At 53.9% G+C, this 69,301-nt stretch overlaps 3 protein-coding genes across 4 annotated transcripts; 2 read left to right on the plus strand and 1 right to left on the minus strand.

Moving 5' to 3' along the window:
• Positions 1–451: 451 nt before the first annotated feature.
• Positions 452–7,666, minus strand: MAP1LC3B (microtubule associated protein 1 light chain 3 beta; the record flags this gene model as incomplete). Its single annotated transcript, XM_079541661.1, has 4 exons — positions 452–626; positions 2,989–3,095; positions 5,711–5,766; positions 7,627–7,666. The coding sequence occupies 4 exons, from the start codon at positions 7,664–7,666 to the stop codon at positions 452–454; spliced, it is 378 nt and encodes a 125-aa protein (XP_079397787.1).
• Positions 7,667–15,357: 7,691 nt separating this feature from the next.
• Positions 15,358–33,008, plus strand: FBXO31 (F-box protein 31; the record flags this gene model as incomplete). Its single annotated transcript, XM_079541214.1, has 10 exons — positions 15,358–15,745; positions 20,866–20,937; positions 22,932–23,018; positions 25,996–26,072; positions 27,323–27,490; positions 28,021–28,095; positions 29,676–29,785; positions 30,454–30,607; positions 31,276–31,640; positions 32,786–33,008. The coding sequence occupies 10 exons, from the start codon at positions 15,358–15,360 to the stop codon at positions 33,006–33,008; spliced, it is 1,719 nt and encodes a 572-aa protein (XP_079397340.1).
• A 15,199-nt stretch (positions 33,009–48,207) lies between these two features.
• Positions 48,208–53,508, plus strand: KIAA0513 (the record flags this gene model as incomplete). Of its 2 annotated transcripts, XM_079541685.1 has the most annotated exons (12): positions 48,208–48,533; positions 48,810–48,909; positions 49,082–49,155; positions 49,241–49,311; positions 49,777–49,984; positions 50,380–50,420; positions 50,583–50,661; positions 50,871–50,948; positions 51,370–51,399; positions 52,910–52,990; positions 53,252–53,346; positions 53,459–53,508. In XM_079541685.1, 12 exons carry the CDS (start codon positions 48,208–48,210, stop codon positions 53,506–53,508), a joined length of 1,233 nt encoding a protein of 410 aa, XP_079397811.1. The 2 variants fall into 2 exon arrangements, with proteins under 2 accessions (XP_079397811.1, XP_079397812.1); XM_079541686.1 differs by lacking the exon at positions 51,370–51,399.
• Positions 53,509–69,301: the final 15,793 nt, after the last annotated feature.

Below are 69,301 nucleotides of genomic sequence, written 5' to 3' on the forward strand. Positions count from 1 at the left end.
CGTTTGCTCTCAATTAGAAGCCCTCCCATTAAAAAAAACAAAAAGAAAAAGAAAAAGAAAGGCTTTGAGGAATCAGAGGGAGATTCTCCAGAAAACTGTCACAGAAACACTTTAGCTCCTCACTGGTGCCTGTTTGCTCGTTAAAGTCAATCGAGTGTCCCTTTATTTGCAATCATCACATGCACAACTGGGTTCCATTCGTCAAGTCCAGACATGTAAATGTGCCTGTGTGGAATATTACAGCAGGTTTCAAAGCTGGAGGCGCTCGTCTGTACTGTTTAATAGTCACAAACAAGGCAAGGTAAGATAAAACACCTGCTAAAGCAAGACTATGCTAAGGTACTGAGAGCGTAGGTGACATCCGTTTCTTTCCCTGGGGTGCGTGTGGGGAAGAGTGGGGGTGATGGCCAAGGGTAAACCGAAATCCTAGGCTAGAAGCCACCTGCGTGTCCTAGATGGAAGACTGCACTCCGAAAGTCTCCTGAGAGGCATACACCATGTACAGGAAGCCGTCCTCGTCCTTCTCGCTCTCGTACACCTCGGAGATGGGCGTGGAGACGCTCACCATGCTGTGTCCGTTCACCAGGAGGAAGAAGGCCTGGTTGGAGTTCAGCTGCAGGCGTCGCCTGTGAGAAGTCAGGAAGCAGGGGAGGAGGTTCACAGGGATGGCAATGCAAACAAAGGCTTTGGGATGGGGGGTAAAACAAAGCCCTCCACCAATGACAGCGGTGGGACGTCTGCACCCGGAGCGGCCCTGCCTGACAGGAGGCATTTGGTTCTCGCCCTATAGCTGCATGAAATTCATCATCTGCAGATGCTCTCAGACACATCCGCTGGCAGGAACCCCCGTTTCACAGGAACAGCACAGGCTGCACTCCCAAAGAGCGTTAAACTGAAGTGAACAGGAAGAGATGTTCCCTGTGTCATGGTTCTATGGACACCCTGCCAGGATGACGCTGGGGCAGCAGATCATCCCATACAACCTGCAAACAATGAAGACCCACAGAACCTCTGGCTTGCTGCTGAGCTCCACAGCACCTCACTGGAAAGGTAAACCTGGGGAAGAAGGACTGGCACAGCTTCCACCTGAGGGCTCCGTGCCTATTAAACTCACTTTGACACCAGCACTGTCACAGCCCGTGTTGAACCTTTCATCTCTCCTCCCATGAGAAGCACCACGGGAAGACAGAGAGCAACAGAATTTCCAGGCTGCGTAGCACAACGAACACCTCCCCTGGGTGTGTTCCCTGCATCACATTTTTGTCTGAGCCAGGAAAATACATATTGCTGCTCAACTCCCTCCTGAAAGCAGGTCTGCAGGGAAGAGCTAACTAACCAAGTGGGCAAGGAGGAACACAGATAAGAGGAGGTGCAAACGAGGAGAGAAGAACAACGGATTAGAAAGGCTTCCCTGCCACTTCTGCTCTCTGCTGAGCTGGAAACAAGCATTTCCTCAGCCTCAGTCACAGCCTGGAAGGGCCCTCCTACAGTGAGCACTAAGGGCTCCAGGGTGAGCCAGCAGGGAAGGCAGCAGCCCTGTGAGGCTGGGCAGGAGCAGCCTGCACTGCACACCGGTCCTGATGTGCACAAGAGGAGCTGGCTGAGGACCAAGCCCAGCCAGTACTAAGTCATCTATTAAACAAAAGAGATGGGGAAAATCCTGCATCTTGCTCTTAAACTTCTTGCCTAAGGCCTTCATTAGAAATTCTAGCTCACCTGGGGAATCAGGTTCTCACTTCCAGAAACCTTACCTCACCTCCTTAGCCATGCCAGAGCTGGGACTTGCTCAAGGCTTTTATCAAAGCCTCCGGGGCACGGAGTTGTTTGGACACGTGGGACAAAACCCAGCTTTTACAGCTCGTGTCCTCCAAGAACCAGCTCCCTGTTACTCCAAGAATCCAAGAACCAGCTCCCTGTTACACCACTGACTGCAGCAGAACTGCTGGGTCACAGCCTGAACCTTGGCTGAGCACCAGGTGAGGAGGTGTAGCTAACCCAGGGGGCTCAGCTGCAAGCCATGCAACTGAGTGGCCAGAAGGGGATCCAGCCCTCCTCACCCTCATTTAAGGGCTAGCAGCCAAGGAAGCAGCATTTCTCTGCGCAGAGACTGCACTCTTCTTGAGCTGCCATTGGAAGGGGTGAGTCAATTTTCCTTTTTTTTAACCTGCTGTTGTTCTGTACTGCCTGTTAGAGGGCACTGTCACAGCCTTCTGCTGCCATACAGTGACCAACAGAAAACAAATTCTGGTTTGCTGGTAGCCTCCAAGTTCACTGCTTGAGAGCTCTTACTAATCAAGTATTCCTACTTGACGTTGTGCCAAGAGAACTGCGCTTTGAGCAGAAGCTCTGACTGCAGTTTAAAGCCACACAATTCCCATTTCATGGTTATTGCCAAGGTTATTGCCCCTTGGCCTTTTCTAATAAGCAAAGCTCAAGCACCAACAAGGAGCAACACTCAAACCGCAGCCTGTGCAGACAGCTGTGTCAAGGCAGCACTCATCTGAACGTATGTTTTTCAGGCCTCAGTGCTGTCAGTGAGGGTAACCTCATTTCATGATCAAAGGATGCCAGTGTCAACCCCAAGCAGCAGCTTGGAGCTCTGACTAGGAGCTCCAGCTCCCCCTCCAGCAATGGGAGGAGGCAGGCACTGCAGAGAGGGACTGCCAGGCAGAACACTGAGAAGGCATCCCAAAATAGCCAGGCAGGAAGCACTGGGGCCCTGGGCCAGAAGCACCCATGTCAGACAGGGATTCTCAGCCCGACTCCATTCTTGGCACCTGGGAAATGGCCATTTCTCTCAAAAGCAAACTGAGAGCTCGGCCCTTAGCAAAGGTCCTTTCCAGCAGAGCCAAAGGAAAAGTGCCTTCTTGTGACTCCATCCTAGTGATGATAGAAGCACTTGTTGGATGCCTTTTCCATCTAAGGGGTTCCCAGAGCTGTGCACTGGGTGGGCTGTACCCAGGGCTGTGTGGAATCACAGCATACTACCTGATGATTTTGATGAGCTCGCTCATGTTGACGTGATCTGGCACCAGGAATTTGGTCTTATCCAAAACAGGAAGCTGCTTCTCCCCCTTGTACCTTTCAATGATCACCTAGAGAGAAACAAAAGAAAGCAGCAGAAGATGTGAAAGGCAGAAACTAGAGCCCTCACCCCCTCCATTTTAAACGCAGCAAAGTAGGAGGATTCACCCTAAGCTCCATTTCACTTCATTTGTAAGTGGAAGTCTGGTTTGTAAATGTCACATCTGCATTATAATCACCATCACCTGCCTCTTCTGTTTGCAAGAGTCCCTGTAAGATGGGGGAACAAACAGGTTTAGCAGCACAGACTTGCAACTTTAAATGGTTTTCACTGGGCTCCTTTAATCTAGCTCTGAACCCCCAGCAACAAGGAAACCAGGGAAAGGTACAGCAGGCTTCTCTCTAACACACTGCATTGGCTGCTATGGAAGTCTGCAGCCTCACACAGCTCTCACCACAGTTTCTCCAGCTTCTCCTGACTATCGGGCTGTCTCTAAGAACTACAGCTCTGGATTAGCATGCTGCTCTGCTCTCCTGCCGTGGTTTCTCTCATGCATAAGAAAAGGTGACTTCTGAAGGATCTAAAGCCTTGAAGCAGAGAATTTCCTCCTTAATCTCAAGAGGGCATGCCTAGGAACCAGTAATTCCATCAAGGTTGTTATGTAGTAAAGACTTAACTGCGGAGGAAACTGTAGGTTTGCCAATTTAAGCAGCACTCTGCCCAGCAACTGCATGTAGTTCCTGCTTTTAAGGAATGATCTCAGAATTTGTGTACCAGTTTCCACAGCCACACAGGCTTTGTTGTTTTTAAAACCAACGGTAGCTACGTGACACCACTGACTTGGAAGGGACTTGGATCGTATCCATGCTCACGGGGCCTGGCTGTGTTGATATTCAGAAGCTGCACAGGTGAAGGGATATGAAGCCAATTTAATTACATCAGAGAGAAACTTTCTTACATCCGTTAAAATACACGCTGGGTAAAATTCTGTGGAGGGGGGGGAAAAAATGCACTGTTTTTAGTGAGGTAGACTGTAAGCAATGGATAATTTTGCCAACAGCAAAATGGAGGATGGCAACCATACAGGAGCGATGCACCATCAGCATGACATCGCCATCTCAACTCATCCAGAACTGCTAATGATGATAATGAGGCAATGACTCAAGCTAGAACGTGGTCTGGCAAGCAGAGCAAGCCCCCAGGGAGCCCGTGCATGCCTGTGCTGTCATTGCCAGTCTGTATCACTGCATCTCCAACGAGTTGCTCAGGTACCTCTGAATTTTCCCCAGTAATATCTCCACGGCCGACTTAAAATGAGAGCTTTGCTGTAAATCAGTGGTTTTCAATCTGTGGTCGCAGAGCTCGGGGACTACTGCTAAGTGATCTGTGAAAGGTGGATGAAAAAGCAATCTTCTGTGAGGGGAAAAGATTTGTTATGAAAGGGCCTTCTGGGAAAAGTGCAGATTCTAGATAAGTCCAAAAATTGCAGCTATAAAGTATGACTTGTTCCCACGCCAAGCAGCATGCTAAAACAGCAGCTTCAAGAAGAGGTAGCTTGATGCTAAAGTGAAGCTGGAAGCCTTTCAGTTTATTTCACATGGAGACAGCAACTGTTTCTGCTCAAAAGCTTGCACCACAACTGCTGCTTGCAGGCAGTCTGTTCTCTCTGAGAGCAAATTCTTCTGTGGCCATCAGCACTCATCGCTGAGAACCAAAGTTATGGCATCTGATTAACTTCTCATCTCTGCAAAACTTCCCACTTCCACTCATCCATGTCTATAAACGCCTGAAGGGAGGAGGCAGAGGATGGAGTCAGCTCTTTTCAGTGGTTTCCAGTGCTGGGATGAGAGGCAGTGGGCACAAATCAGAGCACAGGAGGTTCCCTCTGACCACCAGCAGCACTGTGCCGTGCAGGTGACTGAGCACAGGCACACACTGCAACACTCCCCACAGGAATCTTCTATAACCACCTGGATATGGTGTGGGCACGCTGCTCTGCGTGTCCCTGCTGGAGCAAGGCCTGGGCTTGACAGCCTCCAGAGGTCCCAGCCAACCTCAACCATTCTGGGATTCCGCATTCCCCACCTTTTGCTTCCTAGAATGCTTTATTTGCATTGAGGATGCCATTAAAAAAAAGGTTAAGCAGCATTTGGAGCTGACTTGATAAAGGCAAGTGGAAAAATCTGGCTGATCTCCTCTTTGAAGTGACCCAATGCTAGATGGAAGGATTTGACACCAAGCAGCATTCCTGGAGATCTCAGAGCCATAAGCCATTTCTCTGCAGACAAGGGTTTTCTGTCTTTCTCAGCACAGATTTGTGATGAAAGCCACATCTGTCTCCAAACTACTGTGCTTTCTTCTTGATTAGCCTCTGCGGATTCTTCTTTCAGGGAAGAAAAGTCAGTCCATTTTGAGACGAGAAGAGCTGAACGCTCTGGGGACTCTCAAAGCTCAGCCTGGGTGCGGCTCCTAAACTGCAACAGACAGCACAGGAAGCTCTGCTTCCCCTGCCCCCAGCCAGCACCTTGCTGTGGCAGCTGCCTGCAAAATGCAGAATGCTTCTGCAATCCAGGCTTAGTGACCCTGAACGGCCAAAGTGTAATTTGGACACACGAGGACAGCTCTCTTACAGGTTTTTAATAACAAAACATAAGCAGAAATTGGGGTGATAGGAATAAGACTCACCGGTATTTTAGTTGGATGCTGATCTCGTATCAGTCGTACATCTTCAACTCTTTGCTCTGCAAGAGATTAAAAGAACCGCTGTTCAGACATCTGCCTTCAACGCTGGGGTAACTTCATTTCCCCCGTGCTGAAGGGAGGACCTTCAGGTTGGTGAAAGGCACAAAAGTACATTCAGGCAAAGCTGTTTTTAACTGAAAAGCAAGAAGTCTCCTCTGACAGGTGGTACTTGGCTCTTTAGCCCCAGGTGACAACTGCTGCACACACACACGCTGGCTGGGGCTCCTAGGAAATGTAAAGGGAGATGGACCCCGCGGCCACCTCATCTTCTGCCCACTGCAACAGACATCTCAAAAACGCATAGCACCAAGTTACAACACCCAAGCTACAAACCAAAGCTGAACACCCTGTGTTATTTCTGCGAGATCCCTGAAAAGGAAGTTGCCAACAATTAAAATGTGAGCCCCAAGCTCAGCTGAGGCCCAGCAGCATCAGCTTACACTGTACATTCTTGTATTACCCAGTTACAGTTTTCTATTTTGATTCTGCTGCACGCATTGTTGCGGAAGCAGTTGGGAGATTGTGGTACTTAGATATTTCACTGCTATCTGTGCCAGTTTTTAGGATAAAGTTCACCTCTCCTCAGACATAAATATTAATAGTACAGATGTTATGAGCCAGGCTAAAGTGCAACCTAGAGCCAAAGTAAACAGCCACGGCTGCTTTTAGATGTGCTTGCATCTGCTCCTACCCTGCCTACTGGCAGGCTCAGTGGACTCAATTTTAACCTCTATGGCTCTTCTCAGTGTGCTGGGGCTTTCCAGGCCGTCCTCGTCTCGTAAACACTTCTGAGGGTGAAGACTGAGTGTTGCATCACAGCCTGACCACAGCTTCAGCAGGCACTGAGCTGGGGAGAGGTGCTGCTGGTGGCAGAAGAGCTTAGATCAGCACTGTCGGCTCCTTGCTGGCATGCTAATGCACAACACGCACTACCTGTCCATCACTGAGCAACATCACTCAGCTCTCCATTAACCCACATTAAGCCCACGTGCAATCAAACACATCCGTGTGCCTTTTGTGAGCCCAACCAGGAAATGCAGCTCACGTGAATCACGGCTTTAAGCTGGATGTGAATCAAGCAGAGAACTAAGGCAGCTAATATGCAAAGCCTTCAGCAGGCTGCTGGGCTGGGAACCTGCGAGGCCTAAGCCGCATTCTCTTAAGTTGTTTACAGAGAGAGCGGTGAGGTGCTGGAACAGCTGCCCAGAGAGGCTGTGATGCCCCGTCCATCCCTGGAGGTGTTCAAGGCCAGGTTGGATGGGGCCCTGGGCTGCTGTTAATTGGGGAGGTTGGCAGCCCTGCATGCAGGGGGGTTGGAGCTTCGTGATCCTGGAGGTCCCTTCCAACCCTGGCCATTCCGTGATTCTCCACAGAGCAGCACGAATACTCCAAGAGCAGCAACGGTACCGAATTAAAACGCTCCTTTAAGGTTTCAACCACCAGCAACGCCAGGCGCACAGGGGGCGGGTTGGCTCAGTTCCCCAAGCGGGGCGGGTCGGACGGCGGCACCGCCATTCAGCACAGCCCCCCGCCGTGTGGGAAACACAAACCTGCTCGGCGCCGGGCGCGGCTCAGCACCGCTCTCTGACGGCACCGGTGGCAGCGGCAGCTGCTTGGCTGCCATCCTGGCCGAACTGAATTCCTGCTGACAGGCGGCGCGTTCGGAAGGGCCTTGAGAGAAGGGCCCAACGGGGCGGGCAGAGCCGCGTCTCCCCCCGCAGCCGCCGGCGTCGGGGCGGCTTCAGCGCTCGGCAAGGCCCGACGTCCTTCCGTCCTCCCCACACCACACACCCAGCCGCGGCGCCGAGGCCCGGCAGCCGCCGCGTTCCCCCCGCCCCACACACACACGCGAAGCTCACCGAAGGTGCGGCGCTGCTTGAAGCTCTTTTCCGAGGGCATGGCGGCGGCTCGGCCTCAGGCCCGGCGGACGCTGTGCGCGGCGCTGCGCCCAACCCCGAGTGGCGGCGTCCGCCCCCCCGCGGCCACCCCCAGCCGCGGCGCCATCAGCTGACGCGCGCGTCACGGCGGGGCGGGCGCTGCGCCGCCGCCATCTTGAGTGTGGCGCAGCTCTGGTGTTTGTCCGTGAGGCGGAGCCGTGACCGCTGCGGGGTGCCCCGCTATGGTTCTCCACGCAGCCCTGATTCCCACTCTATTTCTTCCTGGGGCACTGCTGTTGTTGTTCCAGAGTGCCCCGCCGTGGTTTGCTCAGGGACGCAGCCTTTGCTATCTCGGAGTGCTCCGCCATGTTCCTCCTCAGGGTCGCCCCGCCGTGTCCCCTGCGGGCAGCGCGCTGCCACCTCACAAGCAGTCCGGCTCCCAGCGCTGGGGGATTTTCCTGGCAGCTCCCACCACTCAAAAAACAAAACAAAACAAAACAAAAACACAAAAACGCAAAGCAGAGGGACATAGAATCAGAGAATGGCCAGGGTTGGAAGGGACCTCCAGGATCTCGAAGCTCCAACCCCCCCTGCATGCAGGGCCGCCAACCTCCCCATTTCACAGCAGCCCAGGCTGCCCAGGGCCCCATCCAACCTGGCCTTGAACACCTCCAGGGATGGACGGGGCATCACAGCCTCTCTGGGCAGCTGTTCCAGCACCTCACCACTCTCATAGCAAAGAACTTCCCCCTGACATCCAACCTAAACCTTCCCTCTCTCAACTTCAAACCATTTCCCCTTGTCCTGCCATTATCTACCCTTTCAAAGAGTTGAAACATGCAGACATTCAGTGCTTTGCTCTCTCCCCATCCTCAGTGTCTTTCTGTCACCCCAACACAACCTCCCTTGCCGCTGGGCTCTGCGCACAGTTACAGGCGTAGTGCTTTGCTAAACAGGATTTGGAAGGCATTGCAAAGTCGGTGTAAAAACCCCAGAGCAAAATTTTCGAGGCAGGTTTTTCACTTCGCTTGGCTTTCAGTCCCGCTGCCCCGTCACGTGCTGTTTGTCAGGCATCGATTCGATTGCAAACAGTGCTCGTCTCCAGCCAAGTTTACTCACATCCATCCTGCAGACATTCTGTCTCGATTAGAAATGCCCAACTGTTCCCTCCCTCAGCAGCTTTCTGACACAAGCTGTTGGCTGTAGACTTTCAGCTGCCTCCCTTTTCCCCTTCCCTCACATATGTTCGAGGCGCCGTGTTTCGAAATACAGGAGCGATTTTGCAGCAGTAGGACTGCGTGGTCTCGCTGCACGACCCAGCTTGTGCTGCTGAAGGGTGTTGCAGCCAGCAGTGTCCTTATCAAACCAGCCTGCAGGGAGGAGAACCGTTTTCCCACCTGCTTAGAGCTGGTCAGGCTTTCTACAGCTGCCAAGGTGTGACAATACACTGAAGTTACAGTGGCGTGCTCTCAGTCTGGAATGAGGGTTCATTACCTAATGTTATGATTCAGGGTCAAGCGTTTCCGGTGTCAAGCTAATTATAGGATGGGATCATTAAGGACGTGACTAATTAGGGGGGAAAAAAACAGCCCTGAGGTGTGTGAGTGCTCACCCTGGTGTCCAGAGACAGCAGGTGATGGGTGATCATCAAGAATCTGATGCGGCTAAAGCTAACCATCCCAAGCTTCTCTTTCAACTTGATTTTATTCTTCCTTACCGCCTTTAAAAAAAGCCATTCTCTTGCTGAGGACATCCTGCCATGCTCTGGGCTGTCCCGTCTCACAGGATGCTGCACTCTGTGACTGCAGGCAGGCAGACAAGCACTGATGTTTGACAACCACTCGTTGTTTTTGCTGAGTGCCCAGGTGAGTTTGAACAATACTGAGCACTACGCGTCGTGCAGTTTTCCTGCATGCCACCAACTGTTAGTAGGGCTGCAGCTCAGTCTGAAAACATCCATATGGTGCTTAGGGAGAGCCACAATCAGAGTATCTGCTGACAGGCTGGGCTATCACATGTTCAGCTCATGAATAATCTGCAGAGACTGTGAGAAGGAAAACTTAGATCCGCGCTGTGACTCGCTTGACCTTTCCCTGTTCATCCCAGCCTTAGCCTGTGTCTGCATTTCAACAGCACAGACAGTTGGCAAGTGTGGATTTGAGAAAGGTGTTAGGCGCAGTTGGAATGACAGCATGGACGTGGCCTTTGGGACCAGTGCTGCCGAAGCACAGTTTTACAATGAGAAAATGTTGCTTTTGAGCTGCGGTTGCCTCAGATATGGTGACTGCACTGGAACAGAGCCCTTGGAAAATGTCGCTCACAGAGCGTTTTCATGATGGTCTTAGAACATTTTACAAAGCACTTAGTCTGAAGAGGAGATGTAACTGAAAGCAGACATTATTTAGTCTTCACGTATGCAAAAGGTTGCTGCAAAGCAAGGACAAAGGAAGGGCATTAGGTGTTCTCTGCATGCAGTGAGTCTCGGACAAGAAGTAATGAGCTTATGGCTTGGAAAAGGCGATACAAGTGGTGCAGGGGGTTAGGGGTGGGAATAGTGGAACATCAGGATGAATTGCCTAGGAAAGCAGTGGGATGGTCAGCATCAGAAATTAGAAAAGAAAAAAGGAATTAGTAAAACGTGTATTGAAGAGCTTAGGGAGAATCGATCTCATCTTGGGGAGAGGGAGGGAGTAAATGGTCTCTTACAGTACCTGTCAGTGCTGTTTCCTCATGAAGACAGAGATGTGATTTGCCTGCTTACAAAGCAGGTCAGAACAGAAGGTGGGATGAACCCTAGCTCTGATCCTCCTATCTGTGCCCTATCCAGCAGGCTACACTACATTTTCAGTCTGAATTAAAGATATCAGTGTTTCCCAACTGTTATCTCTTCCGGCAGGCTGTTGGCTTTTTCTCTTTGCTTATTTGTTTGTTTTGTTTTTCTTCTTCTTCTTCTTTTTTTCCCCTGTTGCTACAAAGCCTGTAAGAGCCGTGAGTCGCTCTCTGAACCCCAGCTGATTTTTACAGCGCTTCCCTGGGGGAAAAACTCCCACATCCCCTTCACCCCAGAGAAAATGGAGTTTCCATTTTAGCTGCTTCGCAACGAAGTGAATTGGGAATCGACAATCAGAATTGGGAAACGTCCCCTTGTTTGCCCAGTAAATCTGTACTGAAAAGGTTTTTGACAGTGCGTGGATGAAGCTATTTCCCTGCAGTGCTTTACCCTTCTGGAAGGCAGCACTTGAATGTCCAGGGCTATTAGCTCAGCAGCTGTCAGAAGTATTAAATTCACCAAGCATATGGATACAAATAAGTAGTATAATAAAAGGAAGGATGCCATGATCAGAGTAACTTGAATTCTCACCATTTCCCTGGGTTATTTTCTCATTAATTGTGTTTATTGATCTAGCTCAGCTAAAGATTAGTGTGGGACTTTGTTTAATGCAGTGTGCAACCATTACTGAGCTGCCATGGGAGGCTGTCAGACAGACCTGGATTGTAGTGAATTGTTTGCAGCGACTTAAAACAACTCTTCTGAGAAGTCTGAATCTTAATTTTTTCCTAAGATGGTGCCCATTCTATGAAGAAAACCCTAACCTTCAAGTTTCTCTATGAAAGTCCCCTTCTAATTTAGAAGAACTCAAGCAGGAAGCGGTGAGAATGACAAAAGCTCTCTCCTGTGTGGGGCTGTAAGCGTGTAATTTAGAAATGTGAAACTGAAGAAACCACTAACAGGCCATTTTTCGGTGTGGTTTTTCTTTGAGGTCTAAAAGCAGATGTGCCTATTCCTCAGTGGGAGCACTGACGTTGGTTCTCTCTTCTATCTGGCCACATATTTCACAAGGCTTTGGGAATACAGGACTTCTGAGATTCTGAACCAGATGCTTTTCTTTTCGAAGGTAAATCCAAACAAAGATACAGACATATGGATTGCCATCACAGAAACATTCGCTTGGAATACTGGGCTGAAAACTCATGGCATTTCCCATGTAAGTACTGCCCAAGACGTCACTGCTGTATGCCATAACCCTGACATCAGTTGCTGCTACTGCTGCTGCTGCTCCAGCAAATATGTCTTGGCTTCAGGATCAACTGTTCAACAGGAGCTGTTGACTTCACAGGGGAACACAGTAAATCAGTTGGTGGAAGCAACAGTAACTTCTGTTTATGCACTGCCTTTCACTCGAAGATATCCATAACCTGACAAGCAGCAATGGCAGCGTGAGGGCAGGAAGAATAGCTGGGGAACTGCAGAACGATGGAGCATGCAGCAAAACCTTCTGTTGTTGTTTAGTACACCTAGGATTAAAGGATCTCCACGCGTTTTCAATTAACTGAGTGCTACATCGCCCATGGCTTCAGCAGCCATCCTCCTTATTTACATCATGGGAAACTGAAGCATGCAGAGGTTGAGCTGCCAGCAATTGCCCAATCATTGCTCAGCAGCTGACCCAGTAATAGCATCTTGAACACCTGACTGCCCGTCCTGTGACCTGTCCTTAAGATAATGCTTCTGAGAATGGAGCTGCCAGAGGTGCTGGGCACACTGATATCGTTCGGGCTGGACCGTGGCCAAAGCAGAGAGAACAACTGCTCCTTGTAAAAGTGCCACAGCGTTTTTGGTGTCCCCAGGCACCCGTGGCCACAGCTGGGCTTCAGATCGAATAATACTTCATTACAAGGACAGCTTGCTGAAGAAATACCATGCCTTCTTTCATTAAGAGAGGGCACAGCTCTCGGCTCCAAAGCAGAAGGATGCAAAACAGTTCCTGAGTCACTGCCATCAGCATTTTCTGCTGTGCACAGGGCTTCCCAGATGAGCCCTGTGCCTGTCCGTGCTTCAGCTTGTCCTGCAGTTTCTGGTGAGATCAAAGCCCAGACAGAAAGGGAGAAGATGGAGAATTCTAAAAGCGGGACAAGAAAAACTATTTTCCAGCTTAAAACACCAAGGAAATAATGTCTGGGATGAAAACAATATTTACATCACAAAAAAACGAAGCAAAATTCTTTGGTCTTTCCATTGAGATATTCCCTCTTCCAAGTGTCCTGCCTCCAAGGATGCTTATTGCAAAGCAGAAATCCCACTGCAGGCTTATGGCAAATAAACGAGCTGCAATTATTCTGTGTTGCAAACAGGACTTGTTCATCTGTCTCGGCCTGTCTTGCCACAGTTTTCTGTCCTCTTTGCCAAATGGAAAAGAAATAATTCTCTGCTAGCCGATCAGGTTGTAATTGGCTGGGTATGCCATCAGCTGGCACATCCTGCTCGGAGGCTGGGAAGGCACAAAACGCTTCAGGATTACAGAAAATGAGGATGCTGACTCTGGGACCAATCCAGAGCCCTTCAGAGCGAGCGTGAAGGCTCTAATTGACTGCAGAGAGAGCCGCACCAGCTCCTTAATTGCTGGAGAGAAAGGGAACAATGAGTTTTCGCTCTCAGTACATCCTGCTGGGGAGCCCGGTGCTGAGGTCTGCGAGCTGCCTGCCTGAAGCAGCAGCGCTGGAAAGCTCTGGGCTCTTAATCTGGAGTTGTTTACAAAGAAGGGTGCTCAGACATTGGGTTGTGCCAGCGGATGTGTGATGATGATAATTCACTTATGCTGCGTTTCCTGTGGGAACAAATAAAGCTGGTGGATTCAGATAATGGTGGCATAAAAGCACCAGAGATAAATACTGAAGTTTTAAGTTTTGTTTGGTTAGAACCACTCTGCAGCATCTCTCTGCCTTGAAGACCTCTGCTTCTCCCTCCAAATCTAGAGGGAATGGGTGCGGGCAATGGAGTGCCGTGGGAGCTAGCATGGATTTGCCATGGGAAAGAGGTCAGCAGGCCAGTGGGAAAGCATCTATGAGGGATGGAGGAGAAGGCACCCATGGAGATGTGCATAAGGGTGTACAGTGTAGGTGTGGGGAAGGGAGGGGAGGCAATGAGGCACGGAGGGAACATTCGGGTGAAGAGGAGAGAGAATACATCCCGGGTAAAAATAGAAAATCCAAAAGAGGAAAAGAAGCAGGGAGGAAAGCTGCTTCTGCTGCAGGCTGCTGGGTTTCTGCTTCAGGCAATGTCGTCAGGGACATCTTTTGTTTTGTTTGCACCTAAATGCTTGCCATCAGGACTTCTGGTGTCCTCACCATGAATCCCTCAGTTCCCTAGCAAACAGACAGGGCCTCCTGGAGCCCCGTCCGGAAAGTTTGAGTAAGGGGGAAAATCCATGTGATTCCATACAGGTGGAAAACAGCTCCAGACGTGTTTCCAAACAGTCTGTTCTTTGAGGTGACTCATTGTCCACGTGCCTCATTGCAGACTCGTGGTGCAGCTTTCCTTCATTCGACCAGAGCTGTGGGCACCAAACTTGTCCATCACCGAAGCCCCAAAGGCACATTTTTAAAGATGACAGCCTCATTCTGCACGTGAGCTGCACTGGAGGAAGGAATGCAGCGGTTCAGGCTGTGAGAAGCTGTGCATTTACTCATCCCGTGCTGTAGCAATTGGTTCACACGTAGCCTTGCAGCCTGCACTTGTCATCTGTCATCTGATGGATGCACCCGAATGCATGGTTCTTGGAAATCAGGGTATTGTCCCAGAGACAAGGTTTGCCTGCTGGATTCCTTAGCAGAACCCTCAGGCTGTCCAAAGCAATCACGTATCTCACCTCATCTGTTCACAGCACCTCATGTCCAATGTTCCTCCTCCTTTTGTGCCAGCGGTCACACCGTGGGCAGACAGCCACCCTGCAGCAATGCTCGTGGGCAGAGTTTGGAGACTTTTGGAGTCAGTTCAATGTCTGCTTTCCCGTCTCTGTTCAGTTGAAGTACCTGCAGTCAGGCTGCCATGGTGACAGCTGCTCTGAGCCTCTCGCAGGGGTGAGGCCCTGCTATTAGGATTCAGGGCAGTGCTTCTGCTGCCATCGCAGAGACCTCTTCTGCCAAATGCTTCATTGAATGCGGAGCTCACTTTATTACAGAAATCCCAGCTGAACAGAGACTCTTCAGAACGGAGAGGCAAGCAAGGTTTGCTTTAATTTTTGTTATTATCTGGAAACAGCTTAAGTTCCTCGCAGGCCTGTTGGTGCAGCCCTCGCAGCCATTCCTGCTCACATGAGGATGTTCAGGCACACCCCGGGGTTCGGGATGCAGATGTCTTGCAGAACAGTACGGCAAAGCAGAACCATTTATAAAAATGCCCAGCTTCCCCCTGCAGAAAAGGAGCAGCTGTGAAGAGTGAACGGTCTCGGGAAGGAGCAGAACAAGAGACTTGTGCAGAGAGTCAGTTGTCGAGGAGCCTCGTTAGCGCAGTAGGTAGCGCGTCAGTCTCATAATCTGAAGGTCGTGAGTTCGATCCTCACACGGGGCAAGCTGGGTTTCCTCCTTTTTTTTTCCCTCCCTTTGTGAGGGAAGGGAATATTTACTTTCTCACCGCAGCAGAGCGGGACGACGGGGCTCCGAGACACCACCGTCGGTGCCGCGGGGTGGTGGTGCCCAGGAGGGCACCGCGCGGGACCGGGCGGCTCGTTCCTCCCGCGCGCAAGGGGGCGGGCGAGCCCTCCCCGGCGGCCACGGCTCCCCGAAGGCCTAACGGCGGCGGCACGTCCGTTACACGGCGAGGGGGCGTGGCCAAGCAGAGAGGGCGGCTCCGATTGGCCGCGTCTGGGCAGTGGGCGTGTCCTGCGGCGCCGCGCCGCGTCGCGCCACGCCCCACGTCGCAGACAGGCGGCAGCCATGGCGGTGTGCGCCCGGCTGTGCGGGGTCGGCCCGGCGCGGGGCTGCCGCCGGCGCGGGGCGGCACGGGAACAGCGGCGGGGAGGCGGAGGGGACAGCGAGCCCGACACCGACACGGACCCCGAGGAGGCTGGAGGCGGCGGAGGCGCTTCCGCTGAGGACGACGAATTGACGGAGCGCATCGAGTGCGCCAGGCCCGCGCCGCACCCCGCCGAGGTGGGTCCGAACGGGCGGGCACCGATGTCCCTCCTGGAGCTGCCCCCCGAGCTGCTGGTGCAGATCTTCGGCTCGCTGCCCGGCACCGACCTGCCCAGCCTGGCCCGGGTCTGCACCACCTTCCGTCGCATCCTCCGCACCGACACCATCTGGAGGCGGCGCTGCCGGGAAGGTACCGCCTGCTGGGGGGGGTTATGGGGAGCATTGGGGTGGCTGGGGAGGAGATGGGGCCGGTGGGTGCAGGGCCTGGGAACATCCTGGGAGGAGGGGGTTCCTTGGGAAGGCGTGCAGAGGGGAATTTCGGGCGGTGGGAAGGGGTGATGGTCAGTCGGTGCACGGTGCGCTGGGGGAGGAAGGAGCCCTTGGGTGTCCGTCTGGGAGCACTGGGGGTCTGGAGGTGATGCGAGCACCGTGTTGGCATGTGCATTGCAGCAGTGCAAGCAATGGGCCGTGCTCTGCACCGCCTCGGGCTGTGTTGCTGCGGCCCAGTGCCGCAGTTTCACTCCTCACCTTTACCTGGTATCAGCGTGTCTGTCTGTCTGTCCCCTGTTTGTTAACGCAGCGGCGGTTTCACCCTCCTTACGTGGTCCTGCTGTGCTCATCTGTGATGCTCTCCTGCCAGGTGCTTCCAGCTCATGAAGTCCTTTGTGTTCACTGTTGTTTTTCTGGTTTTGGTAGCATGGATAAGAACTGTAGGTGTGTCAGAAAGGCTGTCTGCTATAGGCAGCAGGATGCGTTAAACCTTACAGGAATGAGTTCATGCTTTATCAGCACTACCCAAGAACCCTTGGACGGTACAAAGGCTGTACTTGTAAAATATACACCAAAGCATTCTTATTTCTCTGCTCAGCAGGGAGTGATCCAATAACTTTAACGCTTTCTTGATGACAGGTTAATCAAATAACATCCATTCTTTCCTTATACTCCTTGCTAGCTATGAGGTGAGAGGTGCTTCAGACCGAATTTTCTGTTCTTTCCCACACTGTGTTTCTTCTGATGTATCAGCTCCAGCTGTGGCCAGAGCGCGTATTGGTGGGCTGCAGGTTTGATGGAGGTAATTCTTGTACCAAAGGCATGATGTGCAAGCTGTGAGGCCCAAATAAGCACCAGGTTCCTGGCTGAAAGCTGGACGTTTATGAGGCTTCCCGCAGCCTTTTAATCAGTCACAATCTGAGCTGCTCTCAGTTTGGACTTTCACTTGCACAGTTCTGCACATAAGCATGAAGTGATTGCCATCGTGGTGGTTCTGCAGCATTGAATGTATGCCTTTGTGTCCTGCTGTGAAAACGGCAGGTGCCAGGAACAGGGTGAGAATACGTGTGCCTCTCCAACCATACCCCTTACATTGGCCTGTTCAGCCTGAAGCTTACTGGTGATGCCCCGGAGCTGTACGCTTAAGGAATTAGTGGTCAGCTTTGTCTCTGTGACTGTCTGTGTGTAAAACTATTTGAGATTAAAAAGAAAGACAATCCTGAAATGAAATGCAACGGTTAATCACTGAGAGAGTTGTTGCAGTGCTTTGTGTGAACCAGTTTGTACCTTCAGCATGGGCAGCAGCAGTGCTGGGGGTGGGAAACACCTGGCTTTGCCCATTCAGAACTGGTGTTTTCCTCTTGTACTGCTGTGAGCAGACTCACTTTTAGAATAGTCTTGAAAACACTGTTGTGAATGGTCCAAACATCCAGAGGCCTTGTCCTGAAAGCGCAGGGGTGGCTTCTCCTGGTGATTGTCCATGGGGAGACTGCAGGGATTAAGCAGAAGCTGTTGTGTAACCCTGCTGCTGTGGCTGTTAGGGCTGTTGTCCTTTTATCATTGCAACTGTTTGGGGTAAACAATGTCTTTGAATTGCTTCTTTGGCAAGAAGAGGATTGCAGTTGCTTTCGTGTTGTCTATAAATAGGAGATTGCTGATCTCTGCAGTGGGAGCTGAATTAAAGCACCATTGCTCATGGCTTGACCTACCTTCATTAGCACCTGTGGTAGGCCACAACTTTTACCTTAAAGCAGCATTGGAGCAGCAAAATGCTTAGAAACAGAGCAGTGGTTCAGAACAACCTCTTCTAGAACGTGCCTGAAAAGGCTTTGGGTTGTAACAACATTCTTCATTAGTTTTGGACCTGCAGAAGTGTCAGCCAAGGTGTTAAGGATGCTTAGCTTGAGCAAGGCTTGGAGAGTTGCTGGGGAGAAGCATGGGAGCCTGCTGTGTGTGCTCAGTGCGGGCTGCTGGGTGGAATTCAGCTCTTCCAGGGCTCCCACAGTGGGAACTATTTCCTGTAGTGCATCGCCTTAGGAAATGAGAATGTGGTTTTCATATGTCACAAAGGTCCAGAATTGCATGGTGTGTATCTTTAGTGAGCTGTGGTGTGCTTTTCCATCTCTCACCTTGTTCTTGGTCCAGGTGCTGTCTGGAAGCCAATAGCTTGCTGTTCCTCGCTGCTGGTGGCAGGTGCACAGCACTGGCCATTCTTGAGAGGTTCTCCCTCAGGTTTGTTTGTAGCTTGCAGGTCTGAAGCCACTCATTTTCTTGCTTTGGGGTTTCCACAAATGCCTTCACTCATTGCAGATCACAGCTCCTCCTTTCGGTCACTACAAGCCTTCCATTGGGAGAAGCGTTTGGAAGCCTTTGGAAACAAGAAGCCAATTCCAAATTTGTCCTTCAGAAGTGCTGACCTGAGAATCTCCCATGTTTGTGGTGTAATAATCCAATAAGTTTCTATGCCTTCTGTTCTGTGCATGGCATTGCAAACACAGCTTTATTCAGGACTAATGAGAAGACATGATTGGCCAAGGCACTGTTGAACCATAGCAGTGGTAAGGGTGTCAAGCTCTACCAGGCATCCTAATTCCCTCTGAGCTTCAGGTGCCCACATGCAGTGCTTGGAGCTGCTGAGAGAGGCACAGGGGAAAGCAGTGGTGTCATCTGTGATTGTGTTATCTGAAATACAGTGGAAGCACTCCCTGCTTCCAGAAGATGATGGCACAGCTGCCAGGAGGGCTCTCTTTGCCCTGGGCAGAGCAGGGAATAGATTACACCTAGAAAGGTGTTAGTGGGATTCATTAGACCTCTCCAAGTCTTTTTGATTCCAATGCATGTGGCCATGGAAACAGCACCGTGTCACTGTGTTTGGCACGGTGTTTTCCAAGCACTCATTATAAACCTAATAAAACAGATTTTGCAGCTGGTCAAGGAAGAGCTTCAAAACCAATTTCCATCCTTACTTTTGAAGCAGGATTCTTTCTAACCGTGTGCATTTCTGTGGCTGTTAACTCCTTAGGGTGCTTGACTCAGTGAGCTGCAGCACTGAGGTAAGGCCATTTTATGGGCACCTACCTGCAGAGAAGTGGGGTTTGCAGCTTTTGTAGTGTTTCTGCTTTCGTAGAATTTCCCTGCAGGTTGTCCAGGGCACTTGCATGGAACTGAGGTAGAGCTCTGACCTCAAACCTCATCCCACCACGCTCTGTTGTTCAGGGTATGTGCAGGCAGTTATCAGTTCTGGGGCTGCCCTTGGAGTGGCTTATGGGTGCAGGAGGCAAAATGGGGAGAAATGAGGGCTTCTGCAGGAAGGCTCTATGTGGGCATTGCTGTTGGCAGCGTGGAGAGGTGCCGTTTGGGCAGGATCCTCTGTGTGTCTCCTCCCTTTCTGATGCAGTATGAATATCTTCCATGAGGCTGAACGTAACCTAGCTGCAATGCCTGCTGCACAGAGCCTGCGTCCTGCTGACACTGTGGCCAGGTGGAAGGGCTGTTTACAAACAGCAAGCTCTAACCACCCTGCTTCCCTCAGCTTACAGAGGTCTGTGACTTTCACATGCCGTTCCCTCTGCCCCTTTGATGCAGTTATTAGGCACTCATACCCACTTTGCACACACGTGGGCAGCAGCTGAGAGCCTCCCTGAGCCTGGCAGGGGGGGGACAACCATGGGATGGCTGCAGGGCGCTCACTGTGCAGCTTCCAGCTCAGCTCTGCTTTCACAGACCTGCAGGAGGGCAGTGCAGGGTTGGTTGGCTGCAGCCCAGCACTAAGTGGCTTGTTGGTGCTGGCCTGGGTGTGCTTTCCTGCGAGCACACTCTTTCTGCTGCTCTCTGCCTAATTGTGCTTCCTCATCCTGCCTGGTGTTTGATGCATTGAGCTTCCTGTGACTTCTGCCGTGGAAGTCAGCAGGAGCTTTGCCACGGGCTCCTGCCTCTTTTAATGAAGGGCAAAATGCCTTTGTGCCTCCTGCCCACTCTTACCTCGATTGAACTCGCCGTTCACCCAAAGCAACGTAATGCAGAGTTTGTGCTCCCCACAGGCGGGCTGACAGTGAGCTGTGTGCTTGTTTTATCATCACGCACGTGTGCCACAAGTGCTGTATTTATAGACTGAATGATGGTGGATTCATTCAGGGACGCTTCTGCTTTTCTCCTGTATGAAAAATGGATCCTCAGTTTGCAGCAGCGCTTGGCAGCCCTGGTGTTTGGCACTGCTGGGGGAAGCTGTGTTTGATCTGCAGTAGAGGTCTTTGATGTTGAGGAGGATGGCCTTGCACGCCGAGATCTAACAGGAGTGCTGCAGCAGCGTGCTTGTTGCTGCTGATGGGTTTTTTGGGATCTCCCTCCTCTCATTTCCTCCCTCTGCCTTCCTAAGGATTCCTTGCAGTGAGATATCAGTCCTTGCTTCTATTTGTTAGAATTTCTTAGAAGTTTTGGTGTTGACTTCCAGCAAAAACAGAACGAGATGATCTCATTTTGTGCTTCAAAGCAGCCTTTAAGGTCTGTGGCTTGCTTTGTTTTCAGGGCGCTCTGTGAGCAATCAAAGGCATTTGGGCAGCCCCATCTCCTCCGATCCCCTTTCATGTGTAGCCATATTTGTACACGCTGATGTCTGTTTTATGTCTCCATTTCATTCTTTTTTAAGTCCGTGACCTTTTCTTGGGATCCTAATAAGCAGCTTTCTCTGCTGGGCGGCTCAGTGGGAGTAAATAATTACTACTCACTGATGATTTGATCTAAATGGGCACACATTCGGAGCTGTAATGAGTTTGTCTCTCACATTTCACACCCCTTGCAGTGTAGATGTCAGCCTCTGTCACTCTGCTGTGCTGTGTGTTTGTTGCAGGCATCCCTTGGGAAGTGCTGGATTCCCAAACTGCGATGCCATTACCTCCAGTTTTTCATTTTCTCTGCAGAAACAGCAACGAGATTCTCGGATTGATGGCCCAGCTTGCAAGAGTGCACCTCCCATCTCCTTGTCAGTCCTGCATAGCAAAGGCCTCGATGCCAGAGCTGATGCTGTTATCTGTGTCGTTGCAGAGTACGGCGTGTGTGAAAACCTGCGCAAGTTGGAGATCACAGGCGTGTCCTGCAGGGATGTCTATGCCAAACGTAAGTGATGAAGCTGCTGCAGAGCTGGAGGTCTTTGCTCAGTACCAGCTTGGAAAGCGTGTGCGTGTTGAATATTTATTAGGCTTTGACAGTGGGAGTTATTCAGACTCGCTTTCTAATGGCAAAGGCGTCTGTGAAGCTGACACGTTTGGGATTTTATGTAATGCTAAGCAGGTAGCGAGAGCTGGGACATCTGTCCTCCAGTGCTCTGGTAGGAAAAGGCACAGAATTTAAGTTTCTTGTGGAGCATAATGAAGGTTTTTCATCGTTTCCCGTTTCTTTTACTTTGTTCAGATCTTGCTGAGGAATTAACCGATATTTTTCTCTATTTAGAGGCTGCCAGTACCCCAGTGTGACTTAAGTTAAGGCTGGTCCCAGTGAAAGGATGCCATTCTATGCTGACAGTGGGAAAGAGCTGTTGGTGGAGTCCTTTGGGCAGCTCTTGGAGGAGGAGGACATGGCAGGGCTGGTCTCTGCTCAGGTGCCTCTGTGTTTTAGGGATGGCTGTGGCAGTGGCACCTCAGATTCAGCGTGCACCTACCTTGCAGAAGGCACATCTGCTATCTCGTGGTATGGGGGGCGTCTGAGAGATAAAAGCAGGACAGGCTGTGGCCCAGATGGAGGCAGGGATCCATTGAGGCTGTCTCCCTGTCCCCACATCTTGCCCTTTGCACTCAGAAGCTGCAGGGTTGCTTCTGTCAGCCTCCAGGAGATCCTGTATCAGCACTATCAGGCTGTGTTACCTTGGTTCCCCCGCCACATATTTTATAAGGGTTTGTAGTCCTCAGTATAAAGAACAAGATTTAACCTGTGGTTTCTGGCTGTTCACATAAGACCCTGTGTTACATAGCAAAAGCAGTAACTGTCCCAAGTTGCAATCATCTGTAAAGTCCCTATGGGCTTTGCAGAGCCAAAAACCATCTCAACTTCTACACTTGCTTTGTTTGCTGAGCCTTGAAGCAGTGACTGCCTCAAGCACTGGTCTCCATGCTGGAGGGGAACAATTTCTGGGTTTTAATCTTCTCTATTAGACTTGCTGATCATCCTCAGGTAAAACTACTTCATTACCCACTGCCTCCGTTGGTGCACACGAGATGAAAGTGCTCAGTTGGTCCGGATGGGAGGGCTGGGTGATGCTGAGCCAGCTCTTGTAGACAGCACTGGAGGCCCCTTTGTCATTCTGCAGATTTCCAGAGTCTGATAAGACTCATAGGACAGCTCTGTTGAGGGCCAACAACTATTTTGCCAGTCTGCCCTTCCACTGCTGTAGTTTCTGCATCCACAGCATCACAGGATGTATGAGGGTTACCTCTGCAGTAGTCTGTACTGCGTTCCTGGGGAAGGACTGTGCTGTGCCCTTATCCATTCAGCAATCCTGATCAGTATGGTTGCTAACCAGGGTGAGCCAAGCACTGGTCAGTGTACTTGGCAGCCTTCTCAGGCTTCAGAAGGTCTGCTGTCCTAGCTCTCCTGCTCAGATTTAACCAACAATTAGTGAGTTTGGAACAGTTTCCTGGTGGTGAACCCCCCCCTGCCATTTTCTCTGCTGTCCCATAAACCTCCTTAATCGCAGAAGAGTTAATTTGGTGCTACTGGGGGATGTCACCTAAGCTTTTCTGTGCACTAAATGTGCTTTTGCAGGAAACAGGGTGGGAAACTGGGAATTGGGATCCGGTGTTAGGGAGCAGCACTGACCCAAGAGCTGGGCTGCCCTCTGTGCAGTTACTTGTCAGACAGCGATGCTCACAGAGCTTTGGGGGGGACCCCTTTTACTTCCCAGGATGTCATTTGTAAACGTTACCTTGGGTAATGCTGAACGTACCAAGCTCTGTGTCAGTAACCCTGCTCACTGGCTGTGCCTGAGGGAGCAAATTGGAAACCACTGATTGATGCGACGCAGCCGGAAGCGAAAGGAGAAGGGAGCTGATCCAGGTTCATCAGAAGGTGACGGTGGAGCTGAGTTCTGTGGCACTTACCCTGCTGTGTCTGTTCAGGTATAAACCCACGGGTGAAGTCGGGGCGTTTTATGAAAATCCTTCCCGACTACGAGCACATGGAGTACAGAGATGTTTACACCTGCCGTACGTACCCTGCTGGTTGATGCTTCCTGCTCTGAGCACACACGAGATGCTGCATGGAGTGTGACGTTGCTTTGAGCAGATTGTTTCGGGGTGGATCTTGGGATAGATAGCGTGGAGGGTTTCATGAGCAGTTCAGAGAATTGTTAGAACGGCCTGGGTTGCAAAGGAGCACAGTGCTCATCCAGTTCCAACCCCCTGCTGTGTGCAGGTCACCAACCAGCAGCCCAGGCTGCTCACAGCCACATCCAGCCTGGCCTTGAATGCCTGCAGGGATGGGGCATCCACAGCCTCCTTGGGTAACCTGTGCCAGTGCTTGTGGAGAAGCCTGATGCTTCAGTTTGCTGCTCAGTCTTCTGCAGGTGTTGAGGGGAGTGCTGATCACATTTAAGCCAACGAGGGAAGCCTGTACTGCTTGGGCTCTGGAAGGAGTATTGAGCTGTCTTTCATGCTCCTTAGGGGAAGGGGAATAAGGTCACTTTGCAAACTCAGGTTACTAATTCACACGTGCTTGGGAATGGAGTCCTTCCACACATGCTAATGGGAGGAGTGAATGCTGCACACTCACCTGTGCTGAAGAAGAGAGCTGAGCATGGGCCATTCAGAGATGTACAGCAGGCCATGCTGACATTGTCTTTAATGCAGGTCACAGGAGGGAAGCAGTGACAGCTCCGCTGTGGGAATCAGTACGAAGTTTTAGCTTTCATAGGTTGCTGCCTGGGTGCTTGCCCTGAACAAGCTGGTTGTGGTGGCTCTGAAATGGCATTCTGTGCTGTTCCCTCAACTGCAGCCCCAAACATCTGAAGTCTCAAGCTGCTTTTCTGGAGAGGCATGGCGTGTCACTTGGAGAACAGCCAGCGTGGTTTACAATGTCATTGCCTGTTTCCCCTTTTCCCCCCCAAGCTGTTCAGCCTTCCTTAGCAGGGTCGATTGTGGCCGCAATACAGCATGAGCCAGCTCAGCTCAGATTGCTTTCTCCAGGTTTTCAGCACTCCTTGGTGATGCTTTGCTCACTCCACTCTGAGCAGTTACCACTGGCTGAGAGCTGCTTACATGCTTCCAGCTCAGTTTGGTTATAGACATCTCGCTTTGATCCCTCGTTGGGTTTTTGCATTTATTTCTGCCTTGTCCTCAAAGCAGACGCAGGCGGTGTGATGGGATTTAGCTAAAGCAGAGGTGTATGAAAGCATCTGCCATGCTCCTGATTTAATAACCCGTTCTGGGGTTGTGAGTGCCTTCCCACACCGATGGTGGTTGTTGGTGTGCCAGCTCTGCTGTGTCTGCTTGGATCGCTGTGCGTTTGCTCTGTGTCACTCCTTGTCCTCTGGTGAAGAGCACAGGCATCAGACCTTGCCCAGGCAGCTCCTGTGATGGGAGCTGAGGCATTCACTGCTCATCCCAGCCTTTCCCAAACTGCTTTTCCATCTGAAGGGCTTGCAGGGCTGTGTGTGGCAGTGTGGGTAATAGACTGCCTGGGTGGGAGCGCTGCTGAAGCTTCCCAGGGGTGTATTTCTTGTTCTACTTGGAGCACGTGGGCTCAGAAGTTTGGATAGGCAACAGACTTCTTCAGGACTGAGAAGAATTGGAGGTCTGGTGCGTAGCAGAGGAAAGCAAGGCTTGGAGAGCAGCCCAAGTGCTGCTGTGTTCAGAGGAGCGGGGAGGGAAGCAGCTGCTGCATCCATCCGTCTCCTGCCATGGGGAAGCCAGGGCTGGAACTCAGCAGTGGGTTTAGCTGCAATCCTGAGACTTTGTAGAAGGGAAAAACAATCTCCCTCAGGCCTGAAAAAGGGAGTTAGGGTTTTGCTTTGAGTCTTGTTGGGGCCAGCTGGCTCAGCTCAGGATAACCCTCCCTGCTGTTCTCATCCACCGTGGAAGTGCTCTGCTTTGCTGTAATAAAAACACCCCTACAGTCTTCCCTGTTCCAGGTACTTAAAGGAACAAAGCTGCACTGAAACTCAGTTCTTCCTATATAAATTGACATGAAATAAAAACCCTTATTCGTTCATGCTGGTTTTGTAAGTTGTGGCTTTCCGAGTTGGCCAGGAGCATCCCTGTGAGACAGAGGTCTTGGAAGTAACCTTAGAAATAACCTGTTGTTCCCACACAAGGTGCTAGGCTGTGTGTGCCACCTGCACATGGAGGTTATTGGTTGTGTCTGAAAACTGTATGGGCAAAAAGCAGGGCTGTGAGGCTGGGAGAGGAGGCAAGGAGCATCTCCGAGCTTCCCTTAAGGTGGTTCTGTGCAGGCATCGTCCCCACTTCAAAGAAGTTTTCCTGTTTGCCCTTTAATTTTGGCGTGATTGAAAGTGAACCCAACTCAGAGATGAGGAGCAGAAGCCTCCTGTGCTGCAGCAGGCTGTGAGAGGGGCTGGGCAGCAGCTTCTGGGCACTGCTGACATATAGCAGCTTGCTTTGAGTTCTGCAGCTCCCGAGCTGGCATGGCGTGTGCGCTTTGCCCCGCTGTTTATTGGCTGTTTTGAAGAAGGATGCTTAACTCTGGAGGCAAGTTTGTCCCTGCAAGGAGGGGAAATACACAGAATACTCACATTTCCCTATTCTCTACTGCCTCTGTGTCTTTATTTTCTGTTGCTTTGCAGCGTGAGGCATCAGGTGCATTTTTGGTAGCTGGAGGTGGCGGATACTTGATTTGTATTTAGCTCTGGACATGTCGTGTGATTTGCAGAGGTCTCCCACTGAGGTATCTGCTCGTGTAAGGTCCTGGGAACAAACTCCTGTCCTTGCAGTTGCAGCAAGGCTTCAGAGGACAGGAAATCCTCGTGAACTCATGGGAGGCCTCAGTTCACAACTGCCTCGCTGTGGTTGGGTGCAACCAGCATTCACTTCCTTATCGTGCTGTTGTGGGTGGCATTGGTGTGCAGTTTGGTGATAAGTCTCTTTTTCCCTTTCTTTCTTTTCCCCCCCCCCAAATTCGAATCCCTTAGCTCATTAATGCTCACATCAGTGTCTCACTGTTCCTCAGTGCTGCACCGGTACCGACACATCCTGGGCTTGTGGCAGCCGGACATTGGGCCCTATGGGGGACTGCTGAACGTGGTGGTGAGTACCTCCTCCTGGGGCTGTGGTGGAGGGCTGAACCTTTTGAATGCCCCTTCACCATCTGCGTGCTGTTGAGAGCTCTAAACAGCAGCACTCAAGCACGTGGTTGGTGCCCACGTTGCTCCTTGGATCTTTGCACCATCACCTCCTTTTCCAGACAGTCCTTTTGTTTTTCAGCTTCAGGAACACACAGGAAGATGTGAGGAATGTTTTAAGGCAAGGCTTCATTTAGAGTCTAATGCTGCTATTCTGGTGGCTGGCACAGAGCTTTGATACCACAGAGACTTCAGTGCTGGCTCATTACTTCATGTTTAACTTTTGCCTGCATCTGAACATTTTGCAAAAGGTTTTGGCCTTGTGTTTTTGCACCTCACCTTTCTGTACTTTGCCATCCTTTACTGATGCAAGGCTCGTGGAGCCTCCCAGCTCTGCTGGGGAGAGCAGTTAATGAACAACCTCGATACTGTATTACTGAGACTGGGCAAGAAAATTGCCAGAAGCCCTTACTCTTTGCACCAGGGTGCTGTAGGTGGTGGCAGACTGACCCATAACAAATAACCAGGGCCACTGCTGCTCTGTCCTTAGGATTTTGCAATGCTCTGTTTCATAAACTGATAGAAGAGTACCTCCAAGTGCTTGCATGATGTCGTGACCTTACAAAAACAGGTGTTCCCTTGTGGCACTGCTCTGCTCTCCTCTCAAATCTCTGCTCAGAAAATATCCTTTCTCTAGAATTGTGGGGCTGGAAGGGAAGGATTCTGTTAGACCTGCAGGAGGAGAGCTGGCGCTTGTGCTTCTCTGCTGAGAGGATTGTTGCTTCCTGTGCTGCCCGTGAATAATAGAGCCAAATAATTCCTCATCCAAGAGGAGCAGATAATCATGAGAAGCAGAACTCTGAGAATCTGCCAGCAGGAGCTCTCAAACTAATTAGAGCTTGACTTGCTGTGTGGTCTCTCCCTCCGGATGCTGTGCACCGAGCATCCGTCACAAAGTCCTTTGCAACAATAAAAGCCTGATGATTTTTCCATTGGTGCAGAAAAACCTCATAAAGAAACCCTCTCCCTCTTCACCAGGGGTGTGCTGTGAGTCCATATGGTCTGGTTTAATTGCTGGAAAGCAGTTTGGAAATGCAGCAAGCTGTTCTGCAGCTCTTGCCCTGTTGTAGGATGGGCGCCAGAGCCGTTTGCTGCGAACTCCAAAGGACGTGAGCAAGGCTGATGCTGTGTGTGTTGTTTCCCATCCCTCTGCAGGTGGATGGCCTGTTCATCATTGGATGGATGTACCTGCCACCTCACGACCCTCACGTCGATGACCCGATGAGATTCAAACCTCTCTTCAGGATCCATCTGATGGAGAGGAAATCTGCAACGGTTGAGTGCATGTATGGCCATAAGGGACCTCATAATGGCCACATCCAGGTGAGCTCCTCCAGCATTTGCAGCACCACCAGTCCTAGGGGCAGGGTGTGCGTGCATGTCTGCACCTTGGCTGTAGAAGCAGATTGAACAAAAAGACAGGATATGGCCCTGGGATGTAACACCAATGTGTTCAGGTTGAAATAAAGGGCGCACAAAGTGGCCTTGTTCAGCTGCTGGGTGCATCCACGCAGGCCTGCTTGGTTTTCCAGTGCTAAATGAGACTGTAGGAAGGCGACTTAGCGTCATGCATTCAGCTGAAGGCTTTGTAAAGCTTCTTGAGAGGCTGCTTCCTTGTCCTTAAAATGAAAAACAACTCAGAGAAGCAACATGAGATCTTTCATTCGAATGCACCGGGTTTGTTAGGGCTGTTGGTTCTCTATCCTGTAGCTGGTGCATTGCGATCTCTCCCGTGCCTGATTGAGTAACATTTGTTGTGCAAAGCATTTACTCTAAGCAGTCATAGTTAAGTCATCCCAGGCAGCTCTCATCAGCTCTGCAACCTGTTCATTTCTCCTCTGTGCTAACTACAGATTGTGAAGAAGGACGAGTTCTCCACCAAATGCAACCAGACAGATCACCACCGCATGTCAGGGGGAAGGCAGGAGGTAAGAGTGCTGCACCACGTTTAAGCTGTGTGTGTGTCCCTTCTCTGAAGATAAAGCACTGCTCTCTCATCTAAGCCTGTCACTAATACTGAGATCCATGTATCTGAACGTACTTGAAAGCACGAGCTGGTAGCCTGAGGCTGATTTGCTCTCATCTTTTCTCGAGTGTGTGGAATTGATTCTCATTTGAATCAAAGCTTGAAGTGGGCACGCATAAAGACCTGCAGGATCTTGGGGAGTTCCTGCATGCACTGAGGTTTGATGTAAGGATTCAGAGGATGGGATCAGCTCAGCATTATGCTTACAGTGCTCCTGGGTGGACACCTGGCCCTCCCTCCGTGTGCAGCAGTGTGAGAGCAGGCTGCTCTGTCCATCCAGCTGAACAAGGCAGAGGTTTAGAGTTGGGGTTTCCCAGCAAGGTGCTGTTTTCCCCCCTACTGTTGGATCCTGAGCACCTGTGCTGTGGTGCTGCTCCTGTTTGTTAGCAGGGCTGTCTGAAGAAAGGCAGCAGTACGCACTGCTACGCTCTCCAGTCATTGATCTCTGCAGTACTGCTGTCTGTATAATGAAGATCTTTCCTAATGTTGAGCACCAGCTGCATTTGAATATGGGCTTGTCAGCAGGGCACCTTTCTACTGCTTGTCTTCTTTGTTGAGGGATTAAAGCTCCATTTATTTGTTTACCCCGTGACTGTGTAAGGCATACCCAGCAAGGCAGATCCCTACCTCAGCCTGCTCCAAGCTGTAGATGTAACTGTCAGGATGGAAGCCTTCAGCTCGTAGCTGCTCCAGGCATTGCAGCCAGGAGCCCAGCTCGCTCGGCATGACAGACCTGATCCTCCTCTTGCTTCTGACGTGTGCTTTAAGATGTCTGCCTGCTAATGGGAAACAGCTGGGTGAGAGGTTTCATTAAGTGTGTTCTGCTTCTGCAGCAGATGAGAAATGCTTTAATACTTTCAAAGCACCGTGTTAAGGATGCGTGGCATTATGGTAATTGGGGGATCTGGCTTTGGAAGATAAAGCAGGTTGGGAATGTTGCTGGGTAGGCTGCTATCTCAGTGTAAGCTGTTAGCACGCTAACTCATGTGAGGGTATTAACTTGTCAGAGCTGGTGTGGAGGGACTTCAAGAGATTTTTAGATGCATCACTGTTATACGAGCAGGATTTAACCCCCTAAATCTGCAGTGCTTTTCAGAAGCTTCCCCTTTTGTGTTTAGGGTAGGGCACAGGAGCGGGCTGTTACGGGTGCGCAGATGGGTTCCTGAAGGATAAATCAGGACATAGCAGCAGATCAGCTGATTTGCAGTAACAGGTCACGCTTGTGCTTTTGTTCTGAGGAGTCACATTGGTTCACATGGGATTTACGTGAAGGGAAGCCTGTCTTTATGGTGCAGAGCCTTGCTAGTAGTGCAGTCACCATGACAACTGTTAAACGATTCTCCATGCCTACTCTGCAGCAGTGTTTGCTTTTTCCCAGCTCCCCCCCATACACAGCTGTCAGTGTGTGCCCTCTCTGTGCTCGGATGGGGAACTGTACCCATGTGGCTCAGTTGCAAATGAAGCACCTCTGTCTTCCTACAGGAATTCCGGACATGGCTGCGGGAAGAGTGGGGTCGCACACTGGAGGACATCTTCCATGAGCACATGCAAGAGCTCATCTTGATGAAGTTCATCTACACCAGCCAATATGAGTAAGGGCACCAGCTCTTTTTAGGTATTAAGGCTGCTGCAACTACCAGGCCACATTAGATCATTTCTTCTGAAAATGGGATGCTTGCGATGACGTCTCACAGCCAGAGGAACGTCATTTTGTTGAGGTTCTGCAGGCTCTGCCCAAAGATATGGGGCAGCATGGGAGGTTTATTATTACTGCTTCCATTGCTAAAATAGCTAGGCATGGTATTTGAGCCATCTCACTGTTCATTTTGAAGACGGTGAATATCTGTGATCCTGAGGGGCTCTGCTTGGTAGCCTTGTTACTAAACAATATGCTTTGTGGTGCACTAGGCAGAAGTGACACAGTCCTTTCCTTGACTATCACTCCAAAGTTCTAATAGCAGACACTGAGATACACTTTGCTGCTTAGGTCCTCCAGTACTGCCAGGGAGGGTTTCTGAGGCCTTCTGTGGCCTTGCAACAGGAGCATCCTGGTGTGCCAGCAGGGACTGGTAGAGGGAAGAGGAGGGAGGTGTGTTTGCACACGCCTGAGACGAAATCTGGAGCTCGTTGTAACACTGAGAGCACACATCCTGCCTCTGATGTGATGACAACCCAGAGCTGTCTCAAGGAGCTGACTGCAAACACGTTCTTCGTGTCTGGGAGTCCTCTCTTAGCCTCTCTGTCCTTTCCTTTTGCACAGCAACTGCTTGACATACCGACGCATCTACCTCCCTCCGAGCAGCCCTGAGGACCTCATCAAGCCAGGTCTCTTTAAGGGGACGTATGGGAGCCATGGGCTGGAGATTGTCATGTTGAGCTTTCATGGGAGGAAAGCCAAGGGGACTAAAATCACTGTGAGTGTGCTTTCCCTTCTCTCATCTGTTTGTTAAATTAATCTTCCATTGATGCCGTGGATCCACAGGAGAAAGGAAAAGGTAGTCAGGTGCTGCGACCCCAAAGCTTTATTCCTTGTGGGTGTTGGTGCCATTAATGAGTCTGAACATGTGCCAGCATAGCTAGAACTTGCTCTGCAAAGCTTTCCATGGTGCTACCTGGCTCTCCCTCCCTTTTCTGTCTCTATGAGCTACTTTCTGTGAGCAGCTGGTAGCAGATGATTGGAGATCAGTCGTGCATCAGGGGAGCAGGGACCAAATAAGCAGCAGCTCTTTGCTGGTGCCAAGCTGGTGAGCTCCTTCCTCTCTGCAGGGAGTGATGCTGACACAATGTTGATGTAGGGAACCTGCTTTGGCAGGGGGGTTGGACTCGATGATCTCTGGAGGTCCCTTCCAACCCCTACAATTCTGTGATTCTGTGATGTGCTGATGCTTTCTTTCATCCTTGCAAGCACAGCCTGGCTCGTAGCATTTGGTCTAACACTCTTGTTTGTGGGAGGCACAGAGAATTCGATGAGCAAAGCCTGATGTTTTCTGTTACCACCTTGATGGGTGTAGAACAGGGTGAACTCTGTAGGAGCAGCCGCAGCGCCCTGCCCTGCAGCCGCTTTGTTTCTCCCCATCTCCAGGGAGATCCCAACATCCCAGCTGGGCAGCAGACTGTGGAGATAGACCTGGCTCACCCCCTGCAGCTGCCTGACATCGAGAACCTTCGTGATTTCAGTGAGCTCTCTCGCATTGTCCTGGAGGTGCAGGAGCAGGTGCGGCGGGAGGAGCAGGAGGAGGAGCAGCGCAGAGAGGACGAGGATCGCTTCCAGCAGGCTGCCACCCCACCTGCTGCACAGCCCCAGGGAGGAGGAGGTGCTGAAGGGGAAGAGACTGCTTCTGGGGCAGAGCAGGCAGCCCAGGACAAGGCTCCAGCATCCCAGCCCTTCGTGCTGCCCATGGGGGTGATATCGAGGAACGAGGACTATCCCCGGACCTGCCGCGTTTGGTAATGGGGACGAGTTGCTTTGTGGCCCTGCTTGTGCCGTTTGCTTCTTGAAACTGAAGTGATCTTTGAAGCACGTGCTCTATTTGTTTGCCCTTTACCTGCCCTTTACACGGATCTCCCAGCCCCTTGTGCTCAGGCTTGCTTTCTCTGCTGCCTTATTCTTCTTCTCTTTTGATCCTTTTCCTTCTGAACCACGCTGCCATCTGCAATCCTGCTTCCTTTGTAGATTTTTTTTTTTATCCTGTTACTCCCAGAGTTAGCACCTTTCTGTATTTTACTTTTTTATCCCCTCCAGGAGCTGCTCAGCTCCTATATTTGGACATCTGAGCTGCTTCCTGTTCCTGTGTGTCATTTGTGTTCCTTGGCTGTGGGAACACAGTGCTCCCTCCCACCTCTCCCTGGCATCTGCTGCCTTGGCACCAAATCTGCAAGGTGCTGAGCACCGTAAGCAGGAGGTGCAGGTACACAGAGAGCCTCGTGGAGCGGGGCCTGGGCTCAGCGAAGCAGCATGCTAAATGAGGTGTGGAAACAGAGCCCAGAAGCTGAGGCTTAGGCAGGTGACCTTCAGCCAAACATCTGTGCTCATGGAAAAGCTTACCAATAGCTGGTTAATCCCAGAAGGCCCCTGCTGTCACACGCAAGCTGTGTTTGAATCAAACCCTGCTCCACCTGCTGCTTGCTTGGAGGTTAAACTGACCTTTACTCCTCCCCAGCTCCTATTAAGATTTTCCTTTCTTGCCTTTCCCCTGGGTTTGTCACAAGGTTTCCCTCTCTGGTCTCCCTCTCCCCATGTGTTTTCTTTTCTTTGAGGGCTCTCTGCACCTGGGTTGATCTCCGAGTTGCAGAAATAAATAAATCTCAGTTGAAAATCACTGGGTTGAGCTACGGAAGAACTCGTTCTCTCTTTGCAGGTGTTAATTAGAAGCCAGAAGCTTCCAGGAGGGGCCAGATAAATATACACAGCAATGAATAGTTTTCTGTTTTTGAAACGATATCAGCAGTGTTTTGTGATGTGAGCTGAATTGGTTCCTCCCTGCTCTGTAGCACTAGGCAGCGTTGTTTGGCACTGCATTCTTGTTATCACTGTTCAATATTGGGCAATTTTGGCCGTTCCCAATCCTTCCTTTGCTCTTCTCTCCCTGCAGTTTTTATGGGACGGGGCTCATCGCTGGCCATGGCTTCACCAGCCCCGAGCGAACGCCCGGTGTTTTTGTTCTCTTTGACGACGATCGCTTTGGATTCATCTGGCTGGAGCTCAAGTCCTTCAGTCTGTACAGTCGGATCAAAGTCTCCTTCCAGAACGCCGAAGCGCCTTCCCGGGAGGCTTTTGATGAAATGCTGAAGAACATTCAATCGTTGGCCACTTGATGGGTGATTTATGGACAGGGCTAGGGGCTGCAAAGGCTGTTGCGCTCCCCAACCAGAGATATGCTGGGGATTCCTTGCTCTTCGTACCTCTGAAGGAAAGCATGCACTTTTAATAAAGCCTTTTTATCCCCCCCCATGTACACACCCCTGGTAAAATACCCACGAGTGCCCTCTCCTCCCTGCTGCCCCTCACTGCTCCCCTAGCAGTCCTTGGTACCTGGTCTGTAGCATAGCTTTGAACAGCTGAAGGGATCCTGCAGAGGAGGACACGGAGCTTTCTTATTGCAAAAAAGAAAAAAAGGAATGTACTGGAACAAAAATAACTGAAGCTCAGAGTTGGATCACAGAACATCTGATTAACTGGATGGACACGAACCCTCTGCAGTGGCCATTAGGAGTTTCCCCATGGAGCAAGTCCTCTCCTTCAAGGAGGGGAGTCATTTAAGCCTTTGCTGTGCTCCGGGCCTATCTGTCCTCTTGGGAGAACTGCTTTACCCTCCTGCAAACTGCTCAATCCCCTGCTGCAGACTGGCTGGCTGCTTAATGTTAATTGCATCGGCGCCGAGCAAGCACGTCCTCCTCTCCAGAAACCTTTCTCTGGGTGCTGCATCATCAGGAGGGGCTGGTGTGTCATGTACCTGCATCTCTGGCTGAGTATAATTAGATCGGGTCGTTTCCTTGTGAGAAATCCCCTGCTGGGCAGCAAGGGGAGGGCTTCCCTGTGAATGGCTTCTGAAGGTCGATGGCTGTGCTGTCCCTGGGGCTCAGGGCTGCTTCTCTCAGCGCAGGGCTTCTTGTTTCTCACAGGAGCTGGGTTGCAGAACTGCAAGTGGGCGTGAATAGCAGAAGCTGGTGCATTCAGAACTGCTTTTGTGTCTGGAAGCTGGGCCTGAAATCTGACGGAGGGGGAAAAAAAAACAAGGGTGAAATAAGCCCCAATGCAGCCTTTTGAGTCCTGTCTGTGCTAGAGTCACAGCTGCCATTGGTACTGCTGTGACCTCAGTTATCAGGTTGTCCTGTGCAGGCTGAAGGAGCACTGAGGAGTTCTGGTGTCTCTGTGGCTCACTTTATGGTTGGTGCTGACAGGTTGGTGCTGCTGCTCTGCTCACGAGACCCTTCTGTTCCCTTTCTAGCCACACGTGTTTCATCCCAGATGATTGCTGCTAGCACAGAAATCTCCTGGGCTCAATTTCTTTCCATGATGCCTCTGTGGGCTGCTGTTAGGAGAGCCAGGTTCCCCATAGGCCCTAATTCTGCTCAGCAATGCATCCTGCCCAGCTAATCTACAAATTGGGAGTTGTGCTACAAACCATCCCAGCGCATTTCGTTATTAATCCTCTCTCTGTAGGAGGAGATAATTGGGATCTTTGTGTGAAGAAGAGAGCAGTTGGTGAGGAAGGCTTTGGTTGTAAGTAAAATGCGTCCTTTGTTGCAGTTCCTCCCCAGGGTTGAGGTCGGTTTGTCTAACAAAACTCAGCAGGTTTTGGTCTGTAAATGTGTCTGTGCATGTGTTGTGCAGGAAGGATTTGAGCCCTCTCTTAGGGAGCACTTGGAGCAGCTTTTCATCCTCCCTGTCAGAAGGGCTTTTTGCCATTTCTGGCTCTGGAGTGTTCCCTCAGGCTGTGTGAGAACTGAGTCTCCAGCAGAGATTTAGAGCAGGAGGTCACATCCATCACAGGATTAACTCCTGTCTCTTAGGGTAGAGTTTCACAACCCTCTGGGAGCATGAAGGTGATTTGGGGCACTTTTTTCTTAGCTTCCCTGCTGCCTCATCAGTAGTGGAAAAGCTGGCTGCGTATTAGAGGAGAGGATCTGAAGTGCTGTTAGCGTCCTGGTGAATAAGCTGGAACAGGAGTTTCTGAGCAGCCTGGTGGAGGTGTGGGCAGAAGGAAGGGCTGGCTGTGGTCTCACCCCTGTGCTGTGCAGGGCTGGCAGAGAGGCAGGGAGGCAGTGCTGAGAGAAATCCCCCTTGGGCAGCTGGTTTAAAATCACTTGTCCCTAAAACCACCTCTGCTTCAATCAGCACTGCATCCACGGTTCTGATTTCTGCGTTCCTCCTTCCCACAGCATCCCTGCTCACCTGGCAAAGAAAAGACATGAGACAACCCTGCAGTTCTGCATAGCTGCCTTAACAGCTTTTGCTTTTCTGAGATGGAAAATGAGCCTTGTTGTGCTGCGAGCTTGGCCTGGGACCTGCAGCACTGTCTCGTGAGTACAGACACTGACTTCAGCAGGTCTGCTCCTGTAACCTGCTGCGTTGGCTCTGCTGAATATGTAAAGGCAGCATAAATACGATTCACTGCTGTGTCATAGAGTGCTTTTAGAAGGTGTAACCTGCAGCTCGACTTCTCCTTGCTGCCAGAGCCTGCCTTGGGCAGCAGGTGGCAGGAGAGCTTTGCTCGGTCCAGGTTTTGCTGCTTGCACAAGGGCGCTCAGGATGGCTGTTTGTGCGTCGCCTTTGAAGGTGAGAGCTGCGTGCTGGGAGGTGCTGCAGGAGCCTTCCACGTGTCAGCTCTGCCTCTGTGGGTTTGTGGTGTACCTGCCTGGCCTCAAAGTGTCAGTGTGCCAGTCCTGATGAAAGGCAAAGCTGCTGTGGCTTTGTTCTGTCTAGAGCAGAGGCAGTGAAAACAGCGAGTTCTGTATCCGTGCTCCTCCTTTCCCTTCTCTGTTCATCTTCTGATCCTCGAGGCCTGGCAGGCTGTTGGGATGTGGCAACGTTTGGCAGGGTGGTCACAAACTGCTGCTGCTGTGCCCTGGTTCTATTCACTCTGTGCAAGAAGATCTTGGGGAGGGCTGCCTTTGCATCTTGGCTCCAGATGCTGAGAAGCATGGAAAACAAGCTGCCCGGATAGGAATCCTCCTGGTGGAAACGTTCTGCAGCAAACACAGTGCTTGCAATTAGATTGCAGAGCAGCATTGCCCCAGTAGCCACGGCGTCTAATTAACTCTAATTTAGGAACTTGAAGCAAATGACTTACGTGCTCAGACCGCGTTGTGCTCCTGGGTTGTGCTGAGTGTTGTCAAAACACGGCTTTGGCCAGCTGGAAAACACAAGCATCAGAGATCCTCCTCCAGCCTGTTTGTTTGTGTTGGGCCCGATACCACTGCTATAAATGCACTGTGACAGCACTGTGGTCGTGCTATTTCAGTCCATGCTGCCTCGTCAGGTGTTTGTTTTGTGGCAGGAGGAGCAAAAAAGATGGAAGCGATTGTAACTTGGGCTGCCAGCTCTCCTCCATGGTGACACTGAGCCGTGCAGTGGGATGGATGGCAAATAAACAGGGAAGTTGTATTGCAGAGAGGGCACATCCACGTGCAAGCTTGCTTGGAGGTGTAAACAGCAGGAAAAGGCTGCAGCTGGCTCAGTGTTTGCTTTCGAAAAGATGGCTTTTTATTGCTTTATATTAATTAAAAAAACTAGTGAAACTTAATGGGAGTGTTGGGTGTCGTGTGGAAATGGGGTGTGTTATCTCAGCTAGCTAGTTTAGGGAATGATGATACATTAACTCTGTCTCGTAGCTGGGTGCTCGTGTGGCTGAGAAGCTGTTGTGCTCAGCTGCCAAAGGACTGCAGGGCAGGCAGGCAGCGTTGCTTGCAGTTGGGCAGTGACACTTTGGAGATGTGGCAGATAGCACGTGAGTGCTGCTGACTTTGTGCTGAATTAACACGTATGATCACAGCTTTTCGTTTGGGTTGCAGTCTTTTGGATGCTCACAGAAAAAGCACTCGGATCAGCTGAGCTCGTTAGCTTAATTAAAGCAGTCTGCCCTTTCTTTCGTTGCCCAGTGTTCCTGCTTCCCCCAAGCAGGAGTGCCCTGTGTGTTCTGCACTCACCACTTCATTCAGCAGGCTCTCAGCATCAAAACCTCTCTCTGAAGTCGTTTGTAGTGAAGGTGAAGCAGCAGAACCCGGCTCTGTGCAGAGGGGCAAGGTGAGCTTTTCTTCCACGGTGCCCCTGCACATCCAGCACCTTGTCGTGCCACGTGAACGTGAGAACTGAGCTTTGAATCACTCAGCTGCTCTGCCTGCATCCCCAGCTGCGGGTTGGGGTTCTGCTGTCCTTTGCTTGGTGGGTCGGAGAGGAACGAGGCGTGCAGAATCCAGGTGTGACTTTGTGACGCTTTGCCTCCTCCATCCCCGCGACGCGAAAGCTGAGCAGAATCCACACGGTTCTTTTACACCTGATTGTTGTCACCCAAGGAGCCTTTTCCAATTTCAAATAATAATAAAAAAGGAGGTTTTGTGAACTTATTTCTGTCTGCTGCTTCTGTTCTGTTCCAGAGAAAAGCCTCAGATGGGGCCCCACTTTCCACTGCGCAGCGCCCTGCTGTGTGTTTGCTGAGCAGCATGCACCTCATGCTGCAGGATCCAGCTCCTTGCAGCCTGTTTGCTGTTCTTCCCCCCCTCCACCTGCCACACACAGCTCCTGCTTTACCCAGATTTGGGTAAGTAGTAAGTCAGTCCAGATTTGGACTTTGGGTCTGTAGGGCCGTGCGGCTGAACGGAGGAGCCCCGGCTCGCTGTCAGTGACCCAAGTGCTGCTGGCAGCTGCTTTTTGGAGTGGATGTTGTGCTTCCAGCTCCACGACTCCGTTCTGCCAGGAAACTTTCTTGGCAGATGTTCCTTAACGCGAGTCTTGGAAGCGGAGCACTGAACTGTCAGCTCTCAAAGTTCACACATGAGTTTTTAATCTGGAGCTGGCTCTGCCTCCTTAGCGCCACCGGTTCGGTCCAGGCTGGGCTGTGTTGTTAGGGGTCCCCAAGTGCAATCAGCTGTGAGTGTGACCTCTTCTGATGCCATCTGTTAATGTTCCAAAGGCTCAGCTGACCCCTCCTTTATGTGTTCTGCATACGGAGTGCCCGCAAGTCCTTCAAGCCCTCAGCAGAGAAAAGCAGTAAAACACTCTCAAGTAAGCACCCAGTAACTCCTAGGATATGTTTGGCCTTTGAGGATCACAAACGTGATTTCTGAAGTGGGAGATTTCTGAACAGCAGCCACGTGCAGCTCCCAAATGCTGACTTCAATCCTTCCAAAGCAACTCACACAGGGGATTGCTTGGGGCCGGGCAGCTCAGCACCTCGTGGGGAAGAACAAGAGCAGCTTCCACCCAGCTGGGGCAGGCAGGGCCAGCCCTGCTCCAGTTCTCCAGCCCCTGGGGGAGCCAGCAATGGGCTGACAGTCACTGGAGTGGGCGCTGTCACAGCTGGTCGTTGTCGTTCTCCTCTTGGGGCTGTTTGCCTTTGTGACAATGCTCCTTCTTCCTCTTCGGCTTGATTCAAAAAACCATTAAGGCTTCATTACCTTAATGAGGACTCAGATTGTTGGTTCCAGAAAGGCGGCTCTCCCTTTTTTCTTTTTTAATGCTGTAACCACAAGCCTGAAAATCAGTTTCTCTGACTGCACCCCACTGCAGGCGGCAGCTGGAGCCAGGACAGCGTGGATGTGACACAAAGGACGCGCTGGGTCTCACCGTTCCTCTTCCATGCAATGCTTCTGACCTGTTTTCTTCTGGCTGCTGGGAGATGTGTGCTGCCATGGGGGCTGGGGAAAAAGGAAGGACCGTGCCCGTGTTGCTCCTCATCCCAGTGGCTGCTGTGTCCAGGTTCCCCATGTTTGGAGCCACCTAAATGGGGAATTACTCATCTTTCCTCTCCTCTGCATCGCTCCCTGCCGCTGGGAGGACGATGAGTAATTCACTGCGTGTTTGCTCACCCAGCTTCCCAGCAGGGCTTGGCTTTTTTTTTCTTCCCCCCATCCTTAATGCAAAAGGTTAATTAGTAGCAAGCTCTACACGGCTAATTAAAGACATGTGCGATCTCTCTTCGGCTCTTTGCAGTTGTCAGCCTTTTGCTCTCACACAGCCGTCCCCGCTGACACATTCGTGCGTTAATTAACTTTCTGCTCGTGACCCGGAATGGAGCCGGGAGCGCGGCTGGAGGCCGCAGCGCAACCCCGACCCGGGGGGAGGGGGGGGGGGAGCGGTGGAGCGGGGCTGAATTGCGGCGCGTCCGCAAGGGGGCGCCATAAGACTGCGAACCGCCGCCCGCCCCAAGGGCCGCAGCCTCCGGGATTCGAGCAGCCAGCGATCGGCATCGCGGCACACAAACACCCCGGGGCCGGGCATCCCATAACCGTGTGCTCTTGGGATCTTGCCACCCCCGGGATCTGAATGTTCCAATCCTGAGACCTTGCACGCCGTGGCAAACGGGTATCTGTTTGCATCTCGCCACCCCGATGTATGTCTACGGCACTGAGGGCATCTGGGGCATCCCCAGGATGAGCTGAACCCTCTGGGCCACCCCTGGTATCCGTTCACTTTTGCACCCTGAGATGTGAGGGTGGGGGCACCTGGGAAGCCCAGCGTGCAGGTTTGCAAGCTACCACACCTGGACGATGCTGCTTGGGGCGATGGAGAGCAGCTCTGTGCTAAAGATGACACTTCTGGGAGGAGAAACAAAACACTGACAGCGGAGGTCAAGGAGGTGCTGGGTTTGCTGCCGTCAGCTGCTCTGAATTATTCAATAAGCATCTCGTTTGCCAGCCTGATGCAGTTCCTTCTCTGCAGCCCCAGTGTGGAGGGGAGATGCCTGATGCTCCGTGTGCTCTGTGCCATCATCCCTTCCCCACCAGCAATCTCAGTCTGTCACTCCGGTACCTGGGGATAACACCTCCCCACTGCAAACATTTCTTGTCGCCTGTGAGCCAGGCAGGCTGCAAGCTGCTCTAAATTTATATCTGGAGTCACTCTCCTCCTTCTCTCCCTTCGTGTCTCACCTCTCTTTGCAGTGCTGTGCTCTGGAGTTGGCTTCTCCCTGTTTTCTCACCTCCTCATCCCTCACCTTGAGGGAGAGGAATCATTCCCCGCAGCTGCCTCTGCTTGCTGCCCCGACCCCACGTCTCTCCATCCCATCCCATTACCCAAACCCTGCCCCTTTTGCAGTAACCCCATTACCTGCCCATGTTCACCCACCCACCCCTGCTCTTATCCCATGGGGGTGAGGTGTGACAGCCCACACAGCTCTGCTGTCACCACAACAGCGCTGCTGCTGCCCTGCTTGCATTGCTGCTAATTAAAAACGAACAAGGAGGAGCTGGATGGCAAACATGCTCCTGACCCTGGGGCAGCTGGAGGCAATCAGGAAGCCCCATCCTTTCTATGTCAGCAGGTGATGGGGATAAGTGGGTGGCTGTAGGCAGCCTGTGTGGAGCTGAGTGGTGCTGTGCAGCGTGGTTCCCCTCTCCCTCTTTGTTCTTCTCCAATTGCACAGCCTGCAGGGTGCAGCCCGTGCCTTGGGGGAAGGATGTTCTGCAGACCAGGTAAGCTGCAGCACTGGATTGCTCCATCATGGCTCTGCCAGCAGAATCCATAGGCTTAAAGGAGAAGAGGAATGGTGCTTCCCGAAATAAGAGTGGGCAATGCGTTGCTGCGGTGCTCCCACACCACCGCTGCTTGGGCTGGGAGAGGTGGCAGCACAGTCTGAGGGATCAGCTGTATCAGCTGGCACTGAGCTGAGCTCACTCATCCTGCTATTTTCAACACAATGTGCTATTTTCAAACAGACCCCAGAAGCCTAATGGTGCCCCTGGGATGCCAGCATCATCAGTTCTGGCTGCTCCCCAGCACTGTCACAGCCCCAGGTTGGTGTCCACAGACAGCACCTGAGGGCAGGTGTTTCTCTTTACAAGGGTGGATGGTGACAGGACAAGGGGGAACGGTTTTAAACTGAGACAGGGGAGGTTTAGGTTGGATATGAGGAAGAAGTTTTTCACCCAGAGGGTGGTGAGGCACTGGCACAGGTTGCCCAAGGAGGCTGTGGATGCCCCATCCCTGCAGGCATTCAAGGCCAGGCTGGATGTGGCTGTGGGCAGCCTGGGCTGCTGGTTGGTGACCTGCACACAGCAGAGGGTTGGAGCTGGATGAACACTGTGCTCCTTTGCAACCCAGGCCATGCTGCGGTTCTATGATTTTGTGCCCTCTGCACCTTTCTGCGTTGCTCTGGGCTGCTGGTGGTGGAGATGCATGCGAGGCGCAGCTCTGCCAGCAAATATGGGATCTGTTGGTGGTGGGGAAGCTGCAAGCAGCACGTTCCCACCGCCACGAGGGCCTTTGCTTCCACCCAGAGCACAGCGTGAGTTGGACAGAGGGAGGGACAGCACTGCAGGGCTGTGGCAGGGTCGAAAATAGAAACCTTCACATGAGCACAAAGGAACAGTGCTCCCCCCGAGGCCGGAGCCTTGAGGCGCTGATAAGCAGTTGTTTGCCTGAGCTCTGCAGCAGGCGGATTTTATCTCTTCCTTGTTTCCAGCCCTGCGCTTGGCTGCGATCCGACCTCAGGGTTTTGTTCTGTTTCTCTGCTCCTGCGGCAGCTGCAGAGCTCACAAACGTTCAGGGCTGTTCCAGTGCAGCTGGAAGGGTCCCAGAGGGCAAAACCCCACCTCAGGTTGGGATTCCCTGCCCCAAACCCTGCTGCCACCCCGCCGCAGGCTCACGTTGCAGGATGCAGATGTCGGGCTGCTTCCAGCTGTTTCACAACAGGGTGACAACAGCTGTGAGCTCTGCTCAGTTGCAGCACCAGCACGGCGCTGTGATATTATTTTTGCCTTCATATAAAGCCCTGCAAATCCCTCCTTCGGTGTCGACAGAAGCAGAACGTTCCATTCTCCTGGCTCTGTGGATGGGAAAGTGCTGCTGAGCTGCTGGGTGATGAAGGTTATTAAATGTCAGGGAGAAATAAAGCTGCTCTTTTGTTTAATATTGTTTTTCCTCCCCTGAGCTGGAAGGGGGTGTGCGCTCCGTGCTGTAAGGCGAAAGGAGAGGATGGAGCTGAGGGCAGAGCCACGGGGGGCAGCGGGGCTGGGTTGTAGGCGAGGAAATGGGCGCTGGAGGATGTCACCTCCCCGATGGCACAGGGGTGGCACGAGGTGTTAATAGCACTGTGATGGCACAGGGGTGGCACCCCGGGTCTGCATCCCCACCTGGGTGGGGAAATGGGTTCTGGAGTTACCTGCTTGGTGGCACAGGGGTGGCACCCAGTGGTGTTGGCACCCCTTTGGTGACACAAGGATGGCATTTAGCACTTGGGGGCATGATGTGGAACTCAGGATCTGCATTTCCTTAGTGGCACAAGGGTGGCACAAGGGTGGCTCTGTCCTGGAGCTCCCAGCAGCACCCTGCAGCAGGGCTGGCACCCGTGGAGATGGAAAAGAGCTGCTGGCGGCTGCGTCACCACCCGCCCTGTTTGCTTTCTTTCATTTCTTTCTTCAATCCCTCGCTGCAGCATTACATGCTGGCAGAACCAGCCCTGGGGAGGGAGGCTCTGCACGCCTTGGGACACAGGGGATGCTGCTCTGTGCCTGCAGGAAGGAGCAGCTCAGGGATGTGCTTCCAGGTAAAGAGCAAATCCTTGCGTGGGGCGCTGGGGGCAGCGCTGGCAGGGCTTTTTTCTTCTTGTTTGGGTGTGGAGCTGGTGAGTTTGGGAGCTTTGAATTCAAAGCCGTAAGGGATGCAGCTCCCTGCTGACGGAGCTATTTCCTGTTTTGCTTTATTTTACGTTGGGTTTCCAACACCGGAGCTCCATCTGCACCTCGTGCCGATGTTGGGCCTCTCCCTATTCCTCAGGGCTGAGAAATGTGTGTGCATTTCATAGACACAGCGCACAGGGCATCTCACAGCTGTGGGCATTCATTGCAGAGCTGGGCTTTGTAGGACACGTAGCTATGACTTGCTGCTGGCCTCTCCTCCACCAGCACCTCCCCAATGATACGCAGTGCCCATGGCACGTCCCAGCACTGGGTTTGCACAGCAGAGGTGTATCTTGCTGCTGGGATCCTCCCTGCTGCCGTCACATAGCAGGGTGCAGAACGCAGACCTTTGTGCTCTGTGTTTGCTCTTTGTCCATCCCAGCAGGACGGACCCAACTGACGGCACTGTGCACAATTGCAATGCAACCGTGCAAATGCAGCGCGTGCACGGGCCTCCTGCTTTCCTGCACTGTGCTTGCAAGCAGCCAGGCATGATGCAGAATGCAAGCACAGGGCAGCTCAGCCATCTGCAGCCCTGCACGAAGGCAATATAAGCAGCTGCTCTTCCTCCCATGCATAAATTGCAATGCTGCACCGCCGTGCTGCACCCGGCTGCAGGTTGAGCTTCCCAGAAACGAGGAACCAAGAGGATTTTCCCAACTGTTGTGCCAATATAAGGGCGTCGGGCATGGGAGGGTGCAGCTTAGTGCCACTGAATAGATTGGATTAGGAGGGATTTGCAGAGGGGCCCGTCTGGAAGAACGGCTTATGGAGGTGGTTGGAGTGTCACAACGATGCGCGGTGTCGCAACGCGGTGTTGCGGTTGTGTTGGGGAGGAGGGCTCTGCTGGGAGGTGCTGAGGGCCCGGGGACAGAAGGGACAGGGGCAGCTCTGTGCTGTGCTCTGGGCTGGGAGAAAGCCAGGGAAGATGCTGCTGGGTGCAACCTACAAACCTGACGCCTTCCTCACCTTGCAAATCTGAGCTGAACCCCTCAGGCTGTGCGTTTTCAGAGGGTGAGCGCCATGCAGCTGCACTGAGCTGGGGGGTATTGGAAATGCAGTATAATGTGTGGTGCAGTGCTGCCCTGCGCTGTTTGCTTTTTGCAGGATTTGGTTCCTAGCTGGGTGCAAACACAGAGGCTCCATACAGGTTGCATGCATGCAGGGCCAGCTTTGGGGCATCCTTGGCAGCGCAGGTGCTGTTGGGGTTGGCACATCATCATGTTCCTCCTATGCTCGCTCTGTCCCAGTCTCTGCAGCAGGATTTTGCATCATATCCTCTTGCCCCTGAGACCTTGCCTGCCTTCCGGAGCTGTCACCACCTTCCCCTGCACAATGCACAGCCCTGCTGCCCTGTGCCATGTTTTGCTTGCGGGCATGGAGCAAAAATTGCCTGATAGCCCCTTCCATAAAGAGGCACTCCTGAGCTGGGAGGAAAATAGGGCACTTCTGGTGAGTGACAGCCACAGCCACCCCCAGGTCCCTCATCCCCAAAACCTGGGAGTGGAGCAGTTGACTGCCCCCAAACCTGAGGGCAGAGCAGTGCTGCAGGCACATAGGATCCCTGCAAGCACCCCAGGGTGTGTGGGTGCCCATGGGATCCCTGCAAGCACCCCAGGGTGTGTGGGTGCCCATGGGATCCCTGCAAGCACCCCAGGGTCTGTAGGTGCCCATGGGATCCTTACAAGCACCCCAAGGTGTGTGGGTGCCCATGGGATCCCTGCAAGCACCCCAAGGTGTGTGGGTGCCCATGGGATCCCTGCAAGCACCTCAGGGTCTGTAGGTGCCCATGGGATCCTTACAAGCACCCCAAGGTGTGTGGGTGCCCATGGGATCCCTACAAGCACCCCATGGAAACCAGTGCAGCAGGAGCAGGCGAGTGGAAGGCAGTAAAGCCCTCCTGATGCTGTTATATAAAGAATTCAGGATCTGGGCTGTGTTTTTACATGTCACTTGCAATTCCTGACGTCTGAGTTAATTACAATAATCATCCTCAGCAGACCATCAATTAGTGATGCTCTCGGCTTCCCACTGAGCCTGGATTTTGTCACAGCCACAGCATTTCCCCCATAGGTGGGGGACAGCTGTAGTCCCCCCAAGCATGGGGCCAGGCAGGCTTGAAGCTGCATCCCACTGATGGCCAACATCCCTGCTCCCCTCTGGGGCAGGAGGGATCAATGCCCAACCCCCCAGGAGGGGGTTCTGCTCCCCATAGCATGCAGTGGGTTTGCAGTGCCCATGGGATGCTCTGCCACAGGAGTGGGGGCTCTGCTTTGGGCTTGGGTGGGGTGATGCAGAATTGGGGGGGGGGGGGGAGAGGGAAGGGGTGGTAAAATGGGACCTTGGGTGTTGTGCAGGCACATAGGGCTTCAAAAACTCCCCATATCCCCCCCAGGTATGTGATGTCCCATTGGGATGATCCCTCTGTGGGGTCTCACGTTGCTGATGGAGCCCCGTGCCTGTCCCCATCCCCATATCTCACTGTGCTCCCCCCTTCTTCTATCTGGGTTTTTTTTTTTTTCTCTTTCCCATTCTCATTGCTGTTTTATTCGCGGAGCAACCGCAGGTAACGCAATCAGGGCTCCCGAAATAAACCAAAGGCGGCGGGGGAAAAAAAAAAAGGCTGGGAAAACCCTTTTGGATGAGGAGGGATTTTGCATCATACCTCAGCCGGGCTGTGCGAGGAGGGGAGGGGAGGGGGGGGGGGATTGGGAGGGGGGCAGGGAGGGGGTGCTGGCTGCGATCGTGAGCGGGGGGGGGAGCCGCCAAGCGTGGCGAAATCGCACAAAGGGTTTTTTTCCTTCCTCTTCCTCCCAGCGCCGCAGCTGCTGTGCGCCGTGTGCGTGCCTGCGTGGGCAGCTGGGAGGGGAGGGGGGGGGGGGAGGACGGGACGTGAGCTCCGGAGGGAGGGATCGCGTTGCTGTCGTCCCCGTGCTGTCATCCATCCATCCCTCCATCCATCCATTCATCCCCATTGCCGCGAGCCCCGAGCGAAGCGACGTGGCGGCCGCTGGGTGCAGGTAAAGAGCTGGGGGTGTAAAGGTGGGGGGGAAACGTGGTGGGACCCCCAAGTGAGGGCAGGCCTTTGGTAGGGGCTTCATCCATCCTCTTTTATGGCTGCGTGCTCCGTCGTTGCCCTCCTTCAGCTCTGTAGGGTGGGCTCCTCCATTGGCACGACGCATGGGGCTCCTTCTAAAGGCTGCCGTGCGGGGCTGAGGGATAAAGGTGGGGGGATAAAGGTGGGGGGACGGCCAAGTTGAGAGCTGGGCTGCAGTCTGCTTGCAGCCTCTCCAGCCCTCGTGCTCTGTGGTGGATCCAACTGGCATGCACTGAGTGCGGGAGGTCTCAGCCCCGCACTGACCATGGCAGCGTTTCACATCGCAACACCTGGGGGGAGGAATAATGAGCCAAACGGCCACAGCTTGCTTTTGTTACGCTGCGAGGGTTGGGAGATCCCAGCACAGGGGCCAGGAATAGGGCATGCGGAGTCAGCAAGGACACGGCTGGGTTAAACCCGGATAGAACGGAGCGTGTCTCCGCTGCCGGCGCAGGGACAAGGACGTTGGGAGCAGCTCTTGTCGTTCCCAGCTCTGTTTAAGGCAGGAGGTTGGCGTGTGCTGAAAGACGCTCCAGGAGGAGAGGTAGGGGTGGGACGCTCAGCTTGGTGGGGTTGCTGTGTTGGATGGAGGTGAGCGTCCTGCTGTTTGCTCGGAGCTGCAGGGGGGGGGGGAGTGAATGGGGACAGGACCGACCAGTTCCCACGGAGCAAACAGGCCGTTCCCTGCAGTGCACGCAGCAACCCTTTGGCAGGAGCACAGCTTTGTGCCCGCTGTGCTTTTGTGCACCTTTGAGACGCCCCGTGCAGAGCAATGCAAGCTGAGAGCCGGGAGCTGAGAGCAGAACGGACGGCTGCGGCGTGGAGCAATGCCAGGGCTGAGCAATGCACGGCCAGAAGGTTTCATTCTGCCTTTCCCAGAGCAGCAGGGAGATGGGCTGGGTCTCCTTGGGGGCTGCTGAGCCTCTGGGTGCTCAGAGGGCAGAGAGCACAGCAATGCACCCTTGCAGCCCTGAGCACGTGGGGATTGCTGTGGTCCTGTGGCACAGCGTGCAGTGATGGGGGGGCATGGCCAGGGGTGGGCAACAGCTCGGAACAGCTCACAGGGGGTTGGGGCTGCCTGGGGGGATGGGGGGGGAGCACAGCCAGAACAGCACAGGTGAGAGGTCCTGAGCTTTGCACCTTGTTACAGCTGAGATTAAGCTGAGGGCAGCACTGAGGTGGTTAAAGCCAGGGTTACGATGCTGGGGGGCTCTGTTTCCTCCATTCCTTTTCCTGTTCCCATTTCCAGAAGCTGTAACCCCCGCTGGGCATTGCAGTGCTTCCTCTCCTCTCAGGAAAGCTCCTCCTTTTCCTTCCCCTCCAGAAAGCTCTCAGAGCTGAGCAGGCCATGCGACCTCCCCCCCACCCAGATATCCTATTTGCCTGCTGGAAGAGGAGCAGTTCTTAGAGCTGACTCTCTGTGCACGGCTCCAGCCAAGTCCTGGTTTGCAGTGTTCCCTGGCTGTCACCCCCAGCACTGATTTGTTGTTCAGCTGCCCATAGGGAATATAGAAGCTCGGGGCGATGCATGCTCAAGGGGATGCCCGTGGCTGGCATGAGCAATCTGTGCAGCATCTAAAGCAGCTTTTGTGGCCTCTGCTCTATGACAATGCTTAACCATGAGCTGGTGAGCAGGAGGTTAAACCCTTTTTGGCCACCTAAGGGCAGAACGCGTCTCCTTACGTTGCCTGCAGCCTTGGCCTGGGTTCTGCTGATTCCCACTGCAAGTTTTGAGGTCTTGCACCCTGAAGTCGTTCTCTTGGGGTATCACTGTGTGTGCATGGGTGATGACCGGATGGATGCTGGCACCCAGCCGGATCGCTGTGTTGTAGGGCAGGGCATATGGGACAGGGCTTCGGGTCACCCCTTTGCCTGGTGGTGCAGAGAAAGAGCAAGGCATGGCTGCAGGAGGAGCCCATGCTGCACAGCACTGCTGGCTGCATGTCCATGGTGTGTATCCTGGCTTGCATCCAGCTCTGGCATAGCCTGGGATGCTTGGGGACAACTGGGTTGGGATGGATGGGAGCCAGCTGGGAGCGTTCACTGGCCCCTCTGCACTGCAGCCTCTGCATGCTGAGCTGCCTGGTGATCCTGGTGGCTGCAGCAGTGTCCTTGGGGCTCTTCTCAGGACTTGGGTTCAAGTGCACGCACGGAGATTCAGTGCTGTTGCCAGGGAAGGGGATGCTTCACCAGAGATGAGAGTTGGGGACGATCACACGCAGCCCGGTGTCACCCATCAGGCTGGGGGATGGCAGATCCCAAGTGTGGCGCACGGAGCTCATCTGGGCTAAGTGATGAGAAACCCTCTTGAAGGACACAGAAAGCATGCCAGCTCTGCGTGGCTTTGATGTATCCGATGGGGAGCAGCCTCGTGTGCCTGCCCTGTGCAACTGCTGATGGGTGCCACGTGGGCGCTGATGTCACCCTGTCCTTCCCCTGCCTTTCAGATGCCCCATGACAGCCTGTCCCCCAGCGCACGGCCCCACCTGCCATAGCCATCCCCTCCTCCCTGGTTCCTGATGGTGCAGTGAGGGCCGGGCAGACGAGCACCCACCAGAGCATCACACCTCCTGCAGAGCCATGGAGGCCCCCCCAGATGTGCCCGTTGGGAACCTCATAGACTTCAGCACCGAAGCAGCCACCCGTGCCTCCTCAGAGCCCTCTCCTCCGGCCGTCCCCAGTGACAACGGGCACCTGGAGGAGGTGACAGCAGAGGAGAGCGATGCCACCGAGTCGGCAGACAGCGAGAACGACATGGGTGAATCCCCCACGCACTGGGGCCACCGCCGCTCCTCCTCAGGTGAATCCTTCTCCTCCAACCACAGCACTGGGTCGGCCAGGGATGAGGCAGCGTCCGAGCGCCGGGACTTCGTGCGGCACTACGTGGAGAAGATCTTCACCGGGGGGTGAGCAGCCTCAGAGTGATGGATGGCATCGGGGCTCACCCTGGGGCTCAGTGCCTATCTTGGCTGCTCAGCTCCCGCTCCAGCTGCTGCCTCTTCTCCCTTTTCCCTCCCCCTTTCTGAGCAGCGGGAGATGGAGGATCCAAAAGGCATCCGAAAAGATGCGCCCGCAGCATCCCCACGCGTCCTCCCTGCATCCACCCCGCATTGCTCCGCCCAGGATCCATAGGGGAAGCCTCAGCTCTAACGGTGTTTTATTTCCCAATTCCTCCATTGCAGAGAGGATCTGGAGCAGGAGGAGAAGGCGAGGTTTGGGGAGCTGTGCAGCGGTGAGGACGGGAAGGGCAGGGAGTGGTTCGCCAGATACGTGAGCGCACAGGTGAGTGCCTGTGCTGGGGATGGAGGGTTTGGGATGGCAGATTGGGCAGCGCTCCAGAGCAGTGCTGTAGAACAGCGGGACGTGTGGGAAGGAAGCACAAAGGGCATCTCGGTGCAGTTAGGCACCCGATGGCTGTGATGCTATAACACAACCCCTGGGTTTGTGCCTGCAGCGCTGCAACTCCAAGTGCGTGTCAGAGCAGACCTTCTACCGCCTGATGCAGTCCTTTGCCCTGGTGCTGTTTGAGTAAGTGCTGGAGGGTTTGGTTTGTTGCAGCCACGAGCACAAAGCTGCTCTGTTGGGGTCCTCACTGAGCCCCCCCCCCCATCAGGTGTCACCAGATGGATGACTTCAGCCCCGCCAAGAACCTCATGACCATGTGTTTCACATACTACTACATCGGTAAGGGGCACCTGCACTCTGTGCTGGGGGTGAGGTGCTCTGTGTGAAGCTGTTGTGCGTGGAGAGGGTGATGGGAAGGCTCTGAGCTTGGTGTTGTCCCTGCTGACTGTATGGGGAGGCTGATGGGTGGGTTCCTGAGCTGGGTTTAACTTGGCTGATTCTGACACCAAACAGAAAAGAGCCTCCGTGGGCCCAGAGCCACGCAAACCTTGCTGGGTTGGGTTGTCCTTGCTTCTTGCTGGGGGTATGTGGTGATCTCCAGATGTTCCCCAGCCCTGGGGACATCAATAACACTTCATTCCCTGTTGGGTAGAGGTCACACCCCCACAGCAAGCTGGATTTCCTGTCCGAAACCTACAAGGATTGGGATGAGGAGGGTTTCTCTCTGGTTTCTTGTCTTTGTAACACTGCTCAGAGCTGATCCCTGGAGCCAAAGGGAATGAGCTCTTGGGGTGTCACCCACAGGGAAGACCCACGCGCTGCCCCTGGAGGCCAAGGAGAAGCCCACAGGCAGCATTGACTCCTACCTGAAGTCGGCCAACAGCTGGTTGGCAGAGAAGAAGGACATTGCAGAGCGGCTGCTGAAAAACACATCAGCCAAGACAGAGAATGTCAAAGGCTTCTTTGGGGGCCTGGAAACCAAGCTGAAGGGTCCTGTGGCCAAAAAGAGCGAGTGGGTACCTCTGTGTTGGGTGGGCAGGGAGGGCTGATGGTGCCAGGAGCCAACTGGGCTTGGGGATATGGGAGAGAGGTAGGGTGATGATGGCCATGGGAAGACAGCTCCTGGCCGGTCCCCGTGCTTTGTGCTTTGGGCATCTCATGACATGGGAGTCCTATGTCCCTTGGGGTGGTGATGCCTGGTTCCAGGAGATGCTGCCACTGCTCTGTGGTCTTCTGGATCCAGCCCGTGGGATGGGCACCAACATCTCCTGTCTGCCTTTCTGGCTCTGGGGAGGGTGGCACAGAAGCAATGTTTCACATGAGATTTCCCTTGCCAAGGGGTCTGGGTGGTGTTGTTCTGGCTGTCACTGCGCTTCTTGGGAGCTAACACCGATTTCTGTGCCACAGCGAAGGTGAGGACAAACCAAAGGAGAAGCTGAAGAAGACGGGTGAGTGGAGCCAGCATTGCTGATTCAGGCATGGCAAATGCATCTGCGGGGAGGGAGCGTGGAAGAAGTGCTGGAGCTGTGGGGATGGGGGGAGCACAGGGAGGGCTGGTGCCGCGTCTTCCTGAGCTCCCTGTGCCCAAATGTCACCGTGTGTCCCCACAGTTTCCATGCAGAGCCCAGAGGAGGAGAAGAAAGGAGAGAAGATCTACTTGTACATGCACCTCAAGCAGCAGCCCATTTGGTAACGCCGGGCAAGGTGGCTTCTGCTGGGGTTTGCCCACTTGCCTACGCATTGGGGGGTGGGCAGCATAGGATCCCCCTGGTGGGGAGGAGCACGAAGCCCTCATTTACCCCAATTGGACCCATTGAGTCACCTCCCAGCCTATGGGATGCAGGTGTGGGGGGCACAAAGAGGGAGGATCACCTCTGACCCCCATCCCTGCCCCATAGGCACAACCTCCGCTTCTGGAACGCCGCCTTCTTCGATGCCGTGCACTGCGAGCGCAGGAAGCGCTCCCCCACCACCAGGTAGGATCCTCCTCCCCTTCAATTCGAGGAGCAGAAAGGTTTCCCTGCTCATTTCGCATCGTCATCGACACTCGTGGGCAGCCAGGCCACTGGAACTGCGTTTGCTTTGATTAAGCCCCCAAATTAGCAGCAGCAAATGTCTCGCAAGGACGTGCGCCGCCGGCAGCTGCTCTCTGCTCCGGGTGCCGTTCCCAATTACTCTGATGGCTGAGTCCGACTAACGAACGCTCCCAGCATCTCAGGGGGAGGGGCGGTGGGAGGGGGGAGGAGGTGGTGTCACTAAATTCCTCTTTTTCTCTCTCTTTTCCCTCTCTCTGCCTCTTACAACCTCCTCCCGTCCGTCCTTCTCCCCCTCTCCCTCCATCCACCTCTCTTGCATGATCTGTCCCGTGCCACTTTTGTCGGTCTGCTGCCGCTCCAGAGGGAACGTTGGGGAGGAAGAGGAGAAGAGGTGTGTGTCTGTCTGCATCCCTCCCTCACATCACCTGCCAGGGGTCCCTTCAGCCCCAAACGCTGCCTGGGGGGCCTCACGTGTGCATTTCAAAACCGGGGAGCAGCAGATGCATGAGATTTGTGCATCACGCAGAGCTGCAAATGAATGGGTTTCTCTGCCATTAATGCTGCTTTGCTGAAAGAACCCCCGCCTGCAGCATGGTGCAGTGGGAATGGGATACCTGGCTGCTGGGGGATGGAGCTGCGTCCTGGGCAGGTTTTGGGGTGTGAAGTGGGGCTGTCTGTGCAGAAAGCATCACTCTCTCCCATCCTTCCTGCTTGCTGTCGTTGCTGGAAAGGGCATTTGCGGTTGGAAGATCTGCCCCTTGATTTTTTTGCCACCCCTATATACAAAGCAAGCTGCAAACTGGGGCTGTGTTATAATTGTGAGTGAATCCTCCCAGCTGGAGGGAGCCCCAGGTGGGTCAGTGGTGCTGGGATCTGGCCATGTTCCGAACTGCAGGAGCATGGCATGTCTGACTGGTGAGCAAACCCGTCGAGGTGAGGGCTCTTCGAGTCTTGGCCATAAATCGTTCTCATGGGTAAGGATAACTTTGTTTGCATCAGCCTGCAGCAGGAGGAAAGGAAGGAGGGAACCCTGCATCTGCCCCTGCTGAGCCCAAGGGTCTGGGCAGAGCTCAGTGATCCCACGCTGAACGCCCAGCCAGAAGCACAGCAGATTTGTCTTGAGTGCTTTGAAGAGTAGGCTCCTTCCCATGGAGCTCTCATCCTTTTTGTGTTTCAGCTCTCTGCATCTGAGTTAAGCTCCCTGATCTCTGCCCAGCACCGCGTCCTGCTCGCCGTGCACCCCCACTCTTCTCCTCTTCCTTCTCCTCCATATGGATATATCTCTTCTTCCTCTCCCTTTCTCCTCGCCTTTCCTCTCACCCTTGGCTGTGACCTCTCAGAAAGGGACTGGCTTCATCCTGGAGCTGCACTTTCCCTGGTGTGCATGCACTGAGCTCCACCCCAGCACCGTGCACCACTGCACAGTGACACTGCAGTCCTGCCCAGCGTGACTTTATTCCCAAAGTCCCACGAGTGGGACGTATGTCACCACCTAGAGCTAGTTGCAGAGCTCTCAAGCTTGAAGCCCCATCCTGTGAAGGCTGTGCATTGATCACATTGCTGGGGAATGGGGTAGGGGGAGCTGGAGCATCCTTGAGTGCAGTGCTGGGGATGTGGTTTGGGGCTGGGGAGGCGAATGAGAGCCCTCACGCATGGCTGGGGGCTCCAGGATCTGCAGGCCCCTGTGCAGCAGGCAGGGAAGTGCCTGAAGGTGAGGATGGGCACAGCCCTATTGGGATGGGCATCCCCAAGAGCTGCAGGCTTTTTCCCCCTCGCCATAAGGAGGGCTCCGAAGGTCAGGTGTGAAATCAAAGCTGTTTTTTGGTGGTAGAGGACTTTTTCCCAGGATGTCTCTTGCTGGTGGGGGGATTGGTGATGCCAGGTGGGTTCGTGCCTTGCAGGGAGAAGTGGTGCCACATGACACAGGAGGAAAGGGACGACAGCCTGCGCTTCAATGAGAACATCACCTTCGGGCAGCTGGGGTGAGCAGGGCGTGCTGGAACCCCACGTGCCACGCTTGGGATGTCCCCTGTGCTGGGGAAATGGGCAAATCAACCCCAGTGCTTCTCCCTGGGACTTGCTTCTGGCCTTTCGCTGGCAAATCCCAGCCTGCAGCATCCCAGTGTGGGGCCCGCGTTTGAGCATCGCCTGCCACAGAGGGCAGCGGCGAGGAAGAGGAGGGTGGGGAGGAGGAAGGGCCGTGTGGCCCTGCCCTCATCAAGAGCCCCTCTGTCCTTCCTCAGCACCTTCATCCACAACATGTTGGCGTTCGGCCTCACCAAGAAGCTCTGCAGCGACTTCCTCAAGAAGCAGGCGACCATCGGCAATCTGGATGAAGGTGGGGCTGGGCAGGGGGATGTGATGCACAGCACCCCCCACTGGGATGTGATGATCCCCTCACTGGGATGCTGTGGCACGACCCAAGCATCGCTTTCCCTCTCCTTTTGTAGAGCAATACAAGCTGCTCAGCGACCACATTGAGCAGATGGCCAGCGAGTAGCGGCACGGCGAGACGGCAACCAGAGTAGGTGGGGAGGGCAACCTGCCCCCAGAACAAAGCTGGGCTGCTCGAAACCACCCGAACACACACGTGTGGAGCTGCCATACACCCGCATGACCATCCGCCAGACTTCAGAGCTGCGCCGTGGGCAGCCTGTAGAAATAGGAGCCAACAGCCCCAATCCCTTGCCGGAGCCTCCTGTGTGTATTTCCAGAGCAGACAGACCCCAGCAATGTGTTTTGTCACTTAAACAAACAAACAAAAAAAAAGGCAAGAAAGAAGCAAGCTGAGAAATAGGAGTGGTTGCTGCTCCCACTCTGCCTGCATCAGTGCAGCCCCAGCTATGCAGCCGAGCAGGTTCTGATGCGGGTCCCGATGCGCTCCTTGGCACGGCGGCTGCAGGACGTTGGGACACGGCTGTCCCCAAAGTGGAGGTTTCCATGGGAACGTGTTCCTCGTGCAGCTTTCCCCGTGTATCCCGTAAGAGAAATAGCAGAGCAGGTCCCCGAGGCAGGGCCCCCCTCCCAGCCCTGCTGCCAGACGGCTGTTTGCTTGAGGGAGGCCGCTGCTGGTTTGCACTTTGTGTGTGATTGATGGAGAGGAGCTCTCTCCTCATTCCTGCTGCATTTATCTCCTATCCCCCACCCCCCCCCCCCTCCCCTAAACCTAAAGAATATATTATCTGCATGTGTATTTTTCTAAAAAATAAATAAACAAAACACTCTCCCTTTGATTCCCCCTTCTTCCCCGTGTCCGTTGCGCTCTGGTTCATCCATCTCGGGATCTGAGATGTTTCAGGGCTGCATGCTTAGGTCCCCATGTCCATGTGGTCTCTTTGTGGCCCTGCTGTGTCCCTGCCCTGCAGCACTCCCTGGAGGGCACGCAGTCCATTCATGGGGGGCTCCTTCAGGCCCAATTCCTGCAGAAATGGGGTACAGGAATGGATGAATTCCGTCCCTGGGTCACCACCTGTGCTGAGGTGTCTTATCTGGGCTTCTCCTTGGGAAAACATGGGTGTGGGCTGATTAGCTCCAGAAAAGCAGAGGGTATGGCACGACCTGTGACAGCTGCTCCTGCTCTGTGATAAACCCCCTGATGTTGAGAAGTGTGGGGCTGGGGCAGTGCAGGTGCCCCACGGCACCTCCAGGCTGCTGTGCGCATAATGGGGTGGAGACCTACATGGGATGGAGACCTATAGGGCCATTAATCAGCATGGCAAAGGGCAGCTGTGGGGGTTGATTCCTGGGTAGGAGGAGAAATGCCTTAAACTGGAGTGTGAGCAGCTGTGATGGAAGTGTGTGGAGGAGAGCGTGGTGCAGGTAAGGGTAAGGTTGGGGTGCTCTGAGCATGGTGAACAGCCCTATCCCCACCTCCCTTCCTCCAGGGATAAGAGAGCTTTTGCTTCCCAGGCCCTGAGGATTTTACTGTATGTCAGAGCTGCTCAAAGCTCTCCCTGTTGTCACAGCATCTGGGAGCAAGATCTGCTTTTAACGAAGGGAGTTAGTGATGGAGGTGTGGTTACCACCGACCCTAAGCCCTCCTTTGCTCCTCTGTCGCCACCTTTTCAGATGTTCATCACCCAACATCAGCCACAATTTGTCGGTGAGAGGGAGGGGAGCCCGTGCAGTCAGTGGGTGGCTGTGACTGCTGGAGGACCAACTTTTGGTGGTGTGGGGCAGGAGATGCTGTGAGCTGGGCCACACACCAAAACGCAAGGGCTGCACGTCCTCTGGGGGGATGCTGGGCTCCCCTTGGGGATGCTGGTGGGTATCGCAATAGCTCTAAAGGGGCAGCACCCCAGTGTTGCACCCGGAGGGAGGCAGATCGCGATAGAAGTCGGTTTCGCGGCCCCACCGTGTGTCTGCAGAGCGAAATGCAGCTCTGGCTGCTGCTGCCCGCTGTCGTGCACGGGGAAATCCAGGCAGAGGCGCTCCCGTTTGTTCCTCCGTTGGGACAGCGTGCACGGGTCGGGCTGCTGCAGAGCTGGAGCTGCGGTGTGCCCGACCCTCCGTGCATACAGGACCATACAGGAACGTGCATACAACGCCCATACAGGAAAATGACCTCTTTTAAGATGTATATATTGTATATTATTTTTTTCCTTTCAGGAGCACAAATGTCCCCAGTCTGCCTAGCAGGGCTACTGCAGGGAATCATCACTCCTGCTTTAGGATGGCTGGCAGATGAGCTGGAGCCACTCTGCTTGCACAGACAGAGCCCTGGCCAGTGAGAGAACACATCTGTCCTTCATGGCCACCTCTCAGATGTGACTCACATCCTTTTGCTCTGCTCTCCCAACCCAAGCTGTTGTGTTCAGGCAAGGTCGCTGCCGGGGATGCTTTCCAGCTCGCTTTCAGCAGGGTTTCACCATGCCCATCGCTTCTGGCTCCCCGGAGGCTGATGGCTTCAGCTGTGAGCAGAGCAGGACGTGCTCTGCGGGGGGCTGGATCAGCTGGAAAATCCCTGTCTGCTCCTGCCAGGGCTGCATGCTGCTCTCCCCAGCAGACAGCGCTGGAGTTGGCTGTGCACAGTGCTCAGCACAGAGGATGTGGGGATGCGCTCGGGTGAACTGGTGGCTTTGTTCCTGTGGTCAGACATAGCAGTGCTTCTACTGCACGGTGCCACCAGGATTGGGAGCCCGTGGGGTTGCTCTTGCCCTTCTAGCAGCACACAGCCTCCCCAGGGAGAGGGGTGGGACGTAGGATCTCGTGCTGCGTCTGCACCAGGGCATCTTCTCCATCCTCTGCCCCGAAAATGCCAACAAAACGACTCCTCTTCATCCCCCAGGGACTGGGTGTAAGTGAGGGCTGTGGCATGGAGCAGAAGAGGGCTGCTGGTGGGGCAGGCAGCCAGCAACCACTGCTTCACTGAAGAAGGGGCAAGGGGAGATGGTTTGCACGTGGCCTGTTAGCACCCATCCCCTCCTGTGCCCACTGGGGGCTACCAGTCTTGGCGGAGGGGATGCTCCAGGGGCTCTGCACTCAAGGGTGTTCAGCTGTAAGCAGGGGGCCGAATTGCCTGGGGTGGCACTGTGGCTCTTTGTGGCGTTTTCTCCTTGTTTTCCTCCTGGCTGTCTGCTGGCAGCGATAGCAGCAAAAACACCCCGAGTGATGCCTGCGTGGTGCGGCTGCGCAGGGCAGCGATGTGACGCACGGAGCAGAGGAGCAGGAGGTGACAGCTTCCCTGCAGGCACCTGCAAATGTCCTCATCCCAGCACGTCCCTACCTCTGCTCCCAGCAGGGGTGCCAGGTCCCAACCCTGGGGAGGGCTGTGAGGGGTGGTCTGGCAGTGACGGATGGGAGAGGGGTGCAGGAGGCTTGGCCCCCACCTCCCAGCGTTCTGCTCGCTCTAGGTGTGTTCACCCCCCCACTTCACCTCCTGGCTCCGACTCTCATTTCAATCAAAAGCATCCTGCATTTCCCCCCTCCCCTCCATGTGCGTTTTCAGCCTGTGCTAAAACAGCCCTGTTTTTCTGGCTGGTTAGTCGTGCTCACCCAGGTGGAAAGCTCGCTCATGCAGCAGGAGCAAAGCATTTAACAGAGCTCAGTGCGTTCCTTCCTGCCCTTCTCTTGCAGCTGCAAGGGAAAACCAGAAGCCCTCGACCTCCGCTGCTCCGAAGCTCTCATTTCCCAGCGGGGCACAAAACCCTCTGCTCAGAGCACAGAACCACGTGTCCTCGTGCTGCAGAAGTTGGGGACAGCCTGTCCCAGCCTGGTGACACCCACTGCCTGCAGGGACAGCCTGTGCCACCGAGAACACAAAGCGCTTTGCGCAGAGTGGCTGCAAAACGTCCCCCCCCTCCCACCCCCCATTCCCCATGCACACACACACATCGAATGCATCCTGAGGTTTGTGGAACTGGAGTCAACGTGCCTCTTTCTTCTCTTAATTGCTGTAATTTGTCCAGCTCTCATACAGCCAGGCTCGGCTCCGGGCTCTCTCTAGGTGGATGCATTTTGGTTGCTGTGTGGATGGAGTGATGCAGCAGATGTGCTGTGCCCTCTGTGTGCATCCTGCACGTGGGTTGTTCTGCTCCTGGCATCGTTCCCGTGCCCCCAGTGGGGGGCTCCTCATTGGGAACAGGACTATGTGGGATCAGAGTCTGGAAACCACAGCCTGGGAAATGAGTGCAGAGAAGAGAAGGGGGAGGTGTTGATGCTAGCTGTTCTGGCGGTGGGCAGAGGGCTGTGCTGGTGCTAATTAATGGGAGGTTGGGGGTGGTGGGGGTAATGAGAGAGCACAGTGGCTGGGGCTGCTGCCTCCACCCTGCCCTGGGTGCCATGGGGAGGCGCTCGTGGGCTGGTAGGCGCTTGGATGAGGCTGTGCCTGGCTCCTGGGATGAGACAGGGCTGAGGTGTCCCCCTGCCGCGAGCGCTGCCCCGTCCCAATCGGATCCCACGAGGTGTCCCATGGCCAGGCTCTGCCTGCAGCCACCCAAAGCTCCGTGCACGGAGCCCCTCGGTGACAACACTGCAGCGTCCCCAGGCCCCAGCGATGCGTGTGCTGTGTCCCCACCGTCCCCATACCCATCAGGGTGGCGTTGTTTTGCTCCGCAAAGGCGGATGGGAGCCGCCGCCATCCGAGCACTGAACATTTTTAATCTCCTGCTCCCGCTCCATGCAATTAACTTGATTCCCTCCCCTCGTTTCCTGCAGAGGTTTAATTAAAATGCATTGTTCGCCTCGCCAATTATTTGCTCTGTCCCCCGGATAACCTCTGTGCAGTTGCTGGCTTGGTGGGTCTTTTTTTTTTTTCTTCTTATTGCTGGCAAGCTTGCTCCCTGCCCCACGGCTCCTGCAGCATTTACCTGCCCATCCCTGGCGCTGGGGGGGGTGAGCAAGGCGTGCCCTGAGCAGCTGAAACAACAAGCCCTTGTTGACTTTGCTTTGAGTTCCCTGCACTCGGCAGCTGCTGCTCCAGCAGGTGATAATTGAAACCGGGAGCGACCTGCATGGCAGCGGGGCTGGGGGTTGTGCTTGGATGTCAGCTCCTGGTGGCGGAGTGGAGAATCGGTGGGGCTGTGCGTGGGGATGTGAGGCTGTGGGGATACGCGGATCCGAGGCTATGGGGACACGGAGCCATGGGGCTGCAGGGACGTGGGGTTATAGGGACATGGGGACACGAGGCTATGGGGTTACGTGGGTGGGGAGGATGCAGGGATGCGGGGACACGAAGCCGTCAGGATATGGGTAAATGGAGCCATGGGGATACAGGGCCATGGGGACACAGAACCGTGGCGATGCGGGGACGCTGACTGGAGCAGCACCCATTGGCTCTGCAGCGAAGAGCAGGATTCACGTGGCTGCAGCCCTTGGGGTGCTGCAAGGTCATTCATCAAAGATGCTTTCCTTGAGCCCTGCATTTCAGGGAAGGGGTGCTCAGCTTCCTAAAAATAGTTGAACTGAAATGCCACGCCGCTTGAAGCAGGGCCAAGGCAGCTGCTCGTGGGTTGGCAGTGTCCCCACGACGCGGTGTGCAGGTGGCTCCATGGGGACCGTGGCACTGAGCAGTCCCCATAGCTGGATGCAGTCAGGGAGGGGTGAGCCTGGTGGTAGGAGGGCTTGGAGAGGTGCCTGTGCTTAAGGGAGGGAGGGAAATTGGAGGCAGAGCAGGAAATTGGGTGTCTGTCTCTCTGTCTGCGTTCAAAAGAGGTTCTCCAGGTGCAAAGCTGGATGAAAGCTTAGGGGTCACAAAGTGGGATGCCCAACCTGCGTCAGTGCAGTGAGGCACCTCCTGGCTCTACATCGTACCCTAAGCACCCTCGGGCCCCACTGGGATCCCACTCTGCATTTGCCCTCTGATTTGGAGCCTTTTGGGATTCGTCCTTTTGTTCTCCCCACAACAACCTTCTTGCTTCTTTATCCCAAACATCCTGCAGAGCAGCATTGCTGTTGCCTGCCCATAGTGCAGGGATGGGGGATGAGCTGCCCCAGGGCTCTGCAGGCTTTAAAAGAGAATTCTCTGTGTGCAAATCCAGTGATGCTGAGTTTTGGGGGATGGAAGGTCTGAGCTCTGAGGCAGGCGACGTGATGCTGTGTGGTTCTGCTGGCCTTGAATTTGGACTGAGCACATGGATGCTCCCCATATCCCTGTGTGCTCTGCAGTAGGACAAAGGATGTGACTTTGAGAACCCCCTCGGTTTGGGGTCTTTTAGGTTGAAGTCTGCGCTCCCAGCTGTTAGAGCCTCATAATTGGAAGCTTTCTGTTGCTTGCTCCTCTCATGCAAAGCAAAGCTCGGAAGCAGCAGGCAGTGATTGAGCCGAGGGCTGCGCCACCAAAGTGAAAATTTGAGTGGAAATGTAATTTTTCTCCCACAAAGCTGGTAAAGGGGATCCTGGGGACACAACCACGAAGAAACCGTGCCCCAGCAGTGCAGGGACAGCAACTTGTGACAGCCACATCCCCAGGGGGACGTGGGGGCTCTGCCCAGCCATTCTGGGGCTCTGATCTCTGCCCCGTCGCTTTGCAGGAGCTACAAAGAGGGTCAGGGCTGGGGGCTTTGCTGCTGCTCCCCCCCCCCCCCCCCCTCTCTCCAGGGACAATTTTCCACAGCAGCCGCCAAGCCACGAGAATTGGCCCACCCTGGAGCAGGGGGTGTCTATTTATGGGCTGAAAAAGGAAAATTGTCCAACTGCTGAAATTGGCAGCGCATCCCGCGTCTGTAATCAACAGCTTCCCTTCCAATGTCCCTGGCTATTTTCTCTCTGTTTTGGCGTGGGTAAGGAAGATTTATTTTGTTTGCTGTTTGGGATTATTTATTTTATTTTATTTTTTTTCTTTTTCTTTTTCTTTCCCCAGTTCCCTCCCATCCCCTTTCTGTTTTTTTTAATTTAAAGGCACTTGAAGAACACAAAACCCCCAACCCTGTGCTATTGTGTCCTGAGCCCCCAGAGCCCCCAGGGCCGCCCGCTGCTGCTCCATCCCTCCCAACAGACCCTCTGGGGACGTGCTGGCGACGCACAACCTGCGCCCTATGGCACACAGCAAGCCTCACTCACACCATTACCCAGCCCCAGCAACGTGTCTGCAGTGTATTCCCTGACACTGACAAGAGCTGAAGTGGGGTTAATCTCTAACCCTTTGCATTACGTAGCAATTACCCCACTGTAAAACTACAGACCGCAGATGGTTACACCAGGACCCCCATAAAAGCTCTTCCCCTACAAGCTGGGTTGCATCCCCGTCCCGTCCCCCTCCCCATTACACCCATGGCAGGGGATGGGGATGCTCGTGCCCCATCCCAGGGATGCTCTGGTCCAGCTGCAGCCCAGGAGCTGGGAGCACAGTATGGGAGCTGGCGGGGCTGCATTGGCAGAGTGGGCTGGGAACAGCTTGCAGCCTCGCTCCCCACACAGGCGCCTGCTGGGGTGCAATTCCCCAACCTTTCTGCCTCTGTTCCACTCCTGCCTTTCTCTCTCTCTCCTCTTTCTTCCCCCTCCCCCCCCCTTCCTTTTTCCTTAACTGTAAATGCGCCATAAAAATGGATCAAATTGCTTAAATCACTGTCATTAAATCAGTGTGAGTCCCCCCTCCGCCCCTGTGCTCGAAGCCTGGCAGAGAACATTTGTTCCAAAGGCTGAACAGCCGTCTTATTGCTCTGAAAGCATATTTGCTGCTTGATGGAAGGAGGAGAGGGGGAGAAAAACAGCCTGTAAGGGGAGAAGGAGGGGGGGATGAAAGCACCGGGCTCTGATTCTCATGGAGAAATCCAGGCGGTGCTGGGATGGGGACACTCACCGTCAGCATCCATCCCAAAGGCATCAACAGACATGTGGCATTGCTGAGGCTCCCACTGATGCACTGTCCTCTGCCCCACAGGGGTGAGATGGAGCAATGGGAGCAGCCCCACCACGGTCATCAGCCAGGCAATATGGGTAGGAGTGAGGTTTTCCTCCAGGACCTCGGGGATGCAATGGGCCGTGGGCTGGAGGAGCAGAGCTGCTATGGGTCGTGGCATCCTTGGTGCTGCAGGGATGCTGAGCAACCCGTGAGGCTTGGGGGTGATGCAGCAGGGGCAGAGCCACTGGGGATGGGGAGCACGGCTCCTGCCTCTGCCCTGGATGCGGTAGCTAAAAGCCAGCAAAGCCTAAATGCATAACAGCTCGGAGGGCTGGAGAGCTGCCCGGTTTGTGCATCGCCGGATTACAAAGCACCAGCTTGCAAAAGGCTGCCTGGGGGGAGCACAGCCTACTGAGGCACGACTCGGCGTCGGGAGGAGCTGCTGGGGCTGGGAGGGGGGGGGCACAAAGACCTCCAGGCTCAGGAAGGAAAGAGTCTGCCCCCATTTGCCCCGCGGGGCTGAGCCCGGCTGAGGGCTCTCCTGCATGGATGTTCTCCATCTTCTCATGCTGGGAGCAGTCAATGGGGTGAGTGAGCAGCTCCTGTGCCACAGGAAAGCAGCGCTGGTTGGGGTGTGGACAGGTCTGTGTACCATGTATCTCAAGATGCAGCGCGTGAGAGGCTGTGATTTCCCCTCTTCCCACCCCAAAGGGCACTGAGAAGCTGAGAAGGGTCACCATCTCAGGCAAGATCCAACCTGCAAGCTCAAAGGGGTGCATGGCACAAACAGGGCATTTATGGGCAGCAGGAGCACAGCCCCCCCCCCTCCCCACGCACACAGGCACTACCGCGGCGCAACCCCACGGAGCACTTGCAGCTCTCTTTATTGCAACTGTGTGTTTATTGCTTCCTGATGGGAAGGCCTCACATCTGGGATGAATTTGCTCAGGACCTTGTTAGGGGGTTGTGGTCTCGACCGCTCTTACCTCGCTCTTTGCCTGCTCTCCTGCACTTTGGCTAACTCCCCGCAGGGCTGCGAGGGTCGGGTTCAGCCACCAGAGGTGGCCGAGGGACCTCTGTGAGCTTCTGCTTGTCTTTGGGGGTGGAGAAATGGGGAGGGGTGATGGAGTGTGCTCGCACTGCAGTGTCCAAGACTGGGCTGGGAATTGCTTGCTGCCATAGGCAATGGGGATGGGGATGGCAGGAGTGATTACTGCGCTCATTTCCAATTAAAAGCTGATTTGCTGCAGACCTCTGCTGACCTTCAAGCTGGCAGACTGATGTTTTCCAGGGGAAAGCAGCCCTCCCTCCCTCACAGCTCTCGTTTCCTTCCACTGTGCCCAAGATAACACCCTGCCTCGCTCTGTCATCATGTCTTTATCTTAACCCTACAGATTTTTGCCTTCCCTAGTGAGCTGAATGCTTTCTTATAATGCTTATTGACAGGGTTGTGCAAGCATGATAGGAGCTGGGTGCAGGAAGCCACCGTGCCTCCCCCAGTACCTCACAGCTGATGCCACCAGCACACAAACAGAACCCCAAAACCCCCATTCTGGGGAGGGTTCTCTCCTCCCCAATGTTTCCCCCTTCACTTTAGAAGCTTACAGGCCGTTGCACAGCCAGCAGCCTGAAATTGCAGCCTGCAGGTTATTTGTTTCTGGCTGAGATGGGCAAATTGGAAGATGGAGGGATGGCTCCCAGTGCTACAGCTGCAGTGACAGCTTTGGATGCAGGAAGCCGCAGCCTTTGCCTTTTGGTTCACAGCCTCTGTGTGCAAGAGGGAAAAGACAGAGGTGGGAGCTGAGGATGGATGGGGGAGGAACCTGCTGGGGTGGGGGGCAGAGCAGGAAGCTTGTTTAATTCGTTCTACATTTTCTGCTCATTTCTGCCCTCCCTATTTCCCACCCTCTGTGCTCCCCTCCTCTCCTGCTCACTGGGTGCCCAGTGGGATCCCCACCAGCTCCTTGTCACCGCTGTCCCCGTGTCCCTGAGCCACCAGAGGGCAACAGTGACCTCTGCAACTGGCTGTCCTCAACGCGAGGGGAGAGCAGAGAGTCGAGGGGCTCTCGTGGGTCCTTCCCACGTGAAAGGGGTTCTCATCATCCTTTGCACAAAGCAGGGGGGCTGTGTGCTTGACCCAGCATGGTAACCCCCTCCATAGCATCCCAGGTGAAGGATTCAAGGTGGGCATCATTACCCCATCAAAAGAATCAACAGGATTCAAGGTGGGCATGGTTGCCCCATCGGTAGGATGAAAGGTAGGCATCATCATGCCACCAACGGGATTGATAGGATTCAAAGTGGACACGCTTACCCCCACCAATAGGATCGATAGGATCCAAGGTGAGCATTGCTACCCCACCACTAGGATCAATAAGACCCAGGGAGGGCATCATTACCCCATGAGCGGGATCCAAGGTGGGCACTGATATCCCATCACAGTAGGGCCCAAGGTGGGCATCGTTACCCTGAACCAGTAGGATCAATGAGATTCCAAGTGAACGTGGTTACCCCACCAGAACACAACAGTGTTGTATTAAGGGATGTGGTTTAGTGGGAAATATTGGTGACAGGTGGATGGTTGCACTTGGATGGTCTTTCCCAAACTTAGTGATTCTGATTCTATGATCAGTAAGACTCAGGGTGGGCTTCATTAGGATCAATAGGATCCAAAGTGGGCATCATTACCCCATGGGTAGGTTCCAAGCTGGGCATTGCTACTCCATCAGTAAGATCAATGAGATCTTAACAGTGGGCATCGTTAACCCATCAGTAGGATCAGTAGGACCCCAGGTGGGCATCATTACCCCATCAAGAGGCTCCAAGGTGGGCATCACTGCATCATCAGTAGATGGGCAGCAGGCTCCCAGGCAGGCTATATAGCAGGGAGAGCTGCTCCCTACCTTGGCTCTGTGCTGGTTTTGCTCCTGACACTGCGGTGATGGTATTCCAGAGCTGTGCTTTCAGGTGAGTACCATCCTACACCTCCTTCCTAATGGTACAATTCGTTGCTTGGCCCTGCTTGAAGGTCAGCGCTAGTATGGTCGTTAGCAGCTGCATTGACTTCCCATTAATGCTACCACGGTGCAGGGGGGAGGCTGGATGCTGCTGTCCCCCACTGCTGGCTGGGGGGAGGGGAGTCCCTTCGATCTTCCTGCAGCAGTGGGAGCCCGATCCATTTTCTGAAATGAATGGGAAATGGTTGAAAGGCGAAACCTCAAATGAGGTATTGACTGTGTGCTGAGCGGGGCTGTGCTTCCCATTGCCTTGCACACGTGTGTGTGCGCCTGGTGCTGGGGGTGCTGACAATTCTGCTGTTGCGTCTCAGAGTTGGAGTGGCATTGGGTTTTCTATAGGGATTCAGAGCCCTCAGCCCTCCTGCTGAAGGCACAGCAGTGGGGTGCAGCCCTGCTGTCACGCTTCGGTTAATATTAAACCACTAAATGCGCTCAGCCCTTGATAGAGGGGCTGGCTGGGGCTTAACCCTGTGCTTGCTGGCTGCTAACCAGCCACAGCAGAGCAACATCACCCCCACTGTGCATCCCTACAGCTGAGCTGTGCCAGGTGGGCCTGGTGGTGGTGGGCTAATGGTCAGACTTGATGACCGTAGAGGTTTTTCCAACCTTCATGGCCCTGTTCTTCAAGAAATCTCTTTTTTCCACCCTCCTGTGTTATTTTTCCTCTGGTCCCAAATCCAGGGCAACATATATCAAAAATATTTGCTTGAAATCAAGTGATGCTCTACAGAAATGGGGTTTGAGCAAGCCCTGCATGGTCCTTTAAAGCAAACACAGCTGTTTAATTACAGCCCCAGCACAAGGCAGCCTCCATCATGTGAGCAGTAGGAGCTGGGTGCCGACTGTGTGCTTGGCCTCTGATCCCCTTTAATCTCTGCAGTCAAAGGCTTTCGGTTTGATTTTCTTTTTATTTCCCCACCCGGCCCGGAATCTGCAACCAATTTGTTGTTGTTTGGGAACCAAACCCCAGGGAGCGGGGCTGGAGCCGGCACAGCCCAGCTTGGGCTCACACCACGGCGCGGCCGCCTCCTGCTTCCCCAGCGCCAAAAATCTGCTTTCCCTTTGCCCATCCCTCTGCTTTTTTGGCCGCTTTCTCCCCAGCCCGGGAGGAGCCGATGACTTTTGCATCTGCTGCAGCATCTGTTTTACCCATCGGGCCGAGCTTCAGCTGGGTTCAGAGCCCGGAGCTTTCCTCAGCCAGCCCCTCTCCATGGGAAGAATGAAGTGTGAAGAGCTGTGTGTGAGCAGCTGGGGACCCGCGGCCCTTTGGAGCTGGTAAATCCCACTCGGTGCTTTGGGCACAGAGGGAGCGATGCTTGGCTCGAGCCACCCCTATGGGCTATGCCCAGCACAGGATGGAGAGCCCTGCAGGGATTTGCTTTGGATGGGGGACCGTGTGCCGAGGCCTCCCGGCTGCTTGGAACGTGGGAAGCTCTGGTGCTGTTACAACTGAAAGCTGCAGGTTCATCCCTGGTACGAATCCATCACTTCCAGCCCTCGGTTCAGCTCCATCGGTGGATTTTGGTCGGAAGGGATCCAGGAGCAACAAGGGAAAGAAAGACCTGGCCCTGAGAGAGAGCATGATGCTGGTTGGCCAGCGTGGGTCTGTGCTGCTGATGGGAGGGCTGCAGGCTGTCCCCAGCTGTGGGATGGCAGCAGGATGAGCTCCGTGGGCACTGCCAGCACACAGCCACCCTGATGTGATGTGGTCGAGGTGGCCCTGTGCTGTTGGGGCATGGTGGCCTCCGTGTCCCACATGGCAGCACATACTCCCCAGGCACTTGGCCCTGCTGGATTTCCCTATAGGGGCTGCACCAGCTTTGCGTTTTTCTCCTCACGGTGCCTGTGCCGTGGGGCTCTTCAGGCAAACATTAAAGCCTTTGTCTGGTTGGGAGCACGGAGCAGACCGTTTAGGAGGAATTAGTGGTTACAGTGAAAGGGGAAAATAAGGGCTCCTGGGTTAAATGCACTTTAAATGTCTTAATAATTGCAATTGGCCAGCTCGTTCCTCCCCGGAGCCAAAAGCCTGTAATATGGGAAGCTTTCCTCTAATCAAGAGCAGCGCTGATACCTTATGGAGGAAGCCACACAGGATGGAGAGAATTAATTCTCCCAGCTCAGCGCTGCGTGTGTCACTCCACAGCCACCAGCAGTCTCTGGCACAGCACATGGCATCCCTCTCTGTGGTACCCACGTCCTCATGAGTGACACCCACATCCCTATGAGCATCACTCCTTCCTCAAGCCAGGCTGGCTTTCCCCTCCAGCAGCGTGATCATCGGGTTGTCCCTGTATTGTGCACAGCTTGGCCACCTGGTTGGCACAGCCTCAGAGCTGGCTCCATGTCATCCATCAGTGGTGACAAGCTGTACTTGCAAGGAGCCTTTGTTGGCACCTCTCAGTTCAGGGGGGCAAGGAGCAGATCCCCATCCTGCTCGAGGAGGGAGGTTAAAAAGTGCAGCTTGGAAGAGGTTGAAAGTGAAGCGGTGCTGGATTTATGATGTGGCCAGAATAATGGTAGCCAAAAGAAGATAAAGATGCTGGAATAGCTGGGATTCTCCAGCCACTGCGACTCCAAAAGGGAAAGCTTCTGGAATGTGTGGGCAGCCTTTGGGGGAGCATGCCAGCCACCCCAGTGCCAAAATGGGGAGGCTGCAAGGCGCAGGAGGGCTGGGGGGGGGGGGGGGATGCCTATACCTCCCCATGCAGCTGCAGTATGTGGCCATGGGGTGCAGCCCTAGTTCCCTGCTGTATTCAGTGCTCCAGGGTTGGGATGGGATGGGGTGTGACGTGCAGGCGGGCTCGGAGGCGTGGGAGGAGAAGAACAGGGGCCAAAATGACGCCGTATTTGGGCTTGGGGTTGCTTCAGAGCAGAACTGAATGGCTGCCTGGGGAGGTCGGTCTGGGCAGCTCCTGCCCTGGAAAGCAGAAAGGGGTGCTGCTGCAAGGAGCTTATGGCAGCGGATGGAAGCCAATCTCATGGAGCTCTGCTGACAGCAAGGACCCTTAGTGCTGAGGGTCAGGGGGCTGTAAGGGCAGCCTGCCTCTCTGTGAAGCCCTGTGCATGCTGTGTTTCTTGGATCTGGGTAACCTTCAGACCAGGCTCCTGGAACACCTGGCTGCATCGCTCAGCGCCCGGGCGAAAGGGCTCCCATCTGCTCCCTTCTCTCTCCCTGGCCCTGTTACAATGGCTCATTCACTAATCCTGCCCGGATCATAAAAGAGGAGCGCGGGGCAAAGGGAGAGGAAAAGAGCTTTGAAAATCCCCATAGATGGGGGGAAAAAAATGCCAACAAAACATGGTGGCGGCCCTCGGTCCCCTCAGTGCTGGTGATGGAGGGGGACGCGTCCCTGCGCAGGGGCAAAATGCCTCCGGAGGGTGGATCTGAGATGGAGCCGTCTGTGCCACTCCTGCAGCCATCTGCTGCGTGCTGGGGATGTCAGTGGGAGGCAGTGGGATGAGGCTGGGGGAAGGAGCTGTGGGGATGGCACAAATTGCTTTCACCCCTCACCCCCTGTGGAGTGCCAGCACGGATCGGAGGATGGATGGCCCCAGTGCTGCCCTGGCGATGCTCGGTGGGAGCTGTGCGCATCCTGACTCTGGGCTGGAGTCTGCCCAGATCCAGCATACATGGACTGGGGGAGGAGGGAGCAGCCTGAGCCGAGCGATGCGCGGTGTCTGCAGGCACAGGCGGTGCTTTACCTCCCAGCCCAGCAAAACAAGGAGTCCCTGTGTGGGGCTGGCAGCACAGCTCGACCAGAGATTGTTTTTCCACAAGCGACTGCGATCTCCATCCCAGGTCTGAGCTGTGGGCACCCTGCTCTGAGCTGCTCATGGCTGGCTGTTGCTGTGGGGTCTATGCACAGCTGAAGGATCCGTGGGTTTTTTTTTTTGCTCCCAAACTGGGTGTGCACCTCACGGGCCTGTGCTGCTGCTTTCTCCAATTGCTCTCCTGCTGTGGCTCTGTCATAGAGCGTGGCACCAGGTTCTGCTTTAGGGCTGTGTCAGAGGTGGGGATGTGGGCATGCGCTCCTGAGATGCTGCTGGTCCTCCCCAGTGCCTCCTGTGGATGCACCATGGTGAGGTCTGGCTTTGCCTTGTAGTGTGGATTTTGCAGGAGAAATGAGCAAGTACGTGCTGCTTTTGCTTCACTGCAGAGCAAAACCCAGCTCGTCAGCACTGCAGCTCTACCCTTGGAAGCCGGGAGCCAGCTGGGAGCCAGCTGATCCCTTCTGCAACCAAACTTTGCAGGGCCTTTCAGAAGCAGAAATCCTCCTTTTGTCCAGGGGAGCACAAAGGCACAGCGGTGGCTGTGGGGTGCAGGTAGAATTTGGCAATGGCAGAACACCTCCACGGTGCTGAGCCCTGCGGCGATGGGGTCGGCGCTGCCAGATGCTGCTGGAGGGATGCTGGGCAGCAGGGATGGGTTTTATTGCGTACGTGTGAAAGGGGGGGGCGAAGCATCACTGTGCAGGAGGGCAGGATGATGTACAGCTCATTACAATGTAGGTCAGATCCAGGATGGAGTATAGGGTGTGCAGCACAGATGTGGGGCTGCAGGTGGATGCAGAATTGCACGAAAGCATGGGCTGGACCTCGAGGTGAAGCAGCACATGGGCTGCAAGCAAGCTGTTTGCCTCGTTGCCTGCTTCCCTGCCCCTCCGCTGAGCTTTGCTTCTTTATTTTGAATGGCATGGGGGTGGGGGGGGGAAAGAAAGAAGTGAAGCAGAGGCTGAGCCCTCCCCCACTGCTGCATAATTAGCGTTACAGCAAAGCCGCAGCAGCGCCAATATAATCGCCTGCACAGGAACTCTTCCAGCCGCTTGCCTGCAAAACAAAAGGTTTTTTTTTTTTTTTCTATTCCCCCATGGCTTTATTGTTCTGGGAATAACCAGCGCTCCGGCTCAGGGCCCTGGCAGGCAGATGTCAGCGCCACAGCCTCCCAAAATCCCATCCCCTTGCTCCTCGGTGTCCCTCTGTCCCCGCTGCAGAGCTTT

This window comes from Tetrao urogallus (assembly GCF_951394365.1).
Source record: "Tetrao urogallus genome assembly, chromosome: 12".
In the NCBI taxonomy this organism is placed as follows: Eukaryota; Metazoa; Chordata; class Aves; order Galliformes; family Phasianidae; genus Tetrao; species Tetrao urogallus.